General features: G+C 37.0%; 1 protein-coding gene across 1 annotated transcript; it reads left to right on the top strand.

Annotated features, from left to right (window-relative positions):
- Positions 1–11430: 11430 nt before the first annotated feature.
- On the top strand, positions 11431–36812 carry SLC6A15 (solute carrier family 6 member 15). Its single transcript, XM_041409819.1, has 11 exons — positions 11431–11719; positions 20276–20433; positions 20912–21038; positions 23039–23220; positions 24438–24548; positions 27969–28210; positions 28316–28508; positions 29670–29862; positions 32139–32298; positions 34913–35075; positions 36441–36812. Exons 1-11 carry the CDS (start codon positions 11431–11433, stop codon positions 36810–36812), a joined length of 2190 nt encoding a protein of 729 aa, XP_041265753.1.
- The last annotated feature ends 33251 nt before the right edge of the window (positions 36813–70063 follow it).

Below are 70063 nucleotides of genomic sequence, written 5' to 3'. Positions count from 1 at the left end.
GGGGGGGGGGGGGGCGCTCCTCTCTGCGTCAGGAGGTGCGGCTCCCCGGCCCTGCGCTGCCCTCCCCTTTCCTCTCCCCCCGCCGCTTTTATGTCTGTCTTTAAACGCCGCCGCAGTGAGGGTTGGGCACATGTGGCTGCTACCACCAGCCCGCCGCTGAGCCCCGCGCCCGCACGGCCCCGCTCGCCATCCTCGCCCGCGGGGGCACCCGGCCCCCCCTGTTCGCAGCTGGCGCCCGGCGGGCGGAGGTAAGGCACGGCAGGGCACGGCGCGTGGGTGCGCGGGGCGGCCCGCGCTCTCCCATCCCTGCCATGCGGCTGGGGCCGCGGGGGAGCGTGGCCGCCTCGCGCGTGTCGCCGGGCGAGAAGGGGCAGGATGTGTGGGGGGTTCCTTTCCGCCCGACGTCCGCCTTCCTGCGGCTCGGGGGTCCCCCCAGCCCACCCGGGGCTTTCGCCCTGGTGCCAGCCTCTCGCTGGCAGGGAGAGAGCCGGCCCCTCGGGAAACAATAGCGAGCGCGGGTTAGAAGCCGCCCATGTGTTTTAGCTGGGCGGTAAGTTAAAAGGATGTACGGGGCTGTTTTAATCAGCGTTGTTATTATTATTGCTATTGGCAAGGGCGAGGAACTTAACTATTTTTCCGAGTGACAGAAATTTCATTCATCTCCCGTGTGTTGCGTAAAAAATCTCAGATGTATGTGTAGCGCGTGTTCCGGGAGGAGCGGGGGCGCGGGCTGTCCTCCCCGGGAGCACCGCGGTGATGTGCCTCGCTGCACGGACGAGCCCGGGCTCGGGGAGAGCAGGGCGAGCCGGCCGCGGAGGGAGCCGGGTACCACCGGGAGCGGCCTGCGGGCTCCATCCCCACGTGTGCCGCGGGCGGGCGCGCCCCGGGGCGAGGGCCGGGCCCGGGCGCTGCATTGTTGCTGCGGAGCGTGGGCGTCGCCCGGCGGGGCCGCACGGTGCCTCCCGGCGCCTCCCGGCGCCTCCCGGCGCCGCGCCGCTCGCGGCTCTCGCCCCGCCAAGGCGGGGGCAAACCCGCGGCCGGGGGCTGGTGCGCCCCGGTGTCAGCCATGTTTGGGTGGGTATGGTAATGAGGACCTTCTCCCAACCTTTGTGCCTCTTGGATTTGTTTTCTGTGTGGGATTTTGATGGTTGTAGCCCGCCGTGTACCACGACGTGTCCACAGGGTAGATTCGTACCCACAGTGTTCTCCTAGTGATTCTTTTTCTCTTCGATTTGCTTATTAATTCTTCTAATTTTCTATTCCCGTAGTGCCTGGTTTTGTTCTCATTTTGCTAATGTTAGAGCAAACTGGAATTGCTTCGCAAGGCTCTGCTTTTGTTGTGGAAGTAAATGAGATGATTGTAATATGTCTGCACAGTCACACTGACCTGGCACACGTGAGAGTTGTGATGGGATTTCATCTATTTAAGTAAATTGTACGTTGTTTTACTTGTTAAAAACCACATTATCATCAACTATTTTATTTTCAGTGTGCTACTGCTACATAGCAAGCTCACTGATGTAGTGTTGTTTACTAAGATAAGCGTAATAATTTCTAAATAGTATGTTATCATCTGTGTGTCACTGTGGCATATGATCGGATATGGACCCAATTTCCCCCCTACAATGAAAAAGTGTAAATGAAGTAAAGATTTTGTTATCTGATGTCATATAAATGTATGCTGGATGTATTGTGCAGCCAGCTTTCTTCATTTGATTAAAAAGCGATGACAACATAATCAGTTTCTTTCTATTTAGCAGTATATTTCTGATTGTCTGCCTCACATTAGAAATGAAACTATGAAAAATACTTCGTAAAGATTTCTTAATTTAATTTTGGCTAATATACAAGTGTTTTATTGACCCACACCCCATATTAAGATAGTCATAGACTTGCAGCCTGCATGCAGTGCATATAGGGAACTCCCTTTGTTATAAATAAGAAGCTTGACTAGGCCAATATTCAAGCAACAATCAATTTATTAATTAATATGGTAAAGTATGAGCAAAACAGCGCTGGGTACAGTGGGGGAAGTTTTCCCTCCAACTGCACACCGATGGTTGAGGCTTACAGGTATTTATAGGGGTACACACAGCTTTCTCAGCAGTTTCGATTCCCAGCAGTTTCTATTCCCAATTTTTACATCACAATTCTATACACTATTGTGAGTTAGTTTTTCTCAGGATGTACCCCAGAAAGGAGTATCCCCAGATGGTGGGGTTCGACTTACCAAAAAAGAAAGAGGTCTTCCAGCTGGTGTGGTCCAGACTCAGATGTGTGTCCACCTTTTACTTGCAAAGACTATAAATCTCATGACGGTGATGTCCAGCTTCCCTTGGTCGAAGCTATCAATCCTTGAGTTGATGTTCAACTTCCTTTCTCAAGCTGCTTTTTACTGTTTTGCTAAGGTGTTGAGATAAGCATATTTCCTTTACATATATTCTAAACCTATATTTTTAAAGCTCCTTATTACAAGCAATATTCTAAAATTATATTTCAAAAGGTTATTATTGCAAAGCTGTTTAAATGTTAGCTACGTGCAGAAAGTTCCTGTCCAGCAGCAACATCCTTAAAGCTTTAATTCAGACGCTATAAAACTTATTTGCAAACAAAGGATAAGTTCCAAGGCCTTTTTCCATGCTTTGCTCCCGCAGTTATTTTTTAGAATTCATCTTTTAATTGTTCCATGATCAGTTTCCACACAAATCAGTCACAAGTACACACACTACCTGTATGTACCTGACACAAAACACAACTTTGTATCTCACACCTTTGGGCTCAGCTCTGCACTTCAGAGTCAGGAACAAAAAATCCCATTGGTTTTTGATTTTTGCATGAAAAACCAAGCCATTCACATAGCTGTTCAGATGTGTCACCAGTACAGAAAACTGAGTATGTGAAACTGCCAAGGCATCTTGAAGCTAGTTTTACAGCAAAATGTGATTCCTTTTGACCTTTCATGTCTTGTTCTTACAGTTGTCTTTTTTCCATATTGCAAAAACCCATATGCACAAAACTTTTAAAATGCTGAATTAGTCAGAAAAAATTTAAAAATTATTCAGAAACACATTCTGCTCATTACAGCTATTCCTTTTGATTTAGATGACATTGTTAAGGAGTAGTCACTGCTCAAGTGGTATGGAATTACTACTTGAAGTGTTTGTGGTAGCATCTTTCTGGGAAGATTGTTTTTTTTTGAAATTCTCTAGACTAGTGTACCAGAAGTGTACACAACATTAAATACATTTTTACCTGTTTTCCCAAATATTTTCCATTGTTTTGACCATTTCACTCATCACCATTAGTAATGTTCTTAATTAAAAGACAAAAATGCCTGTTGATTGTGGAAGAAGTTTTCAGTCCCAAATTTTAATAGATCAACATGCAGTGGTAGCAGCTTTTACACATGTCTTTAGAGATCTTTGAATTCTCAGTTGTGGAATAACTTCGATATATCAGCAGGTGGCTGCTTGGGCAACTCCATTTGTTCTTGAAAATTGATTCAAAGTGGCCTTGCTATTACTCAGGAAATATATTGAAATAATGTAGGAAAAACAAAAGGATCATTGACAAATGACAGCCAAATGCTATTTAACTGAAGAGCTGGAAGAACAAATCCTGGTGAAACTGTACAAAATGGTGTGAAAATGCAGTGGTAACTGCCAGAACGCTTGCATTAGGCAATGGCAGTAACTGGACTGAGCTTCCCATAAGCCTACACTGGAACAGAGCTCTGCATTCTTATCCTTCACTCCTAAGGTTAGGGGGATTCCTGGTTTGTATGGGAGAAAGCAAAGAAAAAGTTTGTGTGATGCTGTGGACAGCAGTGCCTCTGTTGTTCCAGTAGTCTATTTCCCACTTTGGGGAAAGAGTTTCTTGCTGCAGGCAAATGATAGTTTTTCATTTCAAGTGTCAGAAATGTGTACTGCAATATTAATAATTCAGCTCTCCTTAAGCCAAAATGGAGAAGGGATGAAAACTGTAATAGGACATTTACAGTGTTTGATTTTCTGTAGTGGAATTGGTATTAATAATTTTCTTTCTAAAGACATAGACATTTATTGTAATATAACTTGAAAGCATGATTCGTGTAATGAAATCAAGTAATCACATGTGATGAGAAGTAAGATTTTTGCTAACCCATATGTTCAGTTTGGCTTTTTGCTTGTTTATAAAAAGGAGGAAGAAGTAATTGCATAAATTGTTCCCAAGGACACTTTTATTTACTTATTGATCCATTCTAAAGCACAGAGATCAGAGAATTAGGGGTCTCGGGGCAACTATGTATCTGGTAATATCTAATTTTCAGTAATTGATTTTGCAACTTAAGTAACTTTGTTGAAATATTAAATATACTTTTACAACCTCTCACTTCTGAGAAGTGTGATAAAATTGTACAATAAACTCATGGTTCTCTTATCTCTTATGGTGAGCTATGAATATGGAGATTTTGTTTCAAGTTGCCAGTAGTTGCACCTTTTGAGTTTGACCAACCAGGGGTAGAGTTTCTTCATAATTGCTGAGATTGCTTCACTTGAAGGAGTGGTAACCACTGAATTTGTTCCTTCAATGAAGTACATATAAGAAAAGACTGCTGAATTACTGATATACTTTCTCCCTTTGAATAGGAGGTTGCAGTTAGCTTATCCTGTAAGTCTCTGAAGTATTTTAGTGAGGTTGATTTGTGAGAAGAAAATACTGAAAAACCTGTGCAGAAGCGAGAAGGTAAATTAATTCTTTAGAGATTACGTGCAGTGAAAAGAAAACCTGATGTTTAAGAGCTCTATCTGGGTTGTAACGTTCTGTCTCTAGATGTTTCTGTTGGGCCAAGGATTTGGCAGTAGTCGTACAAGCTGTTAAGATCAAGTCTATTGATAATGAACAATCCTGAAAAAGAAACTTTGCTGTTTTTGTCAATTTATTGTGTTTGTTCTATAATAGTAGGAAGAATTCTCCTGTAACTGAAATTTAAGGAGACTAACCTGGATCAGAATTTTTTTTGCATTTGAGTTTGTGCAGGGTTTTGTTGTAGGATAAAACCATGAACAAAATTTTGTAGGAATGGAGAACAAATTTCCCAGCAGTATGAAACATGCAGAGTCACTGAAGACTATAACTACCTGTATCTGCAGCACGTAGGTGAATTCAGTCTGGCATTTTTAAATAGTTTTGCTGTAGTATAAATGATTCTATTGTAGACACCAGAATAAAAAGGTTTTTTCTAATGCATTTAAGTCTCCCATAGCCCACAGATCTCTTAATTTTTTACAGTGTCATGAATGTGTAACAGATTTCTTTACATTCTTCAGTGATGTTTTCTGAGACATGCTAATACAAGTATAATTGTATAGAATATAATTATCTTTAATTGCAATTGAGTGAAACACCTATTGAATCCATATCTTACTGACAGGCTGTATTAAACTAGGTAGGGAAAAATGCTAGATCATGTATTTCATGCTGAAGAACAGCATAATGGTTGCTTCAGTTTATAGATAGAGATGGGCTTGACTAGGCAAAAGGGTTATGGTGTGTATTCCCATTTCCGCCAAAGAACACAATGCTGCATTGCAGCAGTAATTCAGTCTGTGCAATGAGTACTATAACACAGTGTAACTTTTCCTGAAATAATTATCTGTACACAGATTCCCCCAGCGATAGCCTTTCTTCACAGTCACAGTAGTTCCATGAAACCTGGTTTGCTCCTGCAGTCTTCTTCCTCTCTTTTTCACTCAGATGTGATGGTCACTAGGTATTCCCCATGTCCTGTCTGCACAGATTTCTTTTTTGCAGACTTACAGCCAACCATTGCTCCTAAAACTTCAGTTTTCATTTTCTGCATTGCTTGTCATTGTATTTCCATCATGCTTTTTCTTCCCAGCTTGTCGACTCATATTTGAGATGCATTTTGTACATTTCTTTTTGGTGAAAAAGGTTGGTCTTCTGCACTTTTGCATATGATCCTTCTCCAGTGATTTCATACAGACTGAAGCATTTGGCATGAATATCAATAAAAAATCTTTTATGAACATGTGTCATGGTGACAATCCTGACTTTTAGTTCCATGTCCTCTGCTTAACCGTGCTAGTTTCTTCATTGGGAGTCAAAGGGAAGACTTGGTGAACAGGAACATATAACACAAGCTTTTGGGACTGGACTGGTACACCACACTGGCATAATCTACTTTCAAAACTGAGATTATAGTGATGTGAACTGGCTGCAGCTTTTTATTGTATTTTGCCACCCTCACAGCAGCATGTTGGTATGTAACTGCTTCCTCAGGGAAGAATGCAGTGCTCTGAAGAACTGAATGTTGATCACTTTAATCCCTTCAGTGGCAAACATTGAACCAAAAAAGGTGTTGAGGATTATTTGTAAAACATTAAAAATGAAAAGTAAAGAGTTTTGTCAAATTGCTGTGTTTCCATCAGAAGTAAAAATAAGATTATAAAATAAAAAAGTGCACTGTGTTAGAAAAATAATATTTTTGGCTTTCCTTTTCAGAGGGAAGTTCTGGTTTTAAGAAGAAACGCGATGTAAGAATTATTGTGTTGTAATTTATGTTGGAAAAACACTGCTAGAAGTTCGTTAATACCCAGTTATATCAGTTGTTGCAATAGTATTGTGGGATGTTTTAAACATGAAATTGCCTTACAAATGGGTTTTTACAGAGGTTCGTGCTGAATTTCCAAGAACATGGGGCAGCTGTACTCATTATACTTTCAAATCCATGAGTGAAGAGGCTTTTTTGTGCCTCTTTTTTCTGTACATGTTGGGAAAATCTCCAGCCTTGTAACTTTAATTGTTTATTGGTATTACACAGCTGAGAGAAGCAGAAGTACAGTGTTCTTCTAGTGTTGATTGGCATGCAGATCTGTCTAATAGAGATGTGCCAGAAGGAGCCTGACATAAGATTCATTGCCAGTGTAGTGGTGAAGAGGAGCAGCAGTGCTGAACAGAACCAGGACAAGTCCCTTACTAGGCATTCCTTGCAAAAAAGATTGTGAGAAAAGGATATGCAGTGATGTTTTTCAGTGTGTCTTTTGGTGCTTTGACTAATGAAGTTCCTTTGGGTCTTACTGCAAATGCTTGCAGGTTTGGTCAGTGGAGGCGTTGCAAGTCTTATCTGTCTGTGCCAGCATTTCTGAATACAGGCCTGAAGCTGAAGGAAAAGTTCTATAGTGAGCGTGGATCTCCCAGGGAGCTAATTTGGGTCTGAATTCCTTGTTGCAAGGGATTATTACTGCTTCATGTGCTAGTGGTGTGGAGGTCTAAGCAGGTTACTTTACTTCTGCATGCTGATGCATTCAGTTGATTCTTTTTCCATGAAAAAAGAAAAAACAAAATTCCTGCTGTGTTCTGAGAAAGTTGGGGTCTGCAGTTTGCTTGATATCAAAAAAGTCAGAAAAGACTTTTGTTTGTGAAAGAAATAGATACTAGCCTATCAAGGACAATGCTAGTAAGACATAATTAAAATCTAGCTCATATATTTGTTTTAGTAAGGTTTTTTGCAAAAGTGTGTTTATGCCAACTCAGATTATTGATTGCCATTATTTCGATGGCAGAATAATTTTCTAAATGTTCCTTTAACTGAACCATGTACTGTGCATCAATTTCCATTCTGTTAAATTCCATCAAACGATACAGATGCTTGTCATGTCAGTTTAAGAGTAATTTTAGATTTCTTTATAAATGGAATTTTACATAAAAAAAGGAAAATCGTTCTTATTTGCTCATTTCAGTCACCGAAAAGTCCAGAAAAATATTGTGTTCTCCAATAAATGTGGTAATAAAAATTTCCCTTCAGTGTTTTCATCTGACAGGTTACATAATTTGAGTCATGAAAAGGATGAGATGCTGAGAACTTAATCAGTTGATCAAATTCAAGACAGAAAAAAAAAATACAACCTACAAACAAACAGCTTTAATAAGACTAAATTATATTTTGGGCATTTTACTTTTAATCCAAGGTACTGGTAATATAGTAATCTTTTAAAATACCTGACAAGATTTAGGACTTGGAGTCCTAATATAATGATCGTTTCTCCGAAGTATAATTTAAAAATATACATAACAAATCCCCATTTTACTAAGGATTTACAAAATTACCTGTCTCATCACATAGTTCTGTATTTCTTTCACGTTAGTGTAGAATGTAGCAAGTACTGGAACTAACTGAAGATATTTAACAGAATTTGATGTGATATTTCCTAATTTAATGCTGATGAACTTCAATACCAGACTACATCCAAATGATGTGGGAACATAGAATAGCATTTTATATGGTGAAGTGCTCAAGTTCTTTCTCTGATGAGGAAAAAGAAAGCCTGTTCAGTGGTTTGTGTTTAGCTAATCAGTGCTGGTGAGTAACTCTTTCTCCCTGTTCAGACTTCACACAGGAGCATTCATATCTATAGCTGGCTCAAGCTGAGTAGTTTATTAGTCTTCTGTGCAGGTTTGTTCTGGATCAAAGAGTGGCTTCACTGACTGCATTCTGGGAGTGCTGAGCACGGAGCAGTAGACTCCTTGCACAAACCTGCTGGCTTCACACTTCAAACATTTCTACCTGAGGGTAGTATCTCTTGAGAAAGGACGTCTTAATTGCTTTAGTACCAGCTCCTTTAATACAGAGAAAAGTTGTTAAATCTGACAGTAGGAGAGTGCCTTTAGCTTTCTGTTGTGTCTGGGAGGACTGTCCTCCATCCTTGGTGCAGTCTGGCTAGCCATAATATATTGAGTTAGGAAAGCAGTCCTGTTAGAGCCATGCACCAGCCTGCTGAGCATGCCTCCCCCATTTTCTCAAGCCCTGCAAATGTTGCAGTCTACACAGTGATATTTCTGTGCATAACATGTTTCATGGAAGGTTAATGAAAGGGAAATTATTATGGTACTGTGCTAGAAGTATCAATCCCAGTTTATTCTGAAGTGTAGCAGTGCAATGTTTAGTGCATGACAGGACAGAGTGATGCAATTTTTGTTGGAATTGACTCATCTGTGAGAGCTCCAGATAAATCATATTGCTGCTCTGCAAGTTACTCTATGTAAAATAATTAAAACAGGTATGACCTTTTAAAACATTTCAGTAAATACTGATGGATGGCTTATGTCTTTTTGACTGAAAATCTCTTTTTGTTATTACAGTTAGAGAAGGATTTCAGACTTAAGAGACAAATACTGATGTTGTTGCACATGTGCAGCTGTTTCATTTTAGTGTAATCCCTGAACTTACTGCTAATTACTGGAACTGAGAAGCTGCTTTCTAATTTGCATCAGCAGAACAAAGGGGAAAAAAAAGTTTGAAATGTGACAAAAAGTAATATTTGAAGTACCAGATGCTGTGGCTTATAGTCCCAAAGCTCCATTAGGACTGCTTAAATGCTTCACCTTAATGTATTAAGTTTGCATTTTGGTTCTACCAGTTCTCAGTCAGAACTAAGAGCCACTGAATCATGTATGAGCTAGAAGAGTGTGTAGTCCTTTGAAGACTGCAATGCAAAAGACAGAACAGATGAAAAGAGGCCCACACAGACATTCATTTAGCCCAGATATGCAGGATAGAGTATTAGGATTTCTTTCTTGTGTAAAAAACTTTTTCCTTATTCTGCTGTTCTCTGTATAGCTCATACACTGAATTTTTTTTTTTTTGGAAGAACTGATATCAGTCAAAGCAAAGCCTGGTGCTAGTCCCACTGCATGTTAGAAGGAAGGTTTATACGACCCTGAACCCTTCAGTGACAGTAGTGAACATCAAGCAGATCGCAAGCCAAGTAGGTTCTACTATGCTTAAAAAAAATTGGGCTGACTGCCAGAGCTAGAGTTGCTGAGAGGAGGCAGTAACAGAAGGGAAAGTGAGAAGACAGTGACCGGAGTCTAGGGAATCAGTGAAAAGTGGTTACAACTGAGTTCAGTGGGCAGCTGGAGTGAACTTCAACTTCCAAATCCTTGGAAATTATTGGAAAAAGTAATTGTCCTGTTGGCTAGGAGGCATCCTATCACCAATAGGACTTCTGATGGCAGAGGTTTTATTTCTGGTGCTGTGAAGTCTCATCTTGATAAGCTGTGGGCTGGGTTCCAGAGGCTCAACATCTTTCCTTTGGGTCTGGCACAGAAGCAGCCGCGAGGTGCTTGACCTCTCAGTGACTGTGTGAACAGTACCTTGCAGTTCTCCACTGCATGGGATTTTGTCAGGACATGATGCAGTTTTCTACTATGGACCAGATAGATGTTGCAGCAAGTCTGTAAGCAAAAGCTGTAAGGTCTCATGTTTTTTGTAGTAATTTCTGATTCTCATCAGTTAGCAGTTCTTGATTAAACTTGTGTATGCCTTACAGAAGCCTTCTTTGGAACTTTCATGAAGCTTAGCACATAATCTAAATCCCTTTTAAGACTATTAATTGTGCAGATGGCTTTGCACACACTAGTTTTATCCCATGTGATTAGTGAAGAATTTATTGAAATACATTCCTCCCCAAAATCTTATAGTTACCTTTTGTATGGCAGCTGCACGCAAGTCTGTCTGTCTTTAAATGACTGTATTTAAGAAAAACACGTATTCAAATGCAGGCATTTTTGTTTCTGTACATACACATTTGAAACAGTAGGCTTTTAAAATGGATTTGGCATTTCAAATATTTCAGATAGTTTCTTAGAAACAGGAAATAATTAAAAATATCTAAAGCATCAGACTTATAAGAGATGAGCATCTCTCTTTTCAGATTATGACTGTGATTATATATTCCAGGATGAAGAGTAACAAGAAAATAAGTCACCATTGCTTTTGAACTACTAGGTGCATCCTCTCTATCAAAATTTTAATTGCTGTATGACTTTCTGAAATGGTCTGAAAAACTTAATTTACTTTGGTTAAAATATACTTTTAATAAATTCAAGTAAAGCTATTAAGTCAGGAAGTAAGGGATTTGGGTTCCTACATTTTATGTAAAGTGCGTACGTACCCTTTTATGCCTAATAAGAAGAATCTTGTTGTGATATCAAAGTATGAGCAGTTAGCCTGTCAGTGCTTAAGAACTAAACCAAAACAAAACCCTTAACAAGTGAACAAAATGTATTTTGCAAAATATTTTAGACCAAGTAGTGGTGGACTTATTCCCTATAATTTGAAAGTGGCTTAAATTCCCTTCTTGTTTTCTTGCCAAATCATTGAGATATGCAAAAATGGGTAAAACAAAGCACACAATTTCAAAATTCAGTTTCTTCTGCATAATAATATAATATCCTTCTTAATTTCTTTTTCCACAGATACTCTCAGTAGAGCAAGTGTTCAGAAACACAAGTCCTTACTCTTGGACCCATCAGGCACCATCTTCAGTCTTTTTGTTCAGTATTTTTTCCCAAGCAGAGGGAGAATCTACTTCAGTGTGCATCTGTTTCACCTGAACGTCATCTCCTTGCTTTTGTTTCAATTTACAAATGCCTAAGAACAGCAAGGTAGTGAAAAGAGATCTAGATGATGAGGTCATTGAGTCAGTTAAGGACCTGCTCTCTAATGAGGACTCTTCAGATGATGCCTTCAAGAAGAGTGAACTTATGGTTGATGATCCAGAAGAAAAAGATGTAGATGTTGAAGAAGGCTCAGATGTAGAAGATGAGAGACCCGCTTGGAACAGCAAACTCCAGTATATTCTGGCACAAGTTGGATTTTCTGTGGGATTGGGGAATGTGTGGCGATTCCCCTATCTGTGTCAGAAGAATGGTGGAGGTAAGTTTTGTGATACAGCTCATTGTACCTAGATGATGATGCTAACATTTCATATTTCAAAGTTAGCAGAGAGCCACAGTCAAACCTGCTCCAACACATCAGGTTTTTCTTTTAAGTTTTGCCAGAGCCTACCAAGAAAAACCCACATTCTCTTTATTTAGAAAGATGCATTTGTTAAAGTAGCAGATTCTTCCAAGATGCCATTTCCTCATTTTAGGGTAGAAAGCTCTTGATACAACCTTAGCTACTGCTCAAACCAGTGGCTGCCCATAACACATAATTATGGAAGGTTGCATTGTTTAGGACTTGGTGCTTAAGTGTCCTTTGTAGTAATTTGACAATAAATCAAGGCATAAAAATTACATCCACTTTTAAACACCAAAGCAGCATTTGATCTTTTAGTATTTAGTGATACTAAGTTTCATACCTTTACTTTCTGATTGCTTTTAACTCTTGGCCATTTGATCATGATTTACTTCTGGCAAGAACTTCAGAATACTCTGGGAGGGAAAAAGTAGGGATTTTGGGTTTGTTTTTTTGGGTTTTTTTACTGATGATAAATAATTTAAATCATTCCATTAAGGGACTGCATCTGTTTTTGTGCTGTTAGACAGTTTACTATTTTCGTGAATAACAAGGTACCTTTCACTTGTAACAATGACAGCAAGCTGTTTATTAGTTGACCATCCGTGGTCAATCCACTTTGAAGTATGAGGCTGGAAACTTTCCTTCCTCTATGTATGCAGGATTAGTACTTCATCCAATGCTATACCATACCCAAATATACCACATTAATGCACACGCTATTGCGGCTAATTACTAAGCTGAATTCAAAACCTGTCACTTTTTATGATACAGAAAGTGAATGTGTACAGAAAATGAAGAATAGCATTCTACGCCTGCTGCTTTTTTAAAAGCTGAATGTTACAACTGATGTAATTGAGGAGTATAGAAATGAGCTTAGAATATGATAAAAGTGTAATTCTTTATTTGTTTTCTCTCAATTCAAGTACTAAAAATTAAGTTTATTGTTTTAAATATTCTATCTTCAGGATAAAGTTAAATTCTTTTATATCTAGTTACTTTTTTTTTTTTTTGCTATCATTTACGTTTCTTTTCTTCTCTTATTCTGGAGAGAAAGTCATTAAATGATTGATTTAAACTATGGTGTCAAAACGTAGTCTCAGGGACAATGGACTACAGCACTTTATTTTGTGTAGTTGTGTCCCTTTGAAAGTCTGTGTCTAATGTAGTTAGGAATTTTGCAAGCCACTTGCTTTAATTCTGGTCAAATATAAATTAGTTAATAATTTCACATTTCAGAAAAAACAACCCCAAACCCACTAAAACAGTAAACCAGCCAATCTTCAAGGATTATGACACTTTATTAATGAAATTTGAAAAAGTAACTATGGTGTCACTTAAGATTGTAGTTAAGTGTTTTCTCCTGTGCTGTGATTGCAGGAAATCGGATGCATAGCATAGTCTGTGGAGATACAATGTTTTCTGCACATGCTGAGACAAGCGTGTATTTGGCTTTTAACAATAATTTTGCACCATTTTAGCAAATGGCAGCCTTCTGAGCAACAGAGAAAAGGAATTAGAGCTGAAGCTTGCTTGGTTTTCGAGTTAATCATAATGCAAGATGGAGAAGGTGACACAAAACTTGGAAATATGTAAAGTACATTGGTGCCTGTATGTGTGTGCAGATGGACAGATAATTGTCACAAGGGCATAGAAGAATAGGGGGAGGGAATGAAAACTGCAAGCACATGGTAAGAAAACCTACACATATTTTGTATGAGGTTCTGTTTTCTGCTACACATACTATTTCAAGTAAGTTTTCTAGGCAAAATTAGAGGGAGTTTTATGTAACCCATGTGAATATCAGTATATCAGAACTGTTCTGTAGTCTTCTGCTGATAGAGCTTTACTGTAAATACCTGTTAAAGTCTCTTGGTATAAGGTAAACTTTCCTAGTCTCTACTTTCAGTGTAGACCTTCATTTTCTTCCCTGTGTTTAAGGAACTTATATCTGGAAAATACCATGTGAGGGGTGGGAATTATATTTAAAAAGTAGTAAACCAATAGATCCAGTTCCAATTTAAACCAAAAAGAAGTAAAAACCATAGTTACTCATTAGTTTCCTTCACAGCCTTCAACAACACTAAAGTCACCAGTAAAAGAAAAGGCAAATCCTAACTGTGAAATCGAATTTTTATCTTTTTTTTAAACTTCTGTGAGAAGAACAGCAAAATAAACATAGATAAGATACAGCAAGGTTAGCCCAAATGTTATTCATTAATTTTGTGGAAAAAAATTGTATGTTTCCCACCCTGTTTTCAGTAGAGATTTAGGTTGTTTATGGCTGTGGTCTATGGTATAATGACACTGCTAACTTCAGAGCTCTCTACTGCTTCAATGAGATACCTGTGATACCATCTTTACAAGTAACTTGAGTAGCACTACACTGCAGTGAGAATTTGGATGTCTGTAGATATGTTTGCAATCTCTGTTTCTGGGTCTGGTCTGTTTTACCAAACCAACTTCCTTCAATTTATTTCTTGTGATTATTTAATACTTATTCCCATTGCTTTAATTCATAGCAGCTCATAAATGTATAGAGTAATACCTGGTATTTTTTATAGCTAACTAAGTTACAACTAGACTAGGTAGCTCTTTGCTGACTTTCACACTTGTCTTATTCCCAGAAAAATGTTTGTTGGAAGAAGTGAGAGAAAAGGCTGGTATACAGCTGGGATATACTTGGGTCCACACTGGGGATGTGGCTGTAATGCTGAATGTATGGAGTAGAAAAAAGAGTCTGGGAGCAGCTAAGAGCACTCCAGGGTGCTGGTTTTCTTGACTTTGAGAGGGAGGGCACAAAGGACTTTTAGGCTCTGTGAAACAGAGGCTGAAGATGTTTAGTGAAGTTTTGAGAACTGACTATGGATCTTTCTGTCCTCACCACCTCACCCTTCTTACCCCTAGCAGACAATGCCCAGACTCCATCTGGCATTTAGGGCACCTCTTCTACTCTTTGCAGACTAACTGATTAAAAAAGCTGTTTCATCCTTGATTCTTGATAAAGACAATTTGTGCTTGAGCTGAGTGTGCTCAATTTCATTTTTACACTGTAGGATTTGTTTATTCTTCCTTTACTCCATGAAGGTGAATGTGTGTTTTGTTCAGATAAGCACAGTTCCTATATAACAATTTCATTACATCTGTAAGCATAACATAGGTTCAGAGCTGCCTCAGCTTCCTGTGTTTGATAGCCTTAAAAATGAGCTGCTCAGGTCGGCCCAGTCTTGCCAAGATGCTCATAAATAGTGACAAACTAGATTTATAATTTCCTGCTGCTCCTGTCATCTGGAGGACAGATTGCACACCTTTCACTATTTTCAAATAGAGAAAATATTTAAAGTTTATTCTGTTTGGTTGTCATTTCCCTTTAGGATTAGCAGAAGTATAATGATGCTGTTACATAATTAGAAGTAACAAAAGCAAAATAAATTAGCTATTTTGCTAAAATGACTAAGTGTTAACTTTGAAGAAAACGGAGAAGTCTCCAAGGTACTACATGTCCAAAGATTTTGTGTTGCATTTTTGTGAGCATTAACTTAATTTTTCTGATTTTTTTTTTAAGGTAAGTATTTTTTAATATCTCTGTGATGGAAAAAGAACTAAACAATTATAGATAAAAGCTGTAAGCAAAATAGGAAAAATTGTAGCACATGATGCTGTCATTATGTTTTGAAAAGATCGACCTAGGTAAGAGTCACATTGTGAGTTTTTACAGTTAATTAGTCTGAATTTTTTACTGAAACACCAACAGATTGACATTAAAGTTTTGTGGTCCAATGAAAAAGCACGACAGTTGTACTTTTTCCTCCACAGTGTTCTTAGAAGCAAACAATATCATCTCTCTAATACAAGAAAAATTGGGAGCAAAGCAAATATTCCCTTGTACTCCAAAACTCGAGTATGGATTCAGAGGCTTTATTATGTCGTTTTGGATCAGTAATTTATATTCAGTGCCTTGAGTTCACTGATGGCTACAGTATAATTTTTTGAGTTCAGTATTATTAGACTCAAAATTTAGTTGTACTTTAGTGTACTGAAAATGTCTTGTTTGTATTTTGCAAGTGTAATTCTTCATTGAGGCTATTTGGCTAAAATGATATTCACCCTTTAAGCACAGTTTATAAACAGGCACACCTGAACATACTGAAACTAGTGACAGGAAGACTACCCTATCAGGATACAGATTAAAACGTACAGATAAAACATAAAACCATTTATCAGAATTTTCCTGACAAAAGTAGTTTCCATTTTGTAGTGGTAAATAATTTTACTTGCTGAAGCTTAGTATACTGTTAATTTATAGTGCTTTGTTGCTCACTTGCCATAACTTCAAAAATTTAAGCATTTGACATTGAAAATCAGCTTATCCTCATCAGAATGTCAGCTTCTTGCTTGCATTCTGTTAGTGTCTAATAAACAATAAGAGGTGGGATCACTCTTCAAGACAGTAGTAAACTTTACCTTGATTGAATAAGAATTAAATGAGACACCAGACACTTAATTAAAATCTAGCACAGCAGCAGCTGAAACAAATATAGAAAGTTAATACATTTTTCAGGTTACAGCAAGAATTGCTAGAAGAAAATTCATCTGTATTATCAAGGTGGTAATGGTTATGTTCCTTTGTGTTACTGCTTTTGAAAGTATTTTCCAACTCTTTAATCACTAATGAATAATTATTTTATTTAATTATATAATAATTTAATTTTTTGAGCATTTTTAAGAGCTTAAATCAAAACCAATGTCATTATTCCACTTCTGTCAATAATATTGCCAAATGCAGTCCTTATGGTGATCTCAAGAAAGACAGTTTACCAGATATCCCACTCTGGTACTTGGTTTAATAAAATAATAAGGAAATCAAAGCAGTGCACAGTTTTAACAATCCTGAAATCTTCATGAAATATCTTATATCTTTGTCATTCATTCTAGTAAAGAAGGGTGAGGTGTTTTTTTTCTTATTGAAATGAGTTTTTTTAATATGAAAGCCAATGTTTAAGACCAAAACAGGCAAAAAAGAGTGACTTCACAGTTGAATAATTTTGTAAGTCTAGAAAGGAGACCTGAGGATCCTGAACTACACAGAATTGTAACATTCAGAAGGCAGCTTAGCTGATAGGTGTAGCTAACAACTGATTGTATGATCTTGTTCAAGGCCAATTTGTTATCCAAATTCAAATTAGAATGGTCCTTATCCAGTATTGTGACTACAAAGTCCTATGTTTTCATGCACAGGCAAGAGATACGCTGAAATGTTTCCATAGCGATTCTATTTAGGATGAAGTTAGGATGTCTTAGAGGTCTTTGAAGTACGTTTAACTTCAAGGGAAGACTTCAACAAAATACTTGCCTAGAGATGCTGTGGTTTCCTGTTGACTATGGGGCACAGCAGCCCTTTGCAGCTGTGATACAGTTGTATAATGCAGCTCTATCGTGCTGAAACTGACACATGCACAACTTTCCATTATTATATCTGTTTTGGTGACAAGAACAAGATCGGAAGGAAGCTCAGGAGGTTTGAATAATCAGAAGAACCAGCACTTCAGGTGCTTTGCACAAACCTGGCAGTGTAGAGGTGAAATCTGCTGTCTGGCTACCCACTGAATTACAGAGTTGTCATGTCTAATGTAATGTGGATTTAACACCACATTTATTGAACTCATTTAGTAGAGTCTAACTGATAAATCTTAGAATTTACATTGATACTGCACCATAAAACACCCACATCAGCCCAGTCTTTAAACATGTGCTTAACTTTGCAGCCTTGTGATTAAGGTTGTGGACTGGGACACTGAAGAGCTGGGTTCAGTTCCTGCTCTAGTACAGTCATCCAGTGGGATACAGGGTAAGTCACTAGGCCCCAATTTTTTTTGAGCTGTATAGGTTTGTCTCTGCTCAACTATGGCACATCTGTCTAATTAAGATCTAAGGTATCATTGACAGTAGCATTATATGATATAACACCTATGTACTGTTGGCTTTCATTGATTTGTATGAGCAGGTTTTTTAAAGACAGTGATGCCAAAGCTTCTCACTTGCAATGTAAATTCTGTGTTGCTGAAATTTTCAGAGTCAAACAGGGGTATTTAATGGTTTCTGTGTTATATGTTTTTAAGACAGATAGTCCACCTCATTTTTGAATGTGGTTGTTGCTCTGTTCCTCAGTTTTCCTCACATTTATTTTTTTCTGTCTCTTTTCTTAATAGCAAGTAAGTCCTTTGCATTCTTTCCATTATGTGCACATAGAAGATGAACTGCAAGAGACACCAAAGTACTGAACAGGAATGTAGCTGCTACCTCAGTAAAAACAATGCTTCAGTAGACACTGTCAGATAATACCATTGCATAGCATATTATCATGGAGCTACTTCATTGGTAACATAGCCTATAGACGGTGAGGTACATGAGACTAATACTCTTTGTCTGGTGCAACAGTGGTTTTTCATAGAATTGTAGAATGGTTTGTTTTGGAAGGGACCTTAAAGATCATCTAGTTCAAGCTGCCCTGCCATAGGCAAGGAACCTTCCACTAGACCAGGTTACTGAAAACCTCATCCAGTTGGGCCTTGAACAGTTCTGGGATGGGGAGTTCAAAACCTACCTGGGCAACCTGTTCCAGTGCCTAATCAACCTTAAAATAAAGAATGTCTTCCTAATATCTAGTCTAAATCTACCCTCCTTCATCTAAAGTCCATTCCCCCATATCCTGTTACTACAAGCCCTTATTAAAGGTCTCTAGCTCTCTTGTAGGTCCCCTTTAGTACTGCTATAATGTTCTATAAGTCTCTCCAGAACCTTCTCTTCTCCAGAGTGAATAACCAACTTTTCCAGGTCTGTTTTGCAGTCCTGTGACTAACTTGGTGCCTCTGGACTCATTCCAGGTGGTCAACATCTTGTGTTGAGGCTCCCATTTTTGTCAGATTTTATTTCTTCTTTTTTTCCCCCCTACTCTTGAACTCAAGACTGCAGTTACATGGTTAATATCTTTATAAGATCTTTGTAATGGAAGGGGCTGTCCAATTGGTGTGTACTTCATGAGGAGCAAAATAGCAAGTGGACCTAAACAGGAATGAATGCTTCCAGAACAAATGAGACCTCCTGGACAGCCTAGGAAAGTTTAGCTTTTCTAGCATAAACTGTACTGCATGAGATAAATTGCCCACTAAGGGTATGAAAATGCCAGTGCATTTTGATAGATTCCTAAAAAAGCCCTAGAAAGTTGACCTTGCATGAGGGAACTTGAAGTAGCACTTAGCTGGAGTTGAGGATAAGTGCCAAATAGGTTTCTGAACTTTGCTCAGCTTCTCTTTCATCACAGGATGAAGACATTGATTTTACAAGTTAGCAGCTCTGAATCTTAGCTTTTCAGGTCTTTAGATCTTTGCTTTGTAGCTTTCTTCAACACGCTGCAGTCTGCATCTCTCAAAGGTTTTCCCTTAGCCTTATAATAATTTCAAACAGAAGTTCTAAGGCCTTTCAGTTAGTTGTCCAGCACAATGGTCTATATTGCAGTGGAAGAGCCTCACAAAGTCAGGTGCCACGTTGCTTATGCTGATGCCTGCATGTTTTGTTAGCTCTGGTACTAAATACTCCACAGCACCAAGGAGGAAGTTAGGCTTGGAACTTGTCAGTGTGCTTAAGGTATGGTTATATTTGCTTGCAATCAGACTTCCTGAAGTAATGGAGAGGCATCCTTAAGTTAGAATTGTGTGTGATCAGTTCCTGGGAATAAGACCTTAAAACAGAGGAATTGCTTTTAATATATATGTTTATGTAAAGGTGTTACTGTTGCATTTCCAAATATGACTTGAAGAAGAGAGTTGGTGAGTACTGCAAGATACAGAGCTGCAATACTCCATTTTGCTTCCACCTCATGTTCCTGTTTTCTGTCTGGAGCCTTGTGGCAACAGGCTGATACAGTTTTCTTGCTTAGTTGGGTAGCATCATTATTATGTACAATGTGAAATCCCCTTTTTTGAGCAGCTGAGAAATGGAGAAATCAAGAGATATCTTCTGAAACTACTTAAGATTGAAGCTCACTCAGAATGTTGTGTACAGAGTGTTTTCTATATTTCCTTTATATTCAGTCTTGCTGCTCTGTTACGAGTCAAGCAGTAAGGTTTCCTAAGAAATGTTGATTTAGCTCCTAATGATTCTGTATTTCTAAAAAGTTTGATTGAATGTCTGAAATTTCAAACAAATAACTCATTTCAGTAATACCTCACATGCAGTAAGGCTTGCCTCAAACGTTGTTAACGTGCTTTATAAATTAGGTGTCTTTGGGTTTTTGATATCTTACAAGACTTATGACTGAGGTTCAGCTCAAATTATTCTTGCTTGTAATCAAAAAAGCTTTGCAATGAAGGACACTAATTCAAATTTGAAGCTATTAGAAATGTTCACGTTTGTTCTGTCAAGTTCTGACCCTTCTTCCATTTACTCTGATTTATTCTTTGTTCCCCTCATTAGGTGCCTACCTTGTGCCATACTTAGTCTTGCTACTGATAATAGGGATTCCACTTTTTTTCTTGGAGCTTGCTGTTGGGCAGAAGATCCGTCGAGGGAGTATTGGTGTGTGGAATTATATCAGCCCCAAACTTGGAGGAATTGGATTTGCAAGCTGTGTAGTAAGTTTTTTTACACTGTGTCATTTGCTTTCAGATGTTATGATTTAGACTTCTTGTTTTGCTGCAGGGAAAGGCCATTGATTTGTAGCTGGGCATCAAGGTCAGTTTACAGTGTTTTTGAAGATCTTAGAACTTGAATTGATCCATTTAAACTGTTGGCATATATGTGTCTGTTAAGTCAGTCAATTTGTATTTTGTGATTCTTTTGAAATTGTGGAACAGAGTAGCCTTCTGGAGGAAAAATGCCTGTAGGTGTGAAATAAATAAATAAATATGGAGAAAAGTGAAAATTTACAAAATGTCCGGTACTTTAAGGGGACAAGTCCTTCCCTTCTTCTGATTTAGTTGAATAAAACAAAATTTATTTAATCAGGTTCATTGAATGATGTACAGAAATATGTAGAAATTCAGCAGGCATTTTTTTATTTGCTTCATAAATGTAACTTTTTGGTTGTTTTTGTTTTTTCCTTCTTACTAGGTATGCTTCTTTGTGGCCCTATACTACAATGTCATTATTGGATGGAGCCTGTTTTACTTTTCCCAGTCTTTTCAGCATCCATTACCGTGGGACCAATGTCCTTTAGTTAAAAATGCATCTCATACCTGTAAGTCTGTGTTAACATAAGGTTCTTAAAAATCATATAAAGTATATAAAATTTGAGGTTTTCAAACAAAAAGGAGAAAAACTAAAATTCAAGAAGATATTTGTGTGCAAAGGTGTTCTATTTGTGTGTTCTTAAGTGTCCTATAAGAGCACTATTTTCTATGTAAATTAATAGAAATGAGATAATCACTCCTTTGAGTTTTGCTGTAATGATATGATCTCTTACAGACATATTCTGTAGCAGCATGAAAAGTTCCTTATCCCTTGGGTTTGCTTATCTTATAACAGTACATATTTTGTAATATTATGGCTATTGAAATATGAATTCTTTCTTCTTTTCCTTTTTTTTTTCAGATCCTAAATTTTCTTTAATTATCTTTTGTTGGTTTATTTAAAACTTGAATAAAGAACAACCAGGGATGTTTGAAAAGTTGTACCTTTTTGTAGTGTCTTTTCAGAGTTGCTTGCTTCAGTTATTATTCAGAAATAGTACTCGTGAATGTTGACACACAAACTGATTGTATTCCACAAGCTACTGTTCATTAATTGAGCAGCAGTGGTTGTTTATGTACTCTTGTGTCAGCCTAACTTGAGCAGAGGCCATCTGAACTAAGCTTAAAAAAAGAAAACTATTATATTTGATAACATCTTACCATTATTAGGTTATTTCAGTGAAGATCTGTCATCTGTGTTAGGTTAGGTTAAAAAGAGTATATTTTCCCCTTTTTTTCCATTAATTATCCTGCCTCAGGACATGCTTACATGTATGGTTGATTGTCAGGTATAAATAATTTATAAAGAATTTAAGTAAATATTTTCTTTGAAGAATTTTTTCTATTTATGTGTTACGTATCTAGATACACACAGTTTCTTAAACTGTTTGGTAACATGACTATAACAGAATTACAGTATGATCCAAAGAATCACTTCTGGAATATACATAGCAACTTTCATTAAATATATCTGTGTAGGAACCACTTATTTCTGCTGCTTCTCTTTCCCCGCCTAGCTGATGTTGAGAGTGGGGGGCGGCAGTTTTCCCCCTGGAGCTCCTTGAATCCCAGTTGTCAGTTGTTTCGGCGCAGTATAAAACACAGGCAGCGCATTCGGGTCCCAGGGAAACTTTATTTGATGGTGTTTCTTCCCCTCTTTCTTCCTGGGCCCCGTTGAAGGGGCCAACAAAGACTTATATCTCAGGGGAAAGGCAGGGGCAGACCCAACTTCCAACAAATCAGGAGAGTTGGGAGTAAAAACCCAGGCGGGGAATAACATGAGCGAACCAATAAACTTCCAAGGAAGAAAAACAGTTTTAGGAAATGGGTAAAGTCTGGAGAAATAGAAACTAGGAACTAGCTGACGACATTTCTGGGAAAAGGGTGGAGACAAAAGAAAAACCAGCACCAAGGAAAACTACTAAATCACAAATCAAACCATAAACCTACTGATAAAACAAAAAGCACGATACAACACTTATTTCCTTTTCTTATCACTTTGGTATCATTGTGTTAGTATTTTATTGTTTATAATGGTAGTTAAGTCCCTATTTACTTGAGCATCATATCAAAGCAGAGACAATGATTCATTTTCCATATATCTTTACATTTGTGTTCGATGCAGAGAGATGGTTTTCATAGTATGTAATTCATAGAATCATATGTAGATAATGTAATTTGGTTTGTGATAAATGGAATATATGTCTTCATCTAAGCCTGCCTGCCGTTTAGTTTTGAAGTGAGAACTAAACCTACTCTGCCTTGAAGTAGGTTTAACCATAATGCAGAGGAATACAGTGTCCCTAAAGGATATTTTAAAGGATACTCCCAGAAGTTTTCACTGATAGCAGTCACTTTTTCTTTTAGACAATGTCTTAAGACTTTTCTGTGAGTTTAACTAAACTTTAATAAATGATGATGGCACAATTAGAAATATTGAGAAGTGATAGAACACTTATGAAATATCTCTCCTGAACCCTTTCTTTACTTGCTAACATCTCTTTGACAGTTGTGGAACCAGAGTGTGAAAAAAGTTCTGCAACCACTTATTACTGGTACAGAGAAGCACTGAATATTTCCAGCTCTCTGTCAAAGAGTGGAGGTTTAAATTGGAAGATGACTATCTGCTTGCTGGCTGCTTGGGTCATGGTATGCTTAGCCATGATCAAAGGCATTCAGTCTTCAGGAAAAGTGAGTATACTGTTTGTAAACTGCATGACATTGTTTTATTTTGAAGCATTTCAGGACATTTCTGTTCACCAAACTGTCTGTTTGCTCTCATGGAATCTGTAGGAGCAGGTTAAGTGCTTTGACTCACTCCTGCACTTGTATAATCTCAAGCAGAAGAATTTTAGTAGTTAAGCATTAAAATATAATTAAAATATATCAATTTTATTGGAAATGGGTGTTATTTAGTGGGAGTTGAAATCTGAAGAATAATTTTGCTTCTCATCAGCATAGTTGTTGCATGTAACTGTACCTCAGCTTTATTGTGCTGCGTAAGTCTCTGTGTTTTGAGTGTCTAAGGAAATAAGTTTCCATGTGTACTCACCGTATGACTGCAGTGCATTCACATATGCGTGCTTCTGGCATTAACACAGCAGCTTTCCAGGATTCTAGATTGTTTCTTTTGACTAATGATTTAACATCCCTCTGCATCTGAGTACTGTTACCTTGTCTTCTTTCCTTTGCATGCAGCCAGCTGGATTTGCTGGTGAAAGATTTGTTAGATCTCTTGATCTCAGTGGGATTTTCAGAGGAAAAATAATTTGTCCCAATAGCAAAATTCTTTGCTATTAAAAAGTTTGGCACTGACATGGCAATTTGTGACCTAGAACTAGCAAATCATTTTACTAAACTTTAGAGAATAAATTTTCTTTTCAGTGATGAGTAATGAAAGATCAGATTTAATTATTATTTTGTGTTGTTTTGACAGTAAGCATGTGATTGAATTAATTGGTTGTGTACTTTCTATAGATTCTTGTACCCTTACCTTCTGAAGGCAAAATTAGTTTCTATTCATGCAGCCTACCTTTGACATACCCAGTCAAAGTGCTTTTTTAAAGAGAAGCATTTCTGTAACAGTTTATGTCTGTCTTTGTTTTCATCTCATTGAAATTATACTGAATTTCCCTGAAAGTCCAGATGCTCTTTATCAGTTAGTGATAAGTACATCAGGCAGTTGTATTGCTTTTGTACAGTAGAGAATTTAATTTCTTTTACAATCATGTGATTTTGCTTTCTTCTGCAGAGACAAGAGGAAGGGGAAGTGTTCTGCATATTTCATAGAGTATATGATTATCAGTTCAGTCCTATATCCAAAGGATACTGTGTAGCGAATGAACATTTTTAAAAGAAAGTCCATGTTAAATGTCATGTTACATTTATTTTGCTTTCTTGTATTTCAGATCATGTATTTTAGTTCCCTTTTTCCATATGTGGTACTTTTATGCTTTCTGATCAGAGGACTGCTCCTTAATGGGTCAGTGGATGGAATTCGTCACATGTTCACCCCTAAGGTATGTACTTAATTTCTGTTTGCAGGGCATTAAAGTTTCAGTGGCAATTTGACCATTTATGAATGCTCTCATTTAAGCTTATTGTTTTCATAGAACATTTGGCTGTATTTCTGTTTGCTTAAATTGCAAAATTTTTATCTTAGTGGCACAATACCAAGCCCTAAAGTCCAAAGGCTCTAGGTGTTCCAAAGGTCTGTAGAGTTACCTCTCTTATGTGAGGGCTCTCAGAATTATACGCCTCTACAAATCTAAACAACTGAGAGTGCAGTTTAGAGGATTCTGGAGGTTTAGAGAGCTCTAAATACTGAAAAGAGAAATTTGCCATTTTTTAATATTGAAATGTCTAGTTCTGGGTTGTCAGTGCCTTATCATGGCATAATTAACTTGTCCCTTTTGGAAAAGAGCTTTTTTTTCCCTCCTTTTTAGAAAAAACTTAAAGGTGTTTACATAGTAGCCCAAAGTACAGGTGACCTGTATTTAATAGTGAAGTAGTGTAAGTACTCACCACTAAACTTTCTTTATCAATTTTCTTATGACATGCCAATATAGCAGCAGTTCTAAGCATATTTTTTTCACTGCCAATAATTTTGCCAGGAGTGTGCCTTACACAGCTTTAGGTTTTTTAACTATGGAGGTGATAAGGAGTATTATGAATCACTGTTTAGCTTGAAGATCTAAATTCTACCCACACCCATCTCAAATGTTTGCAACTACATCTATACTATAGGAACAGCATGTTTGAATAGTCAGAGCCATACTCGGGAATGAATAAGTCTGGGCTTCATTTTGTGTTGTGAAATGGGCTTTCCAAAAAGTCCACGCAATACAGTTGAGAAGAACAGGACTATTATTTCAAAAATGAAAGCTAAATAATGAGATAGTCAAAATCAATGCCCATAGTGGCTAATGCCAGATGACAAGGTGTTGTCAGTTCTTTTGATTACAGCTGTTTTGAGTCCGGAGAACTGTCATCCTGTAAAAATGACCTTTGTCATCTCCCACATTGATGCAGTCATGTTCCACTTCACTCACTGTCACCACCTTAGAGAGACATGCTTGTGCAGAAACTTGCAAGCTGCTCAGGCAAATTTGAGAAACCTGAGGAAGGGAGAAATGTAATGCCTACGAACAAGAGAAAGTCTAAAGTGAAGGTGAAATACAGACCTCTATAAGATATAATTTGGTTTCTCAGCCACAGTGTTAATGCTTTCTTTGGCTGGAGAAGTACCACTAGATACTGAGGGAAAAGAAATATAAAAGCTGCCCTTGGATACCAACACCTCTTCAGTATTCACTACTTCATGTGTTATACTTAAAAAAAGTATACTTTTTTGTAAAGTAAAATGTTTACTTTACACTTACATTATTCTTAATTATACAAATGTTTCAACTGTTCATTTAAATGATACCAAGGAAAAAGCGTTCTTAATTTCTTCTGACAGTTTCCAATTTTGTATCAAAATTTAAGTTGTGGTTTAAATTTGAAGATTGGAGGCCTGTATGTCACATGTATTATATGTGAATATAAACCTTAAAAAATATTTCCATTATAATGTTTTTTTGTACTTGAGCACTAATTTGGACTGTAGGTTCATATGAGACTACCTGAAGAAATTCAGACTCTTGCCCCTGTTTCATTCACTCCACCGTGCTAACACTTTATTTGGGCATGCAAGCTCTAAAAAGGAATGCTAATCCAATGTAGACTGAAAATTATCCAGGTAGATAGATGGGAGAGGGAGAAGCACCGTTTTGGCCCAATTAGCTGAACAAATGACCACATTTTGAGCACAGACGATTGCAGGAAATTTCCATCAGTTGTGCCAGCGCAGGAGAGGACTGGCACACATTGGTGAAGGTGTGAGAGTGCAAGACTAATGCAGAAGAGGAGAATTTCTCTGTTTGGCATGTTGTTAAACAAAGCAGAAATTCTAAATAAGAAAATTCATTGAAAACCTAAAGAAAGGTATGTGAAAAGCCCACTTAACTGCTGCAGTTAAACTGTGGGATTATATGAAGCTGAAGTACAGAGACTACAAAATTTCACATACAATACCTAGTAGCCAATCAGTCTAGAGTTAATTTTGGAAGTCTGGGCTACGTATATCCAAAAACACACTACTTCTGATGGTACCAAAGGATATATTATAGGAAGCGAGAAGTGTTTTGGTGTTTGAACCAGCTACGGATTTGTTACAGTTAACAGAGTTCGTTGCGCTCCCTCTGGTGGGAAAGCTCTGGCACGACAGTGACACGGTTAGAGCTACGTGCAGTAGCCACTTGTGCATTGTAATTATAATCTGAATTGTAAGTCAGGAATATGTTTATTCTCATAAACACCTTTTCCCAATTTTATTGTATTTCTGCTCTGTATAAGTGAATAAAGAAGCTTTCAGCTGCCTATCTAATAAATATTATATCTCCATGGGAAACAGACATTTTATTCAACATGTTGTAACAATAGCAGATTTATTTCTCCTCAGAGTAAGATAGTCAGTCTAATAATTCTGGCATCTGTGCTGATGCTTTTTAGTTTTACTTTTATGACTAAACCTAGGGCTTAAAGAAAATAAAAGTCACTTGCTTTAATGGAGGCCCTGAATCAGCTTGAGCAAATCTGATGTTTAAATTTGACATGTACTTAATTCTTTTTTGTGATTCAGTATCTAGAAGAATTTGAGATAGATTGTGACTCATAACTTTGTAACAAAGTTTGTTGGTTTTTTTTGAGCAATGCAGTTGATCTGAATGAGCAATACTGTTACATTTTATGATAAAAGACTTAGTTGCTGCTGAAATATATGACCATTTAACATAGGGTTAAATTCAAGGCATCTGAGTTAAAAGATTTGACTCATGTACTATACAGCTTCTGGTGGCGAGTGTTCATCTCATATATTTTGTTTTGTTTTACATATTTTTGCATGTAACTGAATTCCATATAAGCGTGTGTATCTCATGTTCACCTTCTTTTTGTTCATTTGTAAAGTAACAGCAAAGCAACTTTAATCATACTCACTGCATTTATTAAAAGGGTTGATCAATATAAAATGTCTCAAGTCTAACAGAAGTCAGTACATATACTGTAAATAAAAGAGTACTGTAAAAAAAGTTCTTTGTTATTTCTCAGTATAACTAGGTGCTATTTCAGTTACATAGCTCCAGTAGCGTCTCGTTGTTGGGAACATAAGTATAGCATGTTTCTCCTGGATGTTTAGATAATATAAAAGAAATAGAAATTCTGGCCCATAAGTTTGCCAACTTCAGGGGTTGCATTCAGGTTTCATTTTATCATTAGGAAAATACAGTTGTAGTGGAGTATTAGCATTTTTATGATGTAGTGTTTATTCTGTTGTTTTTTTTTTCATATAAGAGAAATGCATTTTATAGCTGACATATATTATATCTAATTTCAAACAGCTTGAAATAATGCTGGAGCCCAAGGTCTGGAGAGAAGCTGCTACTCAGGTGTTCTTTGCCTTAGGGCTTGGATTTGGTGGAGTCATTGCCTTTTCAAGCTACAACAAGAGAGACAACAACTGCCATTTTGATGCTGTACTCGTGTCCTTCATCAATTTTTTCACTTCTGTGCTGGCAACTTTGGTGGTGTTTGCAGTTCTGGGCTTCAAAGCCAATATCATAAATGAAAAATGTGTTACCCAGTATGAATATCCATTTATTTTTTTGAATTCTTTTTATGTTTGATTTCATTTATAAACTAACATGGACCACTGAGTTTGCTCTCTCTGTTTTGTTGTGTTTTACAGAAATTCAGAGAAGATTTTAAAACTTTTGAAAATGGGCAATCTCAGCCAAGTTATCATTCCACATCATATCAATTTCTCAAGCATTACAGCAGAAGACTATAATTTAGTTTATGACATTATACAGAAAGTCAAGGAAGAACAGTTTGATTCTCTTGGTCTGAAATCTTGTCAAATTGAAGATGAACTTGACAAGGTGAGATTAATCTTGAATACAGAGATTAGGAAGAGATGAACGTTTGAAAGCCTGAAGTAAGCTGTGATGTGTACCTACACAGAGTATCAGTACAGTGTACCTGTGAGCTGTGCACCTGTAAAGACCTGGATAGAAACATGGTTGCATTCCAGCTCACTTGCGGACTTTTGGGTCTGATATCTTAATATAGTCTTCACTGATTTACAATATATTTTGATAATTATTCTTCTCAGGAGGTGATAAGTTTTTTAAGCTCTGTTTTTCAGAAGAACTGTGCATGAGGGTTTTTCCAAAGACTGAACAGAAGTGTTACCTATTCAGTGTCACAGACTGAAAGGTATTCTAGTGTAAAGATACAATTATTAGATATAAATACTACTACACTAAAACAGAAAAATTATTATCTACTTATTAGGTAGTTGTTTAATAAGTATCATCCTGTTTTGAAATCTTACAGTGAGCCAAATCTGTAACAGAAATTATAGTTTTCTAGCTTTAGAGAGGCAATTGCAGATTGAAACACTGAGTTCTGTATAGTTGCACCAGTATCTGAAGATAAAATATAAAATTGGTGACTTAGACTTCTGAAGTTTCTATACAATGGCCACTGTTAAAATTTGAAACAAAACTATAGAAATTAAATCCTTTATATGCTTACTGGAGAAAACAGAGTGTATTTTATAGTAGTCCTATATAGTAGCTGTCATGCAAGATTATTAGTGAAGGAGAGAAAGAAGTTCTGATTGGACAAGAGAGGAAAATTCTTCATGATGAGCACAGTCATCTATTGAACTAATGGTGGTTTCCATGTCATTGACATTTTTAAGATTCAGCTGGGCAGGCTGCTGGGCCATCTTGTTTAGACTGCTTTTGCCAAGAAACTTTGGACCAAATGATCCATGAGACACCTTCAAACCTCATAGTTTGTTATTCTATGAAAGAAATGTGTTAATGCTAATCAAGTTACAAATTCTCATGTTTCAGTAAATAGTATTAATCGGAAGAATTATGTATTAGATAGCAAATTCCCACTCTGCCTTCAAGAGGCAATCAATGACACCATGTGAACACAAAGTCAGACTTGTCAGTCTGTCACACTACCAAAGAAACAAAAAAAAAAAATCATGAATAATGATATCATTTTGTTTTCCTCGCTGACAGGCAGTTCAAGGAACTGGTTTAGCATTTATTGCATTTACAGAAGCAATGACCCACTTCCCTGCTTCTCCCTTCTGGTCAGTCATGTTCTTTCTCATGTTAGTAAATTTGGGACTTGGAAGTATGTTTGGAACCATTGAAGGCATTATCACGCCCATTGTTGATACCTTCAAGGTCAGGAAAGAAATTCTTACTGGTGAGTTACTCAAACTTTCTTTTTTCCATGGAGCAGTAAGCAAAATTTTTTTTGGCATTATGAATTAATTTTTTTTCATGTGAAGGTTTACAGAGCAGTAAGTCACTGTATTCCAGACTGTACTTCCACACACAGGCACATTAATATCTGCCACTTAAACCTTTTCCTGAATGCTATAGTAGCATAAACACCCTAAAACTTAAATTTTAATTCAATTTCTGTTACAAGTTGCTGTATGGTCAGTCCTTTTGGGCTCTTTGAGAATGCTTTCCATTCCAGCCTGTGTCACACTTTGGAAAAGCAGAGGAAAAGGAAAGAGTGAAAATACATTGCAAATTACTACTAATTATTCCCGAATAGGCCAGATGAAATCTTAATTTATAATGAAATTTTTATTATGCTAAAATCAGTACAGTAACTCTCTAAAGAAACATACTTTTTCCCTGTTAAATGTTTATAAGGTCTTAAACAAGACATCCAGTTGTTTTGTTTGGGGTTTTTTTATTACCTAAATGCCCTAAGTTATTTGTTTGGGGTTTTTTTATTACTTAAATGCCCTAAGTCATTTGAGGTGTAGCATGTTCACGTAGCTTTGACTTGCAGGGATTTCTCTTTTTTATATAAAGCACCAGCAAAGGTGTGAAAGCTGGGTTTCTGAAAACCGTCAGGACAGATGCAAGAGGCTTGCTGTGTTACGCACAAATTCAGCTTTCATATCAATGCCTGTAAAAGGTGGGATGGAAAATAAATAAATGCTTTAATATTGTCTAACTCTATGAAGAAAATAAACTCTGTGAGAGAAATAGTAATACATTTTGTAAGAGTTAACCCCTGATGCAGCAGAGCAACTGCTTTTTTCCCAGTTGCTTTCTATACTTTACTGAGATAACAAGTAATATTTGATAGGTAAAAAAATCAAATTCTTAAAAAAGATAAATCAATTGATTTTTCAGAATTCCTAAGTTATTGAGCACTTTTTGGTCTGTTTGGTTTCTTTTAATTGGGTCTTAACTTCTTGCTGAATAACCAGTGCAACAATTAGAAAATAGCTGTTCTTCTTAAGTATGTGTGCAAGTACCATGATTTATAGTCATTACACTGGAGTAATGGAGCATTTTGCAGTAATTCTTTGTTACTCTGTTAGACAAAAAAAATAATTAAGATAAAGAAACATTCAATAACTGCCTTTCTCTTGTAAATTTTTAAAGTGGTGTGCATGCATGATTTTAGCTAAACTCAGTTGTACTCAGAAGATTACAACTTGATATAGCGTTTTGTTAAGTAACTGAAAAAAATGAAATATCTGGATTATTTTTCATGCAGTGCTGGTGGTATTTAAGAAGGATTATAGCTGCCGTAGCTGCAGATTTTGTGCTTACAAGACAGAAACATTCAACTTTTACAGAATTGTTGGTACATTTGGCAACTCTTTTTGTTCAGGGAAAGCAACTCAAATGCCTAAAGATATTTTATGTTTTGACCCAGATTAATTTCTCCTAATTTTGGAGTACTTAGATGCATCCTTAGCCTAAGTTCCCTGTGAGAAAAACAAGAGCTCTTATAACTGTAAGAATCAGTTTTACTGATAGTCAGCCTACAGCTGATTCCACGATTTATTGAAATTTGACTTACTTAAGCATTAAGTCCTGTTGCTGACAAATTTAGCAAATGATACTGAGATCCATTATGCAGGATCAGCCTTTCAAGAAATATATTTTGGGTTGTCCCTAAAGAAGGGACGGAAGTGTTGCTTAATGTACACATACATTTAAACAGATCCTAATAGAACTTTATGCCATTAATGATCTTTTAGGAGCAGTCTATTCAACCTTTGTATTTTTTAGAATCATAGTCTTTTTAGAATCATAGAAATGTCTTCTTATTTTTTTTTTCTCCATATTTTCACTTCTAAGTTCTTTTTACTTCTGAATTTCAAAAAGTGGGCTGGTGACCAATTAAAATGATATGTGATGTTTTGCCTAGTGGTTGATTTTACCTTTGCATTTACATTATGTTTAGTGAGAAACAGTCACTTGATTAATTCCTGCTGATTAATCTCTTAATCAGGACTGCTGTGATATGGTGATTCTAGTAATTCTAATTTCATAACTCCTCCGTTTTGTAGGAAAGAGGTGGGATTAGTAGTATTCTTATAATTGAGACCCCCTAAACAGTAAAAAGTTATTGTTTTTACTTTTATGAAATAATGTGTTAGTTGCTCCTTGTCTGTGGAACTTTGTTGTAATTATAATTCACATTTCTGTCCTTAATTCCAGTCATCTGCTGCTTGGTAGCATTTTTTATTGGCCTGATCTTTGTGCAGCGCTCTGGAAATTATTTTGTGACAATGTTTGATGACTACTCAGCTACGCTACCCCTGCTTATCGTGGTAATTTTGGAGAATATTGCAGTCATCCGAATTTATGGAATAGACAAGTAAGTGAAGGAAGTGTATCTCCCTGTCCATATCAACACCATTCTTTACAATAATTATTACTATTTTAATTATATTGTATGAGGCATTTGCATCATACACAGAAATACAAGTAATTAGAAAGCATGTCAATCTGGTCCAGAATCTAAAGTCTGTTACTTAAGAACAGGTTTGGAGCAAGATACACTACATCAGAACAGTGTACGGACACCCAAATAATGATTGCAAGAAGTCCAGAAACAGGAGAATGTAGTAAAAGAGACAAAATTAGAGATTTCAAAAGGAGGCTAGATAGAAAAGTATAGGGAATTTGTATCAAGAAAGACATCAAGAAAAGGATTTCAGAAATAAACATGGTCTAAGCAACAGATGAGGATGAGTATTTCAATGCAGTATTGCAGGAAGCCTGCGAAAGAAACAAAGCAAGCTCTAATGACAGTAAAAATAAAAAACTTTCAATTTATGAACTAACTTTAGTTTGGGCTGTTAGAGCAATTCATTTTTCTATGCGTGAGTTGTGAGAGAGGAGATGATAGCAAAAGCAGGGTCAAAGCTTACTTGGAAGCAGCACAGCTGACAGTGAAGTAAAGTCACCTGTTGGGGAAGAGGAATGACCATAAATCCCGCTTTTTTTTTTTTTTTTTTTTCCCTTGAGTTCATTGTATATCTAAAGAATCACCAGAATGTGTTCAGCAAGTGAGATCAGTATATGCCATGCTTAAGGAATAGAAGAGTTTATATCAAAAATAACTTGTGCCACGCACAGGTTAAACAGAACATGCTGTACTAACATGTTGTAGTAATTAAAATTCCTTTGCATGAAGAAAAAGTGCAACATAGAATGGGTGGGGTTTCATTTGACTTTTCACTTGTTTGATTTGAGTAATCAGCCAATCATTTGTCACAATGAAACAAAACTGTAAGAAGAAAGTGTAATTTTATGAATGTTTCCAGACATTGTTTCTAGTCTATGCAAGTAGTATTGGTCTGCTTGCTTGCTTGATAAGCAAGTCCCAACTTGGTTCCAACTTGGACCACATGTATAATCCTATAATTGATCATTTAGATAGAAAAACACCACGTAGATTATTTTACACATGCAACCAAAAGATAAAACAGATGACCTGGTTATAAAGTTGGTAATGTCCAAGCTCCACTGTGAAAGGAAGTAGACATGCCAAAAGTCAGCAGCTTACCTGTGAGGAAGTTGATGTTTAGGCATAGCTAAGATATGGTAATCCTTTGCTCATGACTCCAGTGACTGCTTATGAATCCAGTGCAGGCAATTCATGTTTTCAGAAGGGGTTCTGACAGGATACAGTGAAAAGTTAATAGCCAAGTTTCTTATTTATAATGACCACCCGAGTATTCCCTCTGGAGTATTCCTAGTATTTCTTCTGATGTGTGTTTCTGCAGAATATCCTTCAGGGACCTAGCAATTTGGTTTGCAAAAGCTGTCAATATCAACAGCCTCAGTTTGTCATTGGCTGTGATAGTACCAAGGGTTCCCTTTAGATGAAGTTTTGTGTAAATGTCTTACTAGACTTTAAGTCTTTGATCAGATAGTAGAAAACCACAGCATAGAATCCAAAGGGTGCTATAGAAAAGAGAATTCTGTAGCTAGGAAGGAAAATCTCCCACACTGGAATCAGTGCTATAAGAAGCTTGAGCTAAAGTAGACTTTCAGAAGAGGATGAGTAGGATGGAGACTATTGAAGACTACTTTAAAAGTAAGGATAACAGATTCATGTTCAACTGGTAGGAGAACTGGAGATCTCAGAAAGAGAAGGCTACCTATAGAGGACACAATCCATTTGTAAATTCAGCTCCTTTTAATTATGTGTTTTAGTTCAGTGTAAACAAATAATAGAATGCCTCAAGCTGTGCAGTTAAAGTATTTTTCTGAGGGTTTACATTACAGAAGCTTCACATGTGTAACTGCTTGGAAAACATCCTTCCATAAGAGCTTTTTGGAGATGCACATTTCAAAAGGGAGTGGGGCCACAAGGGAGTTAAAACAATCATTGCTTGTGCACACTCCAGAAGAATTATTTCTAAAATCATTCTCTGTTTCTACTGGCTTTGGAACCATGTACTCCATCATGAGTACAAAAATAGGAGTTTTGTTCATGTCTTAACTTAAAATTTTGAGGAGAAAGGAGGCAGTTTTATAGCTTGGCAGTTTTATTTCAGCAGCTTATATGATGCAAACCATATCTTATGCATAAAGTTGTTTTTTTTAGACTGCAGCACGTGTGTGGGTTCAAAATTAATATTGCACAATCTGTAAGGTGTGCTGGTAGACAACCCAGTAGACAATACAAGAAAATGTAAAACAGGATCTTCTAAAATAAAAGTGAGTTTAAATATCTTCCAGCACAGTCCAACAAGCAGCTTACTAAATCACTGCACTGTGCAGAGATTCCTTTTGTTTGTCTGGTCTGAACTACTAGTATAAGCTCTATTTTTCAGACAGTCAGGTAATTTGAGCTACAGCTACTCCTGTATATGCATTTTTCCAGTGTGTTGCTTCCCTCAGGTTGGGTGCTGTGTATTGATTATAGTGCTCAAAATCTCAGTGTCTACACTAACAATAACATTTTAATCCCTTTACAGATTTATGGAGGACCTGAAGGATATGCTGGGGTTTTCTCCAAGCCAGTATTATTACTACATGTGGAAGTATGTTTCACCCTTTGTATTGTTATGTTTGCTGGTAGCTAGCATTGTCCAAATGGGATTTAGTCCTCCTGGTTACAATGCTTGGATTGAAGATACGGTATGTATGTAGTATGTATGTGTATATGTAGGGTTTGTATGTGTATATGATACCATCATCATCATCATAGTGATCGTATCTGAAGCATTTGAGAACACAAGTGGACAAAAAAATTACAACTAGAAACTCAAAATCAGTATAAATAATGACATGGTTGCTTTTATCTCAAATAATTTTGATGTAAAACGAATAGTTTTTTTTAATTTTAAGTAGTTCTGCTTTAAAATATAACTGATGGACACAAACCTGTATGCTCTGGGTGACTTACTTTATAATGTGTGATAAAAAAACTCTTAATCTTGGGAGAGGTTGTTCACATTCATTAAGTTTTATTTTACTGCAGAAAACAGATGCTAACTGCATAAATCATTTCAGATATCACATCAAGATTTTTATGTGTCATAATTCTTTCCCTTTCGGAACACATATTGCAGTGTAGGTAGCAGCTGTATTAAAACCTGTCTCTGATAAGAACTTGTCTGGTGAGTGGCAAGACAGTTCTGAGCTCTGACTTCAAAAAGAGATTCAGTCAAGGGAACTCTGAAGACTTCAGCTAGTTGTAGGCCCATGAGCCCTCAGCTATTTCTGCAGGCTTTTTATGCAAAATAGACAGAGAGAAATTGTCAGAGACATTCATCCAACGAAACTTGCCCAAATTAGCCGGGGGAGAAGTCGCAGCAAAGGCAGGTAAAGGATAAACACAGGAGGCTGGCTTCAGTATTGGTAGATAGTATGCCCGCCTCCATCCAGACAACTACATGATGCTCAGAAAAATGCTCTTGTTACATTTCTCAAAAATTAGAAAGAGAGATACCTTAGAATGCCAAACATGCCATTCCTTTCCATGTACAAAGTTAGGCAAGCAGAGCCTGTTGGCCATTGATGTGTGGAAGCAGTAGAGCTGTGGGATATAGTAGTGCCACAGCATTACAGTTTACCTGATGTTTATGCAAAGTGCAATAACTGAGATGGTTCCTGTCTAGACCAGCTTTTAGCCTACAGAACAAGGGTTAATTTTCCAGGCATAGTTACAGATAATCACTGCACATTTGTCTGTTGTGGACACCCTTTAAAGGATCAGGAAACTACAGAGAAATGTAGCAGAAAGCCTAAAGGGAAAATCTTCATTTGTGTGCTGCTGAAGTGCTCTCAGAAACTGTTCAACAGTGTTTTAGTCCTGCTCACTGGCTGAAAGATAGCAGTCCTACATCTCCATGACTCTTCAAATTTGAGATCTGTAGTGGTGCCTACACTGTGAGTGCCGTGGAGTATGTGCTTGAAAACTGCAGACCTCAATGAGGACTGCAGGATTTTGTTATTTTTCTGGTAAAGATGTATTAATCGTTTTTCTGTTGTGTTTCTCAGGCTATGGAAGAGTTCCACAGATATCCAGCATGGGGAATGATTGTCTGTATATCTTTGATGGTGTTGGCCATACTGCCAGTCCCAATAGTCTTCATGGTACGCCGTTGCAACCTTATCGATGACAGTTCTGGTAGTTTGGCATCTGTATCCTACAAAAGAGGTCGAATAATAAAGGAACCTGTTAATCTGGAGGGAGATAATACAAGTCTGATTCATGGGAAGAGTCCAAGTGAAGTGCCGTCTCCAAATTTTGGCAAAAACATCTATCGAAAACAGACTGGCTCACCGACTCTGGACACGGCTCCAAACGGACGCTATGGTATTGGCTACCTGATGGCAGATATGCCTGACATGCCAGAGTCTGATTTGTAACCACAGAACAAAAAAAGTGCTGTTTCTTTCTTCTCTCACTGATCACGGCCCTGCTGTGAGAAGTGGCCAGTGTCACTTACTAGGGTGCGATCTCAGGTGCTCCATAGTGACAGTCTTTAAAATGTCATGACTGTGCGTACTGGTTGAGGAAATTCACGTTGGATTAATTCTCTGAGGTTTTATTTGCACTGAAGGAAACATTCAAATGCAATGGCAGCCTACATCTGCCAGCATATCCAAGAATTTGATTTTTTAATTAACTTCTAAATTTAAAGCTTTCTATTTCTGAAGCCCAGGTCTTGCTCAAATAATAAAATATTTCTGAGGTTATATCATTGAAAATCAATTTTTTTTCTGCTAAATTTCAGGTTGACTCCCAAGTATTGATGGTGAGCTCAGTAGTAGTTCACCAGACCTGTGTTTGTGTAAACACCTGTGTATACCTGATGTAGATATGCTGTACTTACTTTATTAGCACTGATAATTACTTAGGCTATTAGCTGAGTGAAAAACAAACCTGCAAACTATTTTCTTATGTAATAGCTGTATAGAGCAATAGTATTAGAAAATCAAGGAGTAGACTTATAGGAAGGCGATCAAAGATTCCCTGTTCACTGGGGACTGCGTAAACTGTGACTGTATATTTTCTGTAAAATATTTGCTTTTCAGTGTGAAAACAATGTTAGAGTGAGTCACTCCAAGAATCTTAAGGATTGTGCAGATTCTGCATTTTTTTCTATGCTGTGTGCCTAAAAAAGACCTTGATATTTATTGTGGTTTCAAGATTGCATATATATTATATTTATATAATATACTTGTAATGTAAATATGTATATTATTCTATATGTAATCGTTTCAAAAGTTGAAGCAAGATGGCTTTTTTAATTAGTCTCCTTCAGTTTTGCTTCTGTCTTATGCAGATGATTTTTTTTCAGTCAGTAATTGTTAAGAACTGTATGGCATTACATTTTAACCAATGAATAAAGAGATTGATAAGGTATTTCACTGTGATATCCTTATTATAAGTGTGGTAGACTTATTATAACACAGCCTGCTTTTTCCTCATCTGGACTACCTGAAAGAATGACATTTACTTGATGAATAGAGATGCTAAAAGAACTTGAAAACAAAAAATCAGTCATAATAAACTTTTGGACAGAGCCATTTACTGTGAGTACAGGAGGTGATGTAGCGTTGTAAACTGGCAGGATGTGCTGGAAGCTGGTACACTATCTACTCCTTACCTTAAGGTGTTTTAAAACTAGGAATAACTTCTGACTTTCCTACCTCTAATAAGCAACGGGAAGAACTTATTTACATTGCCCCAGCATCAAAGAACTAGATTAATTTATTTGAGGTAAATGCAAGTCTCTGAGGCTGTGTGTGTCAAGACTACAGTTTTGAGCATGTCAGTATGGAAAAGCTATGACAAATAGATGGAAAGATGCAGAATTTTAAACCAAAACAGTTTAGCAACTTGATAAAATTCCTTATGGATTCCTCCTGTCACAGGAGAATAATCTCAGATAGTTTTCCACTTTTAACCTGAGAGCTTTTGAAATAATTTCCAATCATTGGAAAGTTGAACTAGAAGCATTAGTTGACAAAAAGCTATATTTAATTATCAGGCTTATTTTACATGTGATAGAAATTGTGCACCTAAAAAAGCATTTAAAGAAGTCCTCTAAAATGAAGGAACATATGGGGTACGGTTGACATAATTTAAGCAGCTTGTTCTTTTATAACTGATGTATTGGCAATATTATCCTTTGTGTAATGGCTCACCATTAGAGACAGAGCAAGCACGTACAAAATATTCCTGTTGTGGCAGAGCAACAGGAAATTTCCACCAGCATACCACATCAGGCTTCTAACATGCCTCTGCAAGGTAGTTGCCATGCATTCCTCTGTGCCCAGTCCACAGAGTGCAGAATTGTGTTCTTACAGATGAGTTACCTGTACTGACACATGCTTTTATAAACCCTAGTTTTCAGTGTAGAACCATGGTCAAGTGTTTGCTGCTACAGAAGAGCTCTTAAAATGAATGTGAGCGAGATCTTACTATTAAGGTGTGATAGCTACTTCTGTTAATGCATCACAAAGGGGACTAATGCTGCTTTAGCCGACTGCTGAAGATTATTCTGCTGGGAATGTATGTCTGCCCTTTTGCTCTTTACTTCAACACTTTTAATGAGTATTAAGATTTTCCACTCATTTAAACCACTAGTTCTCAATTGGTTGCTTCCTATTAACTCCAGTTAGCACATCACCTCAGCTCAATGAAATGTTTCAGGCCTGAGAAAGCCCAGAATGTATGTCCTGTCTGCTGTCATATTCAATTCATGATTTGATAATAACTATGATTGAACATGCTCAAGTGCAGAAGTTCTTTAGCTTTGGTTTAGTGTGATGGTCTCTTAAAAAGGCACAATCTGTCCAGCCTAAAGAAGCCGATAAAAAAAAAAAAAAACTGGTCAAAAAAAGCAGATGTGAAGATTTAAAAAATCTAAAAGTAATTACTATAAAGTGTGACATCCAGGTACTTACATATTAATAAAAGAACTACTGAAGCAAAGAAAGAAATTGTATGTATACTTGCTATTAAAGCCAAAGGAATCTACATTGCTTTGATTCTTCAGCTTTGGGAGCAAAGGTAGTAAAAGAAGAGGGCAGAAGAGAGATGTTTCATATCTATCTACTTAAAAGTCTGTGTGTCATGTCAGTTATAGCTACAATTAATCTGGGGGTGTGAGGGGGGTTGTTTAAGGAAGAGATCTTTGCAAAAGTCAGTCATGCTTAAAGAAAATCCTAATTGAGTCTTACACAATTTTGTTCTTAGGAAATGGCCTAAGAACAAGATCATCCATGTGGAAAGTGAAAACAGATTACCAGTATTATTATTGCTGAAGGCATAAGGTTCCTCTAACCAATATTATTTTTGGGATCTGATTTTGCCACAGAAATTTAAAAGAATCAGTCACCATTAATGTGGCACAAATGAAGGCCACATAATTACTTCCCTACTCATCAGTGGAGGTTCCCAAGTTCACTGAAGTGCAGGATAGACATACAGTCTTGATGCCTGATTTTAGTCTTTTTTGATGGATCAAAATTTTATTGATACCTTACAGAGTATCATGCAGTGAAGAAAAGAATGAGAATAGGGAGAAAAAAAGGAAAAATAAGTAAGCATGAAAAAGGTGGGGGGGAAAAGGGTTGAACAGTTTTAACCCTATTCTCAGGAAGCAGCAGATACAGTTTAGTTGATGAATCCTTATTCTGCCATAAGGGGAACAATGGTCTTGTCACACTAGGGATGAATCAGTCATGATTGTGATAGCAGTAGCAGATAAAAAAAAGGATGTGTTTGCAAAAGAATTTTAGATACTCTGAAAATACTTGCCTGTATTAACCAGCATGGAACACTCAAGAGCCCTGTTCCGGTGACATGCAGAGTATTTTAAAAAAGCTTTCTACTTCTACCACATCTTTGAGAAGTTAGCAGAAAGGCTGTTATGCGAGTTTTTAAAAAATGCAGGAAATCTAATATCAACATCTAAATACCTAGTTAGATTCTGTGGTTTGAGGAAAAAGGATGAAGTCAAAATGCTAGCTGTAATCTATGTGCCTTGCCACTTGATGGTGCTCATATGTCACGTCTGTTGGTGAAACGGAATGCTTGGGAGTTTTGAAAAGGGCAGAATAATGTATTTTTATTCTCTATCAAGACTTCTGAATGATCATGGTGTTGCTACAGGTCAGAACTTTAATAATGTATTCCTTCAGCAGCTTTCATACATATTTGGGTTTTTATTTTCAAAACTCCTGAATTGTTAATGCTATCAAAACCAAAACCAAGCTGTCAGTATCCCATTGTCAAGTCACTTTTGGATCTTGAGAGCAGGCAGTAGGTTCTTGAGTGAATATTTTGAAACAGTACTTTCTAATATGCTTTTTTATTATTATTTTTTAATATTACTTACTATTTTTATTTCTTAAATTAGCAAAGTAACTAGTTGACAAGTTAGTGGAATAGGAGAATCTCTGACTAATATTACTACTAACACTGATAATTGTCTTAAAAATTCCAAGGTTTCTCACTGCCATCATCAGTAAATGATTAAAGTTGCCAGGAGATAGATGAAAGGTGTTGGGGAGGTAGCAAGGAACACCTGAGAAGAGGCATCAGCTGAAGGAGTGACTGGCCTGCAGCACTGCTTCTGAGGAAAGCAGCTACTGAGATGTCTGTTTTTAGAGTAGTACAGCTGGTAACTGTGCCTTGGGCATCTGTTTAACCCTTTTGGTAAGTTAGGTGTGAAGTATTTCTCACTAGCTCTGACAAAACCGCCATGTCTTCCATTTATATTGTATTCATCATTACTGACAACTGAGTGAAAAAGACTGACTGCTTGTCTGAAATCAGCAGCAGTACATGTCTTCAGTGATTTTTATCCAGCAAAGTACCCAGAATGACAATGAGAGCTCCCATGCACAGTCTTTAAATTAGGGTGTTAAAGAACACATTCAGTGAAAAACCAGATGTCGGAATTCTCCCTTTTTATTCAGTCTGATGCAATTTTCTGGTTTTGTGATGCCCTCTAAATTTTTCACATCCAACTCAAACTCAACAGGTGAATAAAAAAGAATGTGTTTTCCAACATTCGAGGTTTGAAGATGTGAGATATTCTCTTAACTGAAAGAACTTGAGAGAAGAATGGTGTAAAAAGGCAAAAGAAATTTCCTTCAAAGCAACTCTAGTAGACTTTCAGATTTTTGATTCAAGCAAAAAGGAAACACATACAAAGAAAGAGACAGGTTTATTGCAATCTGCAAATAAAGAATAAAGAAACGTCAAAAGATTGATGAAAGGGGGTGGAACTGAAATGTAACACATTAAAAGAGGAAGGAAACAGATACTGAGGAAGTAAGACTGATTCAATAAATGACAAAGTGTAAATTGAACAGGTAGTAATTGATCAAAAGGATAAAGGGGTATGGGGGGAAAAAAAGGACTTCAGAAGGAAAACAGATTTTGATGGCTGGTAAAGTACGGTGTAATCAAGCCTTTAGATGAAATAGTCTGCAGTAAGATATAGCTGTTAAACAGAGGTATGAATCAAAGGTAGTTGACATTTTGTTAGCATAGGAGGAGAAGAAAAGAGGAGGAATGAATCAGGACAGGAGAACGCTGGGCTGGGAAGAAAGACTTGAGTTGTGCCAGAATTAATTTCCCTTCAAGTATTCAAGTGTCTCTGACATACTGAAGAGCTTGATTATTTTTCATAACACATTTTGAGATGTTCTGGGGAAAAAATCTTAAGGAAATGCAGCCTTCCAAAATTACTTCATTTTAGCTGTCTGATCTGAAGACAAAACTATCGGGGTAAAATAGCAGTGAAATTTTGCCATGTATTTAAGGTTTAAGGAGAAAAATAATTACTTAAAAGCACAGAAAACTCAGTGTATGAGAATATGAGGAAGAAAAATGAGTTTGTGACTAAAAGCTCTGAGTTGGAGACCACTGTGTTACTGTGATTTAACATTTTAGTAAATCTCTTGGGCATTTGCCTAGCATCAAGGATGTGAATAGTTCCAACCATTATTCACAGACTTGAAATTAGCCAAAATCTCAAAGCACCTAAATGATATGCATTATACTGCCTGGTTCCTGGAATGGAAACCAGATACCCAGCTTCCCATATGCAGAGCATCTGGACAGTGAAGTGCTCCAAAATTATATGCCTGTAAATGGGCAACATTTGATGTGAGACTTCAGTGTGACAGAAGCCCTTGTTTTCAAAAAAAAGAAGGAACTGAGGCACTCTGGAGAAACTGCCCAACAGATGGGTGAGACATCAGTGTCTGTGGGTCACTGCAGAAATTAAATGTTCAGCTTTGTTCAAGTATAAAATATTTTGAATAAAACTGTGTTTAATTATATGGATATTACATTTAAGAAAGCTGTCATGAATGTTCTGCTCACCCACAGGCAGCAAAATCAGACAAACTACTTACCTGCCACAAAAAAAAAAAAATGAGTGGCTTTCAAAAATGTTGCAAAGATTATATGTACACATTCCCTTTACCTATATGTATACATAAACATATATATATGTATCTACAATTCATTTTACTTTCTGAGGGAAGAGCAAAAAGGAGATGGAACAGTTGGCCCTTAAGGGTCTGTCTTAACTCCTCAGGAAGGTTTATCTTTGAGTAAGTTTAATATTGCTCCATAAAGAATCTTCAAAGCAGCAAACAGCTAAAAAGTAAGGTCACTAGAAAGAGGTTTTGAATTAAGCAAATAAGGGGGTTCTTTAGACATATTTTGAAATTTCATAAGAGACTCTAAAAGTTCCCCTAGACCTCAGATTCTTAAAAAAAGAAGGAACTGAGGCACTCTGGAGAAACTGCCCAACAGATGGGTGAGACATCAGTGTCTGTGGGTTACTGCAGAAATTAAATGTTCAGCTTTGTTCAAGTATAAAATATTTTGAATAAAACTGTGTTTAATTATATGGATATTACATTTAAGAAAGCTGTCATGAATGTTCTGCTCACCCACAGGCAGCAAAATCAGACAAACTACTTACCTGCCACAAAAAAAAAAAAATGAGTGGCTTTCAAAAATGTTGCAAATGTTTACCTATATGTATGCATAAACATATATATATGTATCTACAATTCATTTTACTTTCTGAGGGAAGAGCAAAAAGGAGATGGAACAGTTGGCCCTTAAGGGTCTGTCTTAACTCCTCAGGAAGGTTTATCTTTGAGTAAGTTTAATATTGCTCCATAAAGAATCTTCAAAGCAGCAAACAGCTAAAAAGTAAGGTCACTAGAAAGAGGTTTTGAATTAAGCAAATAAGGGGGTTCTTTAGACATATTTTGAAATTTCATAAGAGACTCTAAAAGTTCCCCTAGACCTCAGATTCTTTAGGGTCAACTTAACACGGCCTCCATAAACCTCATAGATGTCACAATGCAAGGTTAGCCTCTTACACATCTTAATTCACACATTGTTATAAGCATCCTTTTGATTTTGATTTCTTTCTGCTGCCCCAGGATGGGGCAGATGGTTTATCAGATGGTTCCCATTTTCACCACAAGCTGCACAAGCAGATGTGCTGGCACAATGGTTGTGGTGGTGTGGAGACAGGAAGGAAGGGCTGAGAGCAGAAATTGCTTAAACCTGCACTGCCACCAAAGAAAGAAACATGGAATTTTTGCTTTCAGCTCTAGAAATATTCAGTATTCTGTATGAAAACTATGTTACAAACAGTTGCAAAAATATCCAGCCTCTTAAGGGTTTTACATCATTTACAGTTGTCAGGTAGCTGAAAATTAGACAACACATGGAGTACAGATATATGGCTATACAGCCATATAAGAAACACTGGTGGCACTAAATCATGACTTTATAGCAACTGTTAAAAACAAAAAAATCAGGATTCTTTAAAAACAAAACTGAATCAGAATTCTTAAGCTTCATTACACAGCCTTTTTCTTCTGTTTTCAGCGATTACATTTTGTATCCTTTCATATCTGTCTTTTACCCCTTACAGAATCAGCAATCTTCAGGACTCAACAGTTTGTTGAAGTATCTGATATTTGCAGAAGCAGCCTCACACACACAAAAAACCAATCACTGTTGAATTATCTACATTTGTTTCCTTAATTGCAGTTTGATTGCAGAGAAGCTGAGCCTGTACTGCTGGACAGAAAATACTTGTGCCAGTACTGCATGGGTCAGAAGGAGTCTGGTCCAGGGCACACTCTGACTGTGTACACCTCCTGCATCTCTTTGTATTGGCTGTGTGAAGGACACAGGGATCTAATTCTCACCCTCTGCAACACTTCAAACTACTCTTAGCTGAAACACCAGTTGTGGGATGTGCTGAACAAGCAACTGAACAAATCTAGCAATTTGGTGAAGGGGAGGAGGAGGTGATCCTTTCTGTCTTCCTACCCTCACTCCTGCCGACTTTCATATTCATCAGACTTTTATGGACAGATCCATTTGTTTAGCCCAGAAAACTGTTCCACCTGTTATTCCAATTGTTTTTTTTTAAAGTTGTGAATCAAAGTGATTCATTATGGGACAAAATGAGTGCAAGCATAGATGGAGGAGGGAGGAGGTGCTTTACAGTCAGGAAAGGAATGGACTGCTGGATGTCTCTCATTTATTAGTAATGAAATTATTATATCTGCTCAGTCATGTAGCATTACCCCAAGAGAGAGATGTGTGACTGGATAATCTAACTTTTGGCCTAGAAGGTGCAGTATCAATTAAAAGCCTATCTTATGTGTACATGAGCTTTCACAATATATATTAAATTCATAAAGCACATTCTTATTAAAGCACATTAATGATCTCTGGAAAAGATTGTGAGGGAAATATTAGAGCCTTATCCTCTCTTCAAAATGAATATAATAATATGCCACTCTTTTAGTTTTTAAGTCTGCTTGCTTGCTGCTGCTGAACTCGGGAAGTTTCCCTGTCTGGAACTGGGATTGAGCATGCTGTTGACCTTTCATCATCATAGTCATAAGACTGAATAGCTAATTTTATTTAACAAAATGTCATAACCTGGCTATGGCAAACCATTTCTTCAAAGACTGCAAATGTGTCCAAAGTCAGATCTGAGATTTGACTCCTAGCACATTTACAGACATATATGAAGACTTGAGTGCTGCCCAGGCAAAATATTTCAGAAATTCAGCATGTGGTGTAATAGATTTTAAGACTGTGCCTAGAAATGAAGAAAATTGGGGTTTGCTTCAGGCAAAGTTCTGACAGACAGTGGTACAGATAAACATCCTCAGTAGGAGATACGTACTGTTCCCTCAAGACAGTGTTTTACTGGCAAAGGACAAATGAGTACTAATCTTCAGTGAGACATGGATATAATTCTTTAATGCAAATAGAACAAAAGCCAAGCTCAGAGATCATGAACACTCTTACAGTTGGCCTTTACGACACAAGTAATCTGCCAGGTAGCAGCACTGCTGCCCCAGTCTGCATCACCCTAAACTCAGATTTATTACAATTGTTAAAATGGGGAGAAAAATGCAACAGCAACAAAATGAGACACTAGCTGTGATGCTCACTTATATTCCTCTTCACTTGCCTTTCTTGAAAGATAAAATAAGTAAACCACTCTAAAAGTGAGAAAATAATGCCTCTCTTAATATTTTTTTGGGGTGGATATCATGCTAAGGAAATGAGGTAGTGCATCATAAACTAAAAGGATTAACCCCTCATTTTGTTGACTTCAAGTTTTAAGGAGAAAATATGACATTTCATTCTCTGTATGAAGAAAGTCATGCTACCATATGGAAAGTCGTGAATTGTTCAGGTAGCTTTTATTTAAATGGTATGCTCTGTCTCACCCCTCTGAAATGTATGGTATATTCTAAGCCTGTGGTCCTGCCCTGAACCCTCCTGTATCTGCAATCCCATTGGCCCAGGTCTGATTCCGCGCCCACTTCAATTCCCCTCTTAAGCTGTGCTAGGGGATCAGTCTGGTTCTTAGCCCTTCCTCTCTCTGAGCCTCTTCCCCCCTCTTGCCCCTTCCCTCCCCGAGGCTCCCCCTCCCTCCCCCTCCCCCCTTTTCCCTCAGTAGCCATGCTGTACCCGGGGTTGGGACCCCAAATAAACCTTCATCTGATCAGCACCCTCAGAAGCCGTGTGGAGTCTCCTTGCCTGCCTGCTGCTGCCAGCCAACTCACAGCCTAGGGGGCCCTCCGGGGACATCCCCGGGGTGCCCCACCTCAAAACGCACCGCAACAGTGAATGTGGGACAGATCAAATGTAGGATTTGAGTTTTAAACCTCTATTCACTTTAATAGGTGCCACGCAGCTTAACTTTTTGAAGACATGACCCTGTGCAACTATTTTGCACAGAAGATTTGAAGATTTTGATTTTTGAATCTTTCATGTACTGCACATCCTGACTCACATGTCACATAATTGTGCCAAACTGTGCTGTTTGTGCCAGTATCTTTTTGACTTACAGTACTCTGGCTCCTAATTTATGTTGACAGTCTAGCCTTGAAGTAATATTGCTGTATCATCACCAGCATTAAAAAGAATTCATCTCTGCTGGCAAGCACTTCCTTTCTACTTGGAGGAGACAGTTCCACTCATCGATAGGTGCCATTACAAATAATTATTTGAGTTGCAAAAAAATCCTTTCCCAAGACAGTATCTTTCATGGGAGGGAAGAATATGCTTGTAGGTGGTTGTGTAATGTGTTATTTCCTTACCTCTTTTCATAAAAAAATTAAATTAAAAATTAAAAGAAGAAGAAGAAGAAGAAGAAGAAGAAGAAGAAGAAGAAGAAGAAGAAGAAGATAAGAATAAGAACAGATTACAGATTTAGGAATTGATTCCAATGAGTTAGGTTTGTTACAAAACCTGAGAGATTGTCATCTTTGTCATGAATAATGCTTGGTAAGCTTGTAAAAACCTCCAAATCGGGAAGTGGGAAGATTCTTCTTGTGCAGGTAGAGCTGTGCAATTTCCATGGGGCACACCTCCTTCCCAGCCACTACACAACTTCTGGAAAGGGGCAGGTACCAACCTACAGGATGCAGGATGGTGTCAGCAATTGGGAATGGGTTGGGTTATTACTGTTGCTCAAAACAACTGGCAGTGCCCAGGGTGTGCGCAACATACACAGGACTTCCTTCTTCGCTGATGTTATGGTAACACTGATTCTCCAACACATTTATGCCTATGAGAATGCAAGAATAATTTGGGTCATTTTAGCCCCTTCCCAGTACTGTGAGACCCATTATGCTTGCTTTCTATTTTAAATTTTTTTTTTTAGTTTAAATCTGTACTTACACAAAGATCACATGAAATAGAATGTTTGATCTCTATTGTGCAGGGAAGAAAAAAACTAGAAAGAAACACAAAGGAAATTTGTGACAGATTTAGAAACAAAGATCAGATCATGGTCACTGGAAAGGAGAGAAAGAAGCAGAAACTTTCCTTGTAAAGACAAAGAAAGAAATGTGTCCTTACTTTAAAATGTATTTTGTGAGATTAAGAGATGATGGATACTGATACAATTTCACATACCTAGTGCAGAGCTGACTAGCCCTATAACCCTTGGGAAATGTGTTTAAAGTAGATTTTCTTTTTTATAGCATTTTTTTGAACTAACATAAGGAGCAGGCAAGTCCCTAGTTTAATTGAGGGTTTAGCTATCTTTTTCTCCAATTACTTTTTTTTTAAGGTGAAAAAAAGAGGGATTTTTGCTTTAAAAGTAGAAAATTCAAATGCATCTTGACATTTTCTGATGGTGTGCAGTTATATATAGCACATGAGTGTGCTTTGGGACAATGAGATTTTCTGGCAAGAGGTGCTGCACAGAGAAGGCACATGTGGAGCTGTGACATAGAGTGCAAAAATGTCCAAACAGCTGAGCACCAAGAATGTCAGGACAGGTACACAATGTAAGCTTGAAACCGGTTCTGCATATGCAACAAGTAGCTGACAAAAGAGAATTTCTTAAGGTCCAAGTACAGAGTTATGCATCAGGGAATACTAGACCTAAACCTAACTTTGACTGAGATTTCTAGTGTGGTTTCATTTAATTTATCTCTCTTCTACCTGTCATTTTCTGCATAAAGTCTGAATACATTGCTGCCTTTATCCTAATATTCCCATAATAATAATAATAAATTTTTCACTGTTACATTGAAGACAGAATAGCAGAGTGAGTATTTTTTTCTAGTTAATAATTAATATTCTATTTTTGTATTGAGTTTCTTGTAAAGAAGGCACAAGGTGTTCTAGGTGCACAAGAGTGAAGGAAAGTTGTATTGGATTAGCCGTGATAAAGCCCTAGGTCTCTTGCAGTCAGTGTTAGACTCAGCCAACTCCACCAGCTGTAGAGAATCCCTTGACTTTTTCTTTTCACCAAAAACAGTCACTGCCATATGATTTAGCTAAAGCAGGGATTTTTCATGGCCTGGGATCTCAGGTACTGCTGAGGTTGCTTGTATCTTAAGCCATGTAAGCTGGGGCCCCTTTGAGATATAAACATCTGCTTGCACTTTCTCTGAAGGAAGCTGGCTTAGCACTTTCATACTTAGGGTTATAAGTAATTTCACTTTCCTATTTAGTTAGGTTGTGGCTGGTCAGGACAGGAATTGTCTTTGTGAAGGCAAGAGCCATTGACCTACTGATTCAATTGTCTACCAGTATATGACTACACTGGGAGTGCAACTGTGAATCTGATCGTTGTAATAACAATTACCTGATCTGAAGGATAATAAAATTATTCCACTCCCATAGCATAATGAGATTCAGGTTAATTTTTAGCCTTTCAGTCAAAAGTTTGCTCACAAATTGAAAACAAAATAGTAAAATACCATCTGAGATTAATAGATTTGTAAGCAAATGTAGATTTTAATTTATTGTGAGTCCTTCATTGTACACTGTTAAAGTGCTTTGGGTCAAAAGATTTGCTGAAAAGAGCACAGATTCTAATCTATGCAACACATCTGGAGAAACACTGCATATCTCTCGTGAAATAGATTAATGAAGACAGAAATATGGCTTGGTACAGAGATAGACAGATTGGTCAATCCTCATGAAAACCATTCTTCTCAATAACAGAAAAGCCTGAGAGTTTTCTGTGACACTCTATTATGTTTCCTCCATTATGGCAGTATAGAGCACTATATTCTGGGCAGAGCATCTACCCATTTAATTTTCAAGTGTAGTCGTAAGTGTGCATCCAGCCCATTCAATACAGACTTGTGCATAATATTTCAGCTTTATGGACAGAGGCTTGAGATAATCAATTATGAATGGGTTAGACAGCATGATACATGATGCTGCCCCCACACAAAATGGAACATGAAAAAGCATCCAGCAGGGACATCAGCTGGAGCTCTTCTCAAGAAGTTCAACGTCGTAATTTGGAACTCTTAATTCAAGCTTAATTCACATACAGGGGAATGTGGGCAAGGCTGCTTTCACTCAGAGAACTGCAGGACAAAATGAATGGTTTATGTGCAGGTTTCAAGGAGGGTTTGGGATTTTGTAATAATTTTGTGAAGTTGACAAACTGAAATTGATAGCTGCTTAGAAATTCTGTGTGGCAGAAAGATGCTTATTTGATACTGAAATTTTCTTGAAAATATCACGTTTTCCTCAGTTATTTCCAGTAAAAAAATTAGAAATCCAGAAAAAAAAAAAAAAAAAAAGAAACAGGGTGAGAACAGCAGATATTGAAATCTTTTATTAAGGCCTGATTTTATTTTTAATGGAAGGATATATTTAGCTTTTTCAGAAAAACTCTACCATATGTAGACTAGCACAAGAAGTTTTGGTGGCTTTTGCATGAAGTAAAACACCTCTGTAGCCAGTGTACATGCAGCTCTTCCTAGAAATCCTGGCCGTATGAGACCTGGATTTCTTATTAGGACTGTTGTGTAATGGGGATCTGTGAGTACTCAGCTCTCAAAATCAAAGCATTTTTTCTCCACAGTGTTGTGGCTAATAGTTATATTTAGATGCTGGCAGGTTATGCAGTCATAAAAATGAGACTATTTTTGGCAGCAGGGATGTTCTAATGCTCATGGGAATGAGGTGTTTTGTTGATAGTTTTCCTCAACCAACTACAGAAACTGCCGGTGATGAATAGGTCATCCACTTGGAGACACTTGCCAGAGCTGTGCATTTCATGAGGCTAAGTTTCATTTCAAAGAAAGTTTTCACTGTCCTTGTAAAACATGTTTTTTCTTCAGCATGATTTCATTCTAACTGATAGGCTTGGACTTCAAATAAAAGTATCAGTGTATTAGTAATACCCCTACAGATAACTTGTCAAGTGACCACCCACACAAAACAAGGGGAGTCAGAAGTCATGGCTCCCATCCATCGTGAACCACAGAAGATATTGTAGGTTGTCATTTCTGCTGCCTGTGCATTTTCATCGTTTCCTTGAATCAGATTTCTAAGCTTTGGAAACGTACAACTCACGGACACGAAAGACACAGTGAAGCATAACCATGTAGCTGCTGAAAGTGTACAGTACTGCCAGCAAAATAAGAAAAAAATTACATGGGGTGCTGTAGTATCTCATTCTGTTTAGTAACAAGGGACTATAGAAACCCCCTCAAATGCAGAAAAAGCCAGTTTATCACTGGATCTTCAATTTATTTTCTCTATAGAAAATAAATTTAATTTTAAAATATGAAGGGAGACATATTTCTAAAGGTGAAAAACACCCTGCCTTGAGAACTTTGTACCTATTTGTTTCAATCCACAAGTATGAGCCAGGAAGAAATTTCATTATCTATGCTACTGAAAAGAAATGCCCTCTTACCAACTAGTCATATTTTACTACGAGCAAAGCTCAGTTTTCCTAAATCAACTGCACGATCTGTTTTACAACATTTCTAGGGAAATAGCTTTTTGTTTTTGTGGATAGAGATGAATTACTTGCTATAATAAATGGTCTGGGTTTGTACTTGGAAAGTACTTTTTATCTTCATATAAAACAGGAACTAGATAATAGATAACTTGAAGCAAACCAATTGAATGCATCATAATTTCAAAAAACCACACAGTGAGAACCCTGGTGTATCTTCTAAAATTTCACAAGTAGTGATGTACTTTCCCCCAGTGACTCACACATAGTCAACTCCCAGCTATCTGGGTAATCACATGTGGAAGAGATTTCTAACTTTTTTTGAAGAGTAAAAGATAATAGAAATCAGCTGATACAAATTATGAATACTAAAAGATGTAACGATGTAGGATTACTCTTGGTAAATGTGCTTTACAGGATAAATGTTTTTTAGAAGCAGGAAATAATACTGGAATGTGTCAGTGGCTGCCACTCCACCTATTGCACAAGGAAAGCATCAGCTCCACTTGTTAAAATTCCTGGATTCTAAGAGATGCAGGGATGGAGGTTTAGTGCCAGTTTAGTTAAGAGTGGGTTAGTTAGCTAGTTAGTTAGTTAGTTAGTCAGTCAGTCAGTTAGTTAATGAACTGGTGGGCCCCAAAAGAAGAGAAAGAATCAAAGGATACTTATCATAAAATTATTCCAAACTTTTCAGAGTATTCCATACTCTGCCTGTATTTGAATCCACATTGCTGTGGTTTAATACAATACTTTTTCCTGAAGTCAAGGACAAAATGAAAAAAAGGTTAAGGTTGCTGCACCCGTACATCTTACTTTAGTACAGCAAGACATCCTGATCAGTATCCAGCTCTGCTTCTTCTTAAGAGACCATCCAAACTCCATTTAGAAAAGGGTCTAAGAACATTTGAGCTGTCATCCTCAATTCTGAGAAAGAAGAACTACTCCAGGAAAACACTGTTCCAGTGTGGAGCTGAAAAATGAACTGCCTGTGAATGCCATCCAGAAAAGGAGAGAGTTGGCTAGACCAGGTAGGCTGCTGAAACCAGGGGGAAGAATCAAACCAGAAGGGAAAATGGACTTCATACCAAATGACTTTTGCTGTACATGACTCCCAAATCTGAACAGCCTTCATATGAACTGGGAAAAACATTAATTTCTATTTTTCAGATGAGGAAGTGCATAGCAGGATGTCGAATTTCAGACATTTTTTCCGCAAGACACACTGTCCTTAAAAGGAAAGGGAACTATGCTGATCAACTTGGTCTGCCCTCTGACAGACTAAGGATGTGCAGCTCTTGTGTGCACAGGTGCTATGTGAAAAGTTTGGCCTTCCTTTGGCAGTTTTCCTTGCTATTCCTACTGTGTAAAAGCAATCTTGAAGGGATGTAAAACAAAGCTGTTGGCAATAAAGCCTGCTTTTAAATTGAAGCATAGCAAGAACCACATGGTAAAGTACAAAACAATAGCAAATCAATCATTAATCACTCTTATTTTCTGGAGCAAAGCGTTATTGTTAATATAATAAAAGCATATGGCTACTCTGATAGAATACACAGAATGGAAAACAAACAAAAAAAACCCAAACATTTGCATGGTGTCAGCCATAACAGTTCTTACACTTATTTACTTAATTGTAAGTTTGCTCCATGTTTAATGGTAAACAACTTATTTTTGCTTGTTTCTCCTTCTGTTGTCAGCAGCTGCATAAAAGCTTCTTGTTGAAAACTTCAGGGAACAGTGCTATGCTAGTTGTTCCAAGCTGGATAAATTTATGAGCAATTTCTTCGTCTTCAAGCATTCTCTAAACACCTCCAAAAATCAGTGAAATTTCCAGCCTGAATGGAGGTACATGGCTGTAGTCATAACAAATGAGCTGTGACTACATATGCAATATGGTTTGTGGTAAACACCTGGCTTCACCCTATTCTAGAGCTGTTTCTCCAGAAAATATAACTTGAATCATGAAAGTTGAAAACATCAAAAATCTGGGTGTGATGAAATGCTAGTGGTCTTACTTTTAAACCATTTTTTTGGGGGGTTAAGTATACAGAAAGGTAAGTGTCCTGCACCGTGTTTTCTTTCCTTTCTTTGCCATTTGTACCCATTGATTAAAATGTTACAATTCAAACATTAAATGTACACAATTAAATACAAATACCACAATAGAAAAATAAACTCTGTCCTATAGAATTGTTGATTTTCTCCAAAATCTCTCCAGTTTCTCTTATAAGATAAAACCTATAGTAAGATGCGTTAAAATGAAATCACTAGTCATGCACTGAATTCATACATTTTTTCAGATGCTGGCCTTTATGTTTATAAAATAAGCCTGTATTGGCCTTTTGCACTTCTACAAGCGCTTCACTAAATTTGTGTCTAAGTTTCCTTATTGTTTTTGGCAATTACTTTTCCAACCTATCACTCACATTTAATATTCCTCTTAAGAATTAACACAGATTTAAAGTCTATAAGGATTCATCACAGCTTCACCTGCTTGTAGAAGCTGTAGACTTCAAACTGGTAAGTGATGTATCCACTCTGCAACTTCTGAGCTAGAGACATTTTAGAAAAATGATCTAGCCTTTCTTTAAAGACTGCAGATGATATAAAATTCAATGCTTCATTAGGAAAGCTATTTCAATGGCTAGCTACTCTGTGTTAAAAAGGAATTCCTCAATATGAGTCTGAATTTGTCTTATATAAGCCTACAGCGACTGTATACTGTAAAATTTCTGCCTGTTATAGAAGTCTGTACTTTAAGGAATTTCTTCCACACTTACCTACAGAAAGTAATGCAATTCTCTTCTTTTTCTCTTGAATAAACACCAGAAGTGGACATCATCATCAAAAAATTATTTCTCAAGTGCCACACAGAGGAAGACAGTAGGAAATCACAGTATCTACATTTGCACCTTCCAATCCTTATGCTCAGTTTACACATAAGATATTCACCAAACTGCACTTTATGATATTCCCAAAAACTGCACTTATCAGAAAGCAATTTCAACCAATTATCCTTCATCTGGTTGTCTCAGTATCTTTTTCTTACTTGCTGCTTTTTGAAAGTTGCCTTCCAGTTTGTGTAGCTTATTGACTTTATTTTTAACTGCACAGACTTTGCAGAGAACAGGAATATTGATAAGAAACTACCCTTTCCTTGTTCAGTACTGCAGTGGGTTGACCTTGGCTGGCTGTCAGGTGCCCACCCAGCCACTTTGTCGCTTCTGCTCCTCAGCAGGACAAGGGAACAATATAAGATTAAAAACTGATGGGTAGAGTGAGGGAGATCTCTCACCAATTACTGTCAGAGGAAATAGAGATTAAAACTGAGGAAGAATAATTTAGTTTATCTGCAATTGAAAACAGAGTAGGTTAGTGAGAAAAAAACCCCAAAACTAAACACATCTCACCACTCCCACTTCTTTCCAGGCTCAGATTCTCCTGACTCCTGTACCTCTGCCCCCCGCACCCTTGAGTGGGGCAGGGGGAGGGGAATGGGGCTGTGGACTGTTCATGATGCTTCAGGTCTGCTGCTCCTTCCTCCTCATGCCCTTCCACTGCCCCTTTGTGGGTTCCCTCCCATGGATACAATCCTTCATGAACTTCTTCAGCAAGGGGCTTTCCCATGGGTTGCTGCTCTTCCAGACCTGCTCCAGTGCAGGTCCCCCACAGGCTGCAGCTTCCTTCAAGTTACTTCTATTCTGCACCCCCCAGACAGCCTCCACTCACCTCTGTGAAGAACACATTTAAAAGTTGTCATTAAAATATGCACTTACCACACAGTCTACACAAACCTCACATATATTGATAAAGAGCATTGTCCACCAAATTTGAACTGATATCATGACTGCACCAATGCTGGTGGACAACACATGCATGCCACACCCTTTGTTCCTCCACCATATTACAGCTACAAAACAGTTCTCACAAATATTCTGCTTTCTGGTAATATTCAGATCAAGATTTGCTGATTACCTCTCTTGGTTACTGCCGTTTTCTCAAATTCCTCCAGAGCCCGCATGTGGCACCAGAAAAGGTTGTTATGGGTTAAGCTGATCTGATCTCACAGCAGCTACCCCAGCAGCTCCCCTGCTGCCAAACTCTTCCAAATAAATTGAATATAAATACCCTTTCTCTTTGTGTGTCACCTACAAATTTAATGAAGAAAAATTTCATGTTTTCTCTTGGTAAACATACTAAAAATCATTAACCTCATGCATATTAATTAGATTCCTTTTTATTCTTTATTCTCATACTTTAACTGCCCTGTCAGCTTAGTGACAAATGCACATTGTATTCATAACTGTTCGTTCTCCCTACGTAACTAATAACTGTATTTAAAGCTTCCAAATCATGCATCAGTTTTGTGACAAGGAGCAGCTAATCATCTTTCTGGAAATTCAATACCTTTTGTCATAAAACTTTGAAAATGTTTTTTCAGACAGCTTTCGTACAACATAATAACGTTAGATACAGATGATTTAACTGACTATGGATAACAAAACAATATTGAAAATTATGCTAAAATATAGGGACATATTCTAACTGGGAGACTCACTAATTTTTTGAAATGGCAATGCTCCTCTCTGGCACAGTAAGAATGGGCAAAAGAATAAATATTGGTTTTTTACTTTTTTCCCCATCCCCTCCTCTCCTTAGAAAAAGTTAATTTTCACAAAGGTTTTTCAGAAACTGTGCTTCAGGCAGAGGCGGCTGCATAATGTCCATAGTAAACATTCCCTTCCTTTTTCAGTGAAGGGTCTTAGCAATGCAGAATTCTTGTCTGAATGCATCAAAACCCAGCAGCATTGCCACTATTGAGATAATAAGAGTATGGCAAAAAACCCAAGAAAAAGTAAAATGATCCTGACACCTAAGCTCATATCTTGTGAAATATAGTTTGTAGGATTTGGTCCAGGATTCTGCAGCAATGTAGCCTTTTGCTACACCTACAGGTGTCCATCCTTCCTTTTCCTCATTGTAAGCATCATCTTCTCTTAGCCTGTTACCGTGTCAGTACTCTTATTGCTGTGACAGGCGTTTGACCCTGTATGTTAGCCTAGGAATCATGAAGGGTTTGCAATCCCAGTCTAGGGTGTCCTTGACATTTATCTTTTTCGACAAAATGGGGCAGTGCCATTTTTCTCAATCATGAGTGCTTGTGCCAGCTGACCTGCAGAGAATTGGAAAGAAGCTGTCACTTGGTATGAAAACATTAGCCAAATCATCAACCAACATTCGTTTCTCTAATTCTGTTGCTCAATGCCAGCCTTGAATATGCTACTACACATTTAAGGATACACTCATAAAAACCAGTTTAATTTCCATTTTGTTTATACAAAATTAGAAAATATTTCTATAGTATGGAGAGCAGCTATCTTCTGTTCCATGCTGGATTAGGGAATATTTTCTATATAAGGATTTCTTTTCAAATACATTGTTCCATACATTTCAGAGTTTTCAAAAAAAACAAGAAACAAGTTCACTGTTATTGGCATCAACTCGAGTTTCAAAAGCAACTTTAAAACCATTGGGGATGCTTTTACAATAGTAACCACAGGTAATACTTTGAAGTAAAATACTCTATTTGAAAACAGAATGTGCATTATTATTCCTATGGTGGTAAATGTAATACTCATTAGTAAGACTTTATGTCTTGAAAGCCTCTTTTTTCACATGCATACTTACTGTAAATGTGGATCAGAATAGCTTCATGCCTGTATTCTTAAAGGTTTTATTTTTTTTTAAAGTAACTGAAGGTGACATGGTATTTTAATTTCAGAAGTGTTGATTTTCCTTAGTTCTGATCCATGTACTGAAAATTACACTGGAACAAGAAATAGAACTGTTTATTGTAGAGATGCTTAATATAGGCAGTAAATTCAAGGCAATTTTATGAATAAAAACTTAGCAAATCTAGATGTCTAAAAACAGAATAAGTATAAATATCTGAAATATACTCTGGCAGCCTCATTTCACCAGACTCACACTGCAGTTGTTTTTTTTTTTCTAATTTCAAACTGAGGTTAGAAAAGTGCTTAAGTTAAAAGAAAGAGTATTTAAGCCTAGACACCAGCTTATCTTCAAGTCTTTGATGAGTTAAACATCTATTATTTCTCAACAGGAATCAGATATGCAATCTTCAGAGCTCACTATGAGTGCAGAAAAAGAACAAGTTCCTATCTCAATTAGCCTATAACAGTACATAAAGTAAAGATGTACTTGATCCTGACTAGCTGGTCAGTTAAGAAAATTTAATACTAGCTTTCATGGGACTTCAGGAAAGTTGATAGAAACTTGATTTTTCTCTTATCCTTCCTCTAATGGAACAAATTATTAATTTTGTCCTTTGGTATAAAATGCATGCAAAAAAAGTCAGCTTTTGAATGAAAAATCTTCTGTGTCCAGTTGTAGCCACTTGTCAGTCGAGACAGTTGGAGACATTGAGCCTGCTATTAGGAGGTCTCAGGGAAGGACTATGATCTTAGATTTTTCAGGGTATGCATTTGCCAATGGAATGGCAGTTAAAGCAAAAAAAAAAATTGTGCTTTTAGTGTGTTTCCAACTTCTATGTTAAGAAATTGTAAGAGAAAACCCAAACATAACAGTGCTTCAAATAAAAAGTGACAGCTTTTGGTTTTGCCTATGGAAAAAAATGGTTTCCCATTTTGATTTTCCTCTTCAGCTGGGGTAGGTTTTAGAAATGAACAAATTTACCTCTTGCAGCTTTTCGTGCCATATTATTTTTGCACTCTGAATTAAATTCTATTTTATTTACTTTGAGTTTTATGTTTCAGACAGCACTATTAATTTTTATTCTTTGGTACTTTTCAATTTTTAAGTATTCAGGTTTTTGTTCATGATAATATTTCCAACCATTTCACTTTTAATTATGTTTCCAGTTTTAACTGCACATCACTTCACTTAGGTCAACTTTCCTATACATTTTGGATTTCTTTGAAGGGCCTTTAGCTCTGAAATAAATCTACTTCTTTTTATTTCTTTCTTCCCTCGTAAATTCTGCTCAATTTATTTTAGCCAGTCTGGTTCTGATTTATGTTTCATTTATTTACATTTCATTATTTTCACCTTTTAAAGTTTTTTCACTCTGTGATTTCTCATTTTCTGATTCTTTTCAACTGCTTACAAGTACCTCCCCCACACCTATTAAAAAGTCCTCTTTTTTTATTGTTTTAGCTTTTTTACCCCATACTGAAAGAAGTCTTCCTTCAAATATTTTTCTTTTTCTTTTTTTTTTTACATACTTGTTTTTTTTTTTTTTTTTTTAACATACTTAGTTTTATTTTCACCTTCTTTGCCTAGTCCTTGTAAAACCAGTTGAAACTGATGCTCCTTAAAACATGGCTTGTGATTTTCCTATTATGTTCAGCACCTAAGAGTTAGGTTTTCTGTAACTAACACTTTGAAATGATCTAGTGTTTTATTGATATCTCATTTTACAAAAAAGAAAAGAGAGGGTGGGATCACATCAGACTGGCATGTTTCTTCTCACCATTTGACTATGTTAAAAATGAAAAAGGAAATGAAGATCTGTTTTGCTCTGTAGTAAGGATGGCCCCAACATGGAAAGGGAAGATGACTGATAAAAATCATGATGGAATATTGAAAATAACTATAAAGGCAACATTTTGGCTCTAGTTTTCTTTTTTCCCAAGCTATTAAAAATGGAACAAAAATGTAACCTTGTCCTCTGTTACATTTCACACTTTTTAGAAAAGTCCTCTTGATTGAGACAAAAGTTTTATATTTCTGTTTTGCAAATATATTTTCTGTTTCAAGACTGGATTTTATTAACTATTTCTGAAGTGTAATAAGCTTTTCTTCTGCTCATAATACAGTTCTATATTTCCTTTTACATTTCAGTTTCACACCACTTGAAAAGGGTACAGGTTTTAAAACTGAACCTGACAATGCAATGGTAAATACACATTGTGTAGCATGGGACTGCGTAAAATGTTCAAAGGAAAGATTCCAATTTATTTTACAGGACGCTAAAGTGATCCCTGTGTTTTTCAGATTCTAATTCCACAATGACAACTGGAGTGTTCAATGATTTTTACAGGAAATTCCTGTTCTCATCTATATTCTGTTTATTTTAGCTTGTTTTGTATTGTCATAATCTGTCTCACTTTGATGTAAAACTGGTGAATTATTTAAGTATTTTGATCTGTAATCTTTATTGTCATGACAAGGTTGATGCACAGGCGATGCCAAGACTACAGTAGACATTAAAATTATATTGCTTGGGTATGGAAACCTGATTTATTCAGCCTTCATGCCTTGAGGCATGTTGAGGTATGTTGATAAGAAATCATTACACGAACTGCTATCTTTTGCAGCTTCCTGTATTGAAGTACATTGTTTATACAGTTTTATGCATTGTTTTGCCTTCCCTATTCCCAACACAAAGCAGAGATGAAATCTGACCCATTATTGTAATTTGATCAGAAGTACCTGTCCAGACCACAGAGTGAAATGTTTCTTAAGGTGAAAACAGGAAAGGAGGTATTTGGTTTTTTTTTTTATCGTAGGATTTAATATTTCCACTTTTATAAACTGAGTTACTGTTGGCTTTTAAATGTTCATTAAAGAAAGAACTAAATGAAATCACTACTTCTTATATAGATGAAAAGTACAGGTTTCATCCAATACTGTCTTCTTCTGGACTTCAGATAATTACATAATCGAAACCCTCAGAAATCTCATTGTTTTTAAAGGCAAAGTATTTAATTATAATATTTACTTTAAAACAAAATGAAACACAAAATAGGTGGTTTTGTGAAATTAAAAATTTCAATATAGTAACTTTTTAAAAACTATGTTTGATAGCAGAAAGATGAATAAATGGTTGTTCCTTTGGCTGGACAGCCTAAATCACACAGTATTTGGTTTAATGTTGGTGCTGAGAATATTTTCTATAAATGATTTTTCAATTGTAAATTAGTTTTCAGTTAAATAAAAAAGAACATATACTTTCCTCAAACTCTTTTGACAAACACATGATTTTGGCAAGAATGTTAACTCTTTAGCCAACGCATACACAAATGTCTGAATTTTATGGACAAAAATGTCCAGGTGTCAGTTTCCTAAAGAAGAAAAATCAGTGTTTGGGTTTTTAGGTTTGACCAAAAAAAAAAAAATTCCCACTAAAAATTGGAGAGGAAAGGGCAAAATATGCTTATGCATAGCCTTCTCCATCTTTACTTTCCAATTAAATCTAGTTTTTCGCAAGCGGTTGAGTTTATAAAAGTCTGCAAGTAATGAAATTATACCCCGTAGACTGACATTTGAACTTGTTCAATTTCTCACTTGTTTTAGCTCAAATCCTGAGACTTGCACATTTTTATTAATGATTCATATTATTTAATAAACGTTTACATTTTATTGACCTGCTTAAATTTGGTTCCTATACCATTATTAATAATTATGAAAAATTTACATTATTCTGCTAATACATGTGAATTCTATATTAAGAGAATAAACAATTACATGTGTAATTCTTTTCTTTTGTTATGGTCAGATTTACAAAGGGGGAAGCCTTCTTCAAGAATAAGGACTTGCACAGGTCTGTGTTCACAGGCCACCAGATGGTAAATAAATACAACAAGATATGTTTTCACACTAAGACATATATTTCAGAAGGTTTTTTAATAACAAATCTTGGTAAAACACGCAATATAATAAAAAGTATGAGTTGATCACTTTGCCCCCATACTTACATCTGTCAGAATGCAATTACACAGATTACACAGAGGAATGGTGTTTCTACTCCTGAGGGTACCCATGTGAGGTTAAGGTATAAAATAACACTAATCTCACCCTTCTGTGGCTTTGCTTACTTCTCATTCATGTACTTTTTAGAAGTAGCTGTGTACTAAAGAGAAAATATAAATCATAACACATATGTAAACAACTGTCAACACCTTCAAATATATAGGCATTGAAAAATTTCTTCAAGATCACTAGGGACAAAAGATCCTGAAGCAGAAGTAATAGTCAAAAAATTAAATGTCTACTATTGATCAGACTAAATGTTCTACCTGAAACCACTCATTTTCTTCATGCTATATTAAGGTAATAAAAATCACATAACCAAACGTGTAAATTCAATATATTACATGAGAACTTAAGTGGAAAACTTTGGCCTATGTTCCTATATATTGCTTTGCCACAAATGCATAGCTAGATGGCCAGAAAGATAAACAGAAGCATAAAACAGAGACTCTCAGTAAAGGAATAATCTAACATCTCAGCAAGAAAGAGTTCAATGGAAAAGGCAGTAAAAATATTAAAGAAGAAAAAAAACCTGTATAATGTGAAAACTGGAGTTTGAAGCCTAGTAAAGAGTCCAGCAGAGATGGGAAAATAACTGTATTACATTCTTGAAGAACACTATTGCCTGTTCTTTTGCTGGTTGCTCTGGATTTCATTTACACTAAGAAATTGGAAAAAAAAAGTTTTTGCTCAAGGGCAGATTTTGAACGACAAAGTGATAGGAAGGACTGTTAATTTTCTTCTTTGAACAGCATCCCATTGTGCCACAAATGCAGTATTATAGTTTCATATAAAAAAGGACAAAAAACTATTTTGTTTTTCACAGGAACTTTTCTTTTTTGCTGTTAGCAGTCATGTGACAATTATTAAAGAGGGCATAAATATCTGCTTTGTACTGAGGAAAGTAGCTGGGCTGTCTGCATTATTTATTAAATGAATTTACTAATTAAGAGTCATATTCTTAAACACTTCAAGATGCAAGAGTCATATTCTTAAACACTTCAAGATGCTGAATTTCTTCTTGCATGAAGAAATTCAGCAGTGTTCTAACATCACTGGTTTCAAGCAGGTAACATACCAGTGCTACAAGAAGATTCTCTTTGAACAGCTGTCTAAAAGCTGACTTCAAACCACTGTACCTGGCCATTCTTCACACAGTGTACAAAGGGCATACTGCCAGGGCACACAGGACAGCCCAGTCTCTACCCTGCTGAAACTTTGTGTCAGTGATATTGCAAAGGGTGCAAGAGCATGCTATAATAAACACTTTGTGGACTGGCATTTTATGATGAACTTCTTGTATCTAAGCAGATGAAACTTAGTAGACAGCATCCATCCATGACTTTTTTACAGTGTCAACAAAAAGAACTAGAAGATGTTGGTTGCGCTGAGTTAATCAGTTGTAGTGGAGTCTTATACCCTTTTCACTCTGAGACCTAGACACAGTATATCCAGGAAAACATCTGTGGGAACTACCTGTGGCTCTACCTTGCGTTCCTGTCCAAATCAGCCTAAAAGACTTATTTACGAGTAATGATCTGTTGGAAGGTTAGGGGAGAGGTAATACAGGAGTCCACAGCTGGACTTCAGCTGACAGAGTCAAAAAGTGCCATCTTTATCAGTCACAGTAAACAGCTCTGTTATAGTCACTGGATTTGCCTTTGACCCCTGGTCTTGCCCTTCTTACTCAGCAGATTTAAGCAAATATTAACTGGTTTTTCAACCACATACAGTTTTGTGTACAAGGGAAAAGCAGGTTATTCAGACTTTATGCAAAGCAGCCTCATCTCAACTGCTCCATTCAAGTTAGCAACATCAGTGTCTCATGCTTTTTCTAGCAGTATGAATGGAGTATGCTCAGAAAAATATTCAAACTTACATTTTACACATCAAGAATCCTTACTCTCACTTTTACCCACCTTATTTTTCCTACTTAGTTATCTAGTCATAACCGGTCACTTAATATAAATGTTAAATCATTCACACAGACCACTGAAGTTTGCATTACTCTGATTCATCCTGAGCTACTCTTGCTCCCAAGTTAATAAAAAAAAAAAAAAAAAACCAAAAAAAAAACCAAAAAAAACCAACGAAAAACAACAAACAACCCACCTCAGCAAGGAGGCAAAGATAAAACCCCTTATCAGAAAAGTTTAGGAAAAAAGAATCCCAAAATATTCTCCCCTCACCTGTAAAACAACCCTAAAAATTTAATTGAGCTTCATTACCTAGTTAATAGTTATCAGCCCTTTGGATCTTCATATGTATACATGGAAACATCTCTCCAAGGACCAATCAAGATGACTTTTTTGACTACAAAATTTCCAGCAGCTGTACAGGCATAGCCTCTGAATCACCTGGTGCTGATTCACAGATATTCATCACATCAAACAAACTAATAGCAAAACAAAGATGATTTATTTAGGAATTCTCTAGATACAACATCAGTGGCAAAAGACTACAAGTAAAATAAATATGAAATGCAGGGCTTTTTAAAATGCAACAACCAGATGCCTCTGCATTTTTCTTGAAATAACCTCCCTGAGGCACTTTGGGAAATGCCACCTGACTAAAGATCTCCATCAATTCTGAAGACAAAACTAGCTAGAAGTTGCAATATTTTGGGACTAATGACTGGGCATCCTCTTCTAAGTATTCCATAATATTTTTTCATCTTTAACTTGATTGCATATCTAATACATACATGCATGAAGATTTACATCTTTATCTCTTGAGTACTTTCTAGATTTAGATTGTGAACATAAATTCTGAGTCCTTTGATGGCTCAGCTCATTTGACAAAATGGTTACATTTCAACCAGCTGTAGAGCCTTTATAACTGTAGGTATTCTTTTCATTTTCCTGAGAGCAGTTTCGATTTTTAAACTGCTGGATGACTTCTTCCTGCCAAGCCTGGGTGGTTTAATGATACCTCTAAGGCTTGTTAGAGCTGCTATTAACATATATTAAATATTTTATGTAAATCATTTACGTAAGAAGCATTCAGCCAAAGTTTTGATTATCTGGTTTTGACTTTTTTCTGTAAAATCTTTACTACAGAAGTTTTTAATGTTATTACCAAACACTTTGTTTAGGCTACCTCACTGAATCTGCACCTCTAGGACTCACTTTCTGTTTAACCTCACGGCATTCAACGAAGCCAAAAGCAAGGTCCTGCCCCTGGGATGGAGTAATCCCCATTACTATTAGAGCCTGGGAAATGGAATGATCGAGAGAAGCCTTGCAGAGAAAGACTTGGGAATACTGGTGGACATGAGCTAGCAATGTGTTTGCAGTCCACAAAGATAATACTATACTGGGCTGCAAATAAGGAACAATGGAGGTGATTCTGTCCCTCTGCTGCTCTCTTTTGAGAGCTGCCTGGAGAGCTGCCTCCAGCTGTGGGACCCCCAACACAGAAGGACACAGCCCTGTTAAACCAGGGCAGAGGAGCACTTCTATTAAGAGAGGATGAGAATATGGAGGCTGTTTGGCCTGGAGAAGAGAAGGGTCTGGGCGAGATGTTATTGTGGCCTTTCACTGCATAAGAGGCGCTTAGAAGAAAGATGGAGAAAGACTTTTTACCAAGGCATGTAGTAAAAGCACAAGAGGCATAGTTTAAACTGAAGGAGGGTAGATTTAAACGAGATACAAAGAAAGAAGAAAGAGCATACTGTTTATCACATATTCCATGGGAAGTTTATAGCAATTAATGTTCCTAGTTCTGAGTTTCCACATTTTCAGAAGATTGTGTTTTTAGCAATACAAGTCTGTAGTTTCTTATTTACTTTTGCTGCTGATCTAGGAAATTGAAGAAGTTAAGTCCTGCTTTCCTTACAATTGTTTCTGGCAACGTCTTAATGCATCATTTGCTCTCTACAAACAACTGGTGATAATGTCTTCAGGAGTAGTAAGAAACGTTTTCCAGAACAAGAGTAGATTGTTGTGCAACGAGATGGGATTTATTAGCATTCTGTATATAGCAAGCAACTATTTTCTTTGAATGAATAGACTAAGGGGGGAAAAGTACCATGGTTCTCAGCAGTGATAAAGTTTTTATTAGCAGCTTTTTGTGGAGATTGTGGGCTGTCGAGAGAATGTCACTAATATGACTGAGGAAGTACTAAAGATACTTTGTGTAGTTATAGAGTACTATTGCTCTGTTCTCTGTACACAAAGCGAAGGGCCCACAGAGAGAAAATGTGAGATCAGGCAGACTTATAAATGATTGTTTACATTAATAGACAGGCTTATAATTAAAGCAACCTGTTGTGGAGGGAAGAGAACATCCTGAAAAAAAACATAAGCACATATTTTTGTATAGATAAACAACTATGAATACAAAAGCTAAGTCATTCTTAAAAGTTACCATCCAGCTTCAAGGCAAGTACTTTGTATGAAATTCTACAACTGAAGATTTGATTTAGGTCCAAAAACTGATAAGGCAAAACTTATGAAATATAAACCAATAAAAGGTTATTAAACTCAAACTACTACATCTTGCTAAAAGAAACCATGAACTTCAAATCACCATAGGCTAGGGCATTGTCAGAAAAGTGTTGGTATTTCCTTTTATTGTAATTTTTTGCAGCCTGATTTGTCCAGAAAATTGCAAAAACACAGATTTTGTTTTACCATTCTGCATATCTCTGTATTGTATCTTTGAACTCAAACATAGTACAGATCAAAAGAGAATCCATAGTTCCCAAGACCAATGGAAGTTAAATAGACTTTATTTATCTCCTTTTGAATTGTTTCACAAATAAATTCCGGGAAGAAAGTTAGAATGCTGATGAAGCAGGTTGGAAAAGGATTTAGTTGAAGTCTGTACAAATGGAAACTGGTTTATTTGATGTCCCATGCCTTTCTAAGCATATATTACAATATACAGAGACATATATTAGTGCTCCATATAAGCTGGAGGCTCTGCATAATCTATATCAATCTTTGTAAAAGAGACATTTACACAATTATACTGGCCTTTAATTCTTGATCTATCATGTCCAGATCACCTTCTGAGCACTTGTAGAGACAGTGACTGCCCCACCTCCTTCAGAAACTTATGCCAATGACTGAAATTTTTTCAGTGAAAAAATTTTTTGCTAACATCTTATCTGGACCTCTGGTAACTTAAGGGCATTTCCTTTCATTCTTTCACTTGAGACATGGCAGAAAAGATGGACCCCCACCAGGTTACAACCTCCTTTCAGGTAGTTGTAGAGAGAGGTAAGCTCTCCCCTGAGACTACTCTTCCCCAGGCTAAACCCCAATCATTCCTCACAAGATTTGTGCTCCAGATCTTCACCAGCTTTGCTGCCCTTCTCTGGAAATACTTCAGCACATCAGTGTTTTTCTGAAGAGAGTGGCCCAAGACTGAACCCTGGGATGTGAGTTATGGCCTCACCAGGGTTGAGTACAGGGGGACAATAACTTCCCTGGTCCTCCTGGCCACACTATTCCTGATACAGGACAGGTGGTCATTGGCCTTCTTATCTACCTGGAGATGGCACTGGCTCATGTTCAGCTGGCTGGCAACCAGCACCCCCAAACTGCTTTCTGCTGAGCAGCTCTCAAGTCACTCATACCCAAGCCCACAGCATTGCCTGGGGTTGTTGTGACCCAAGTGCAAGGCTTGGCGCTTAGCTTTGGTGAACCTCATACAGTTGTTTGATCCAAGCAGCCCAGTGATCCTAGTTGTCCAGGGCTCTTTGTAGAGCCTTCCTACCCTCCAGCAGATCAACACCGTCTCCTAACATGGAGACTAAACTTACCGAGGATGTACTCAAACCCCTCCTCCAGATCAGCACTACAGATATTAAATAGAACCAGCCCAATCCTGAACCCTGGGGAATGCTACTGGTGACCAGCCACCAACCGGATTTAGTTTCATTCACTGCCACTCTCTTCACTCTCTTCATCCACTGCCACTTTCACCCAGTGAAGAGTACTTCTGTCCAAGCTATGAGCATCCAGTTTCCTCAGGAGAATCCTGTGGGAGACAGTGGCAAACACTTTACTGAAGCCTAGATAGACATCTACTGCCTTTCCTCATCCTAAAGGAAGAGCACTTCTCTGTATACAGTGAGATGTATCAATTTACTGCAGGGCAACATATACATCAGCCAGTTTTACTATAGGCAGAAGTAGGCAGAGATGTTTGACTGATCATTCAGTAGACTGAATGATCAGCAAATGAGTACATGCATTTTACATGCATTTGCAGTAGTCCACTTCACATCAGAAAAAAAAAATTAGCTTTTCTGACATAATTTTCTCTCTGAAATGTTCACACATTAAAAATGTTCAATTGAAATTAAACACATTTCAATCAGAAGAACGTTTCACTGGGTTCCCAACCAGTTCCAAGCACAGCAACATCTTCCCTCACACCTGAGAAGTCTTAAGTTCTGGAATCAACTCATGTCTGGATCACCACTGGTCCATAAAGTCCAGTACTTTTGCCTTGGTGAAGAGTAGATGTCCAAGACCTGAGCTGGCTCACTTAAGGGCTGTTTGCTATCTGTATGCAGTGTTTCACTATGCTGTGCAGGCATTCCATTGCCTAGTAAGTCTTTGTTACTTTGATCCCTTTTCCTTGGGACCAGCATGAAAGCGTGCTATGTTCCAAGATCCTTTTGATTAGTTTTCCATACGAGAACTTATGACAAAATTACACTTGCAGAATTTGAGCTTTTAAAATATTTCTCTTCTTGGAACATATTCTAATCAAAGCACATTCTACTTTTGCTCCATTTCTATGCCGAGATATTCATGATCAAAGCACAAAGGTCCTGGTATAGCTTTTTGAACTGCAAGACACCTACTAGTAGAAGACAATTGAACCAAAAATGTTCTCAGGCTTGCAAATCCAATCTCTGATGTCATATGCCCAGGTCCTGAACAAAGATTAGAAAGTCAACATAAACTACTATATTTTATATAACTGATGACACAATTATATATTTTTAATATCTCAATTTATAAACAGATTTATGACAGTGGAGTGATTCCCACTGTGTCTCCTAATTTTGTCACAGAAAAACCTTTCAAGTTTTGATGGATGAAAGAAGGCATTCAACTGATGCTGTGTTTTACAATTTAGTATAAGTGCAAAAGTCTTTTACATTCATGAGGAAATTAAATTTTGTTGGGAGAGAAAAATCAAGAATGGTGTTCACCTGAAATAAACTTTAACATCCTTACCAGTGTTTAAAACAAATTTTTCTCTTCGCTTGTAGCCTTGTAGGTATATCTGTTTTCTCTAGATAATTTTATTTCAATAACATTTGTACTAGACCTTTGTATTCATACTATGGGGCAATAGGTAACATAGGATAAAGAAACAGGATAGGATAAACATATAGGATAAATATGTTGCAAAAATTAAGCATTGGTCTGGAAAGTTATATTGTCATAAAGGAGATTAGCATAATTACTTTTGTGTCTAAATTGAAACATCCTTCCTCAAGTAGCATGCACAATTTATCGTCTTGTAATTAGTTAAATATTCTGCACTCCTTGCTTCTTTATCCTGTTACCATAAGATATGTATACATGTTATGCTGTGCTTTGGATTTTCAGGGTTTTATCCCCTCTAGATTTTTCAGTATTCCAGAAAAAAAAATCCTTAGATAGACATATAGTTTTATATGTAACTGTACATATGGTCTTATAGCTTATACAGAATTTCTAAGTCTCACTTTGTCTTTCTGCTAGGTGGTATAAGATGTCTGAAGCCATGCAAGTCAAATGAGATCCTGGGGTAAACCTGTATATAACATACCCAATTTCTTTACAGAGGCAAAACCAAGCCTGACTCCTCTCAGAAGAACATGATTCACCATAAGAACTATGTCATAAGATGCTATGTCTCTGCCACCAGCCAGTGTATAGTTTGAGCCAAGAAGCATCATAGAGAATTTCACTATGGTTTCAGAATATTATTTTTTAAAAAATATTTTGTATGTTACAGATCTGTCTAGCAATCAAAACTTGCTTTTAGGCTTAAGAAAACAAAAAAAAAGCGCCTTTCAAGGCAGTGATTACTGGAAGTGCACTATAGCAATTCCATTCTTTAGAATGACATAATATAATTAGTGATATTACTTAATAATCATATTTTTTATGGGGCCTTTAAGGATTAGTCTAGTTTTGCTGCTCATATCTCTTACAACAGGATCTAATAGAAAAGCACAAGAACTGAGATTCTTCTGACTTGATTGTTTCAATTCCTGGAGATGAATGAAGGCCCATGGTCAGGCTATGCTCTTCTGTAAAGAGAGTAAATAGGTTCTCTATCACTATAGTTATTGTAACTGGTGTGGGTGTGTGTGTGTGGGTGGGTGTGTCTGTGGGTGTGTGTGTGTGTATGAGAAAGGTCTTGGAAAGTGACAATAGACATTACCAGATATAAAAAAGAAAGCAGGAAAACAGTAAGGAAGTGTTGGCTGTCCTGGCCAATGTCCAAGTATGGAAAGCATGAACTTAGACTGACCTAATAATTTTCAGATATCTTCTATTCCTAAAATGGAAGGGTTTTAAAAAGGAATTTTTAAGGAGAAATTAGGATAGTTTTACAAATGTTTACAGGAAATTACTCCCAAGAGTAACAAGCAACAAATATATGTTTAAAATATCCATCAGTTGTAATGGAAGCAGAGTTTAATGACCAGCTGAAAGAAGATATTGACTTACTAAAGCTGAAAAAAGAAAGCACCAAGAATAAAAATCTCTGTCTTGTTTTAATTACAGAGGCCATCAGAATATGCTAGAGGCCATAAAGAGGGTGAAGACAGTGGTTGGATCTAAAAGAATCACAGAATCAATTCATTTGGAAACAACCTTTGAGATCAAGTCCAACACCACCTTGTCATCTAGACCATGGCACTGGATGTCACATCCAGTCTTTTCTTAAATACCTCCAGGGACAGTTACTGCCACCTCCCTGAGCAGCCCATTCCAATGACCAATCACCCTTTCTGTGAAGAACTTCTTGCTAATGTTGAATCTAAACCTCCACTGGTGCAGGTTGAGTCTGTGTGCTCTTGTCCTGTAGCTGGTT

This window comes from Onychostruthus taczanowskii, unplaced genomic scaffold (genome assembly GCF_017590055.1).
Source record: "Onychostruthus taczanowskii isolate IOZ18803 unplaced genomic scaffold, ASM1759005v1 scaffold31, whole genome shotgun sequence".
Classification (NCBI taxonomy): domain Eukaryota; kingdom Metazoa; phylum Chordata; class Aves; order Passeriformes; family Passeridae; genus Onychostruthus; species Onychostruthus taczanowskii.
The sequence above is the reverse complement of the archived record's forward strand: the minus strand, read 5'-3'. Positions and strand labels throughout refer to the sequence as shown.

Coding starts and splice junctions, on each gene's coding strand:
- SLC6A15 (XM_041409819.1), top strand. CDS start 11,431: ATGCCTAAGAACAGCAAGGTAGTGAAAAGAGATCTAGATGATGAGGTC. Junction 28,509..29,669: donor TTGAAGATGAACTTGACAAG/GTGAGATTAATC, acceptor CCTCGCTGACAG/GCAGTTCAAGGAACTGGTTT. Junction 35,076..36,440: donor ATGCTTGGATTGAAGATACG/GTATGTATGTAG, acceptor TGTGTTTCTCAG/GCTATGGAAGAGTTCCACAG.